This window comes from Tauraco erythrolophus, chromosome 10 (genome assembly GCF_009769465.1).
Source record: "Tauraco erythrolophus isolate bTauEry1 chromosome 10, bTauEry1.pri, whole genome shotgun sequence".
NCBI classification, from domain to species: Eukaryota; Metazoa; Chordata; class Aves; order Musophagiformes; family Musophagidae; genus Tauraco; species Tauraco erythrolophus.
In genome coordinates this window covers 19,687,511-19,759,599 of record NC_141474.1, presented here as the reverse complement: position 1 = coordinate 19,759,599, position 72,089 = coordinate 19,687,511, and the positions used below count along the sequence as shown (strand labels likewise).

At 41.4% G+C, this 72,089-nt stretch overlaps 2 protein-coding genes across 2 annotated transcripts in view; both read right to left on the bottom strand.

The window, feature by feature from the left end:
* Positions 1–11,912, bottom strand: part of SSX2IP (SSX family member 2 interacting protein) — a 17,212-nt gene extending 5,300 nt beyond the window's left edge. The window contains exons 1-9 of the mRNA XM_009982597.2: positions 11,870–11,912; positions 10,878–11,044; positions 10,421–10,621; positions 8,492–8,602; positions 7,100–7,235; positions 5,379–5,454; positions 5,130–5,301; positions 1,705–1,855; positions 41–177 (exon numbers count right to left, since the gene is read on the bottom strand). Coding sequence (XP_009980899.1) covers positions 41–177; positions 1,705–1,855; positions 5,130–5,301; positions 5,379–5,454; positions 7,100–7,235; positions 8,492–8,602; positions 10,421–10,621; positions 10,878–11,044; positions 11,870–11,912 — 1,194 coding nt within the window. The remainder of the gene's footprint in view (positions 1–40; positions 178–1,704; positions 1,856–5,129; positions 5,302–5,378; positions 5,455–7,099; positions 7,236–8,491; positions 8,603–10,420; positions 10,622–10,877; positions 11,045–11,869) is intronic.
* A 40,526-nt stretch (positions 11,913–52,438) lies between these two features.
* Positions 52,439–61,026, bottom strand: LPAR3 (lysophosphatidic acid receptor 3). Its single transcript, XM_009986871.2, has 2 exons — positions 60,291–61,026; positions 52,439–52,788 (listed from the first exon to the last, which is right to left on the bottom strand). The coding sequence occupies exons 1-2, from the start codon at positions 61,024–61,026 to the stop codon at positions 52,439–52,441; spliced, it is 1,086 nt and encodes a 361-aa protein (XP_009985173.1).
* Positions 61,027–72,089: the final 11,063 nt, after the last annotated feature.

Below are 72,089 nucleotides of genomic sequence, written 5' to 3'. Positions count from 1 at the left end.
GATTTAGTTGAGAAAAATAAGAAAAATTGAAGCTTACTACCTGTAAGAGCTGTTGCTGAGTTTTGATCATTTCTTTACATTGCTGAATCTCTAATTCCAGCTTTTCAGTTTCCAACTCATGGTCTTCTCTTGAAATGACATCTTTCTCATTCAAAGCTCCTGAATGTACACGTGACACTAAGGGGGGAAAAAAGCTACTTAAAAATCTCTCATATCAGGGGCTCATAACAATAGCAAAAGGTTTTAGACTATATTTGGTTCATCCTGAAAGACAGATACACAGTGTATTCAAAAGCACTTCTATCAGAGACAAGAGATCCAGAATTGGTGCTACACATGTAATTATGCAAAAAAAAAAAACACCAAACCCACACACTTCAGAAAAAAAAGGGTCAATGAAAAAACATAGCTGTTTCACACTCCCCAAGGTAAACCAAGTGTCTGCACTGCAATAAAACTGTCACACACAAAAAAACCCCACTTGTTTCAGCAGTTATTTGAAGAAAAGAAATGGAGTAGGTGAAAAGAAGGCTTCAGTTGTCATGCTGTTAGCCTATTCTTCTGAGCCCATTTTTGAAGGGCTTGTGTGTTCATAAAAATATGACAGTAACTATATTTATCGCAGATATAAAAAGACTTTTCCTTCAAGTCCTGTGAAGGAGAAATGGAGCTAACAAACATTGTGTGCATATTTTCATCCCAGTAAGAGAATGAAGTAGAAAGGAATAAAGTGTATTTTGTATGATTACATACTGCTTTATTTAATTTCATGCATAGCTAACACAGTGATTGTAATGAGCCAAGTTCGGATCCCCTGATGCCAGTGTTTGAACATTAATCGAATCCTAAAGATCTAGACACTGTGGTCATCTCTATAGATCTGAAAAACAAAAAGGTGACTCCAAGAAAACTGTAAATACTTGAAACATTTTTCTTGATGCTTACAACTGTTTTTTCAGTTATTTACATCAAATCAAGTATTACTCAGAACAAGTGTTCTTAAAATCCTTTCTATGGTATAAACATATTCTCATAGACCATCTGCTCTTTTATTTGCAATTGCACGCGTGACCTTCTCAGTCTTATTCTTGACTGCAAACATCCCTGTGGTAGCAGCAGCATTTGCTTGCATGGGAAAGCAATACTAGGAAAGAATTTTACATATTTTTAGCCGTCTTTTAATGCTGCTTAACAGCTGGAAACGAGCAGAGTCCAGCACCATACCATGAGCCAGTTCGCTTTAGAATGCCACAAGAAGCCTCAGAAGGTATGGACATGGCAAGACTAGACTCTTGAGAAGGATTTACATATTTTCCAACCAATTACTTCAAATTGTTATATCTGCATTAGTTGAACATCTAAAAAAGGTGGTGAAAGGCAACAAATATTACTACAGAGCATGTACTTTCAAAAGAATTGTTATTATTTCTTCAGAAAGTTACTGTTTACTGTATCAAACTATAATCGTGTCCTTTCTCATGGTAACAGGCTTGGTAAGCAATTGCTTCCCTAACTACCTGCAATTAAAACTCAAACAGAAAAACGCCAATCACAAGCCCTTTCGAAACATCTACGAGGTCACAATTCCTTCAATTTTAGCTTACTGGCTGTCTAAGCTAAAAGGAAAGTAAATCATAAGAGCATGATAACAAATAGAATTATCAGTAGGATTTTATATGTACATTTAATATAGTTAAACAGCACCTTGGTTATCCAGCTTTTCAACATGATTTTTCAACATTCTCCATTGTTTTCTAATGCTGTTGGTAAGCTGCTCTCGCACAGTTTCACAAGACAGTTCCCACATATTCTCTTTATTTAACTCTCCAATATCTTCCTCCAGGTCTGACAGCACCTGTAGAAGCAGAAACAAAAAGCTGCAAACCACTCCACCACTCCAAATACATGTATTTATTTGTTTAAATACGTATATGGATTTAATTTACTGAAGAGAAGGAGAAACCCTTATATACGGGAAAGCTTTTTCCATTTAGGGAAATCTGACTGTCAGGGAGTTCAGTTCCCTGACGCATAATGATGAAGAGACAGAAGTGACCTAGCAGTCTCCAGAACCTCATCACAGAGAGAATGTATCAGCTAGCAAGATTCACTCACCCTCAAAAATCTTCAAGCTAGAGAAGTTCGGACTGCTGAGTTCTGCTGCCAAACTTAAGCAGTAGCTGCCCATAAACTCACTATGCAGCATGAACAGGATTTAAGACAAAGATTTTCTCCTGTTGAGAATTAATTTGTCTCTGTCTTATTTTTCTCCATGATAAAAAAACCCACAACACACTGAAGGTAGAGTAGAACTAGCACCTCCCTCTCCTACTTCCATTTTACATTACTGTTCAAACATCAGACTTGACTGCTATCTCAAAGAACTATGACATAAAAGTCTAAATGGTCCAAAGAAAACTAGCCCAGGACAATTTAGTATATTTAAATTGAAAAGCTATAGCCATTTCAATACTCCACTCTTCTCAAGCATCTAAACCATTCTATACAATCCCCTTCATCTGCAAGTAGATAAGAAAAATGAGAAAGGAAGTACAAAAACAAGAAGTTCAAAGGCATCAGAGGAATTCATTTATATATGCAACCAGTACTTTCTTTCAAACCTGGGTCACAGGAGATCCTAAGGAGCAAAACAACAGCTAAAAAACAACCACCACAAGAACAGCAGGTTTTTGGCTTGGGTTTTTTGTTTGGTTTTGGGGTGTTTTTTTTTGTTGGTTGAAGAGTTTTATGTCACTTCAAAAAGAAACATCTTGTTTGTTTACTTATATTTATATATCCTGACACAATGAAAGTCCAATCTGGAGTAGGCCTCTGGATAGCACTGTGATAATATGACAGTCTGGCTGGTTTCGTGGCTGTTATTTTGCGATGGAAGCAAAATGATAAGTGATGCAACCACATCACCAGCTGCCACACTCCAAGGTGTACCTTTCCTTCTAAGACTCATTATAAAACAGCATTTCCAAGTAGAAATGCAATGTTTGGGTGGGTTTTTTTTCATACCAAAATTTTGAAAGAGTCACAAACAAGTATGAACTATCAGATGTGATGTTTTAAACAGAAATTTATTTTCAGACATTTACAAAGCAAATCAGTACTACTAACCAAAATACTGATACATGTAAGATACACATTGTGGCATATACTAAGTCTTAAATACATTTTCTATTTCTGCAAAACTGTAACTTCTGGCAAAATTCTATCTCTTTATATTAATTTGACAAATGTAAAAAAAAAAAAAGCAGTGTCCCTATCATAACAAAAACTATTCCCAACTCTAGAGTGGCATGAAATTAGAGAAGGCGTGAAAGAGATTAAATGGAAAAAATCCGAAACAAAAACAACAACAAACAACCCTCAACAAACCAAAAACCCCACACCACCCTAAAACCCTGCTGAAATAGCTCCACTTAAGGCTTGCATCTAGTAAGTACTTTATTACTATTCTACCACTAGAAATTACTATTGTCTAGTAAGTAGTTGTTCTGCTTAATTTGGTTAATTAGTACTATTACAAGAGAACCGATCAGAAGTTTGGTGCAGACTTTTAATCTTTTCTTAGTAATCTATTATTGCTACAACAGTTAACAAATACTTGTCTAATCACCCAAGAACGGTGAATTTTAGAGCACTAAGTCCCAGTTTTTCCTCAAGTTTGTTTCAATGCACAAGTTTATAAAGACCTCATTCCCACAGCTGGATTTTCAGCAGCGTACTCAAGTTTGTGCCAAACACTGCTGGCATCACTGAAATCTTAAAAGCGGAAGATTCATTTACAGAACTGGTACCTGATTATGCTTTATACTATAATTCATACCCAACATCCATTACTGAAGATCAACTTCTTGTTGCTGAGCCATAGCAATAATTAGATCTAGTGATCTCCTATATGATGAACTTTTAAGGTAAAGGTTTTAAGGTTAACACCCTGCACATTACTGGCTACTTCACTAAATACACATGGGAGTCATTCTGTGTGGTACAGGGAGCAAGTCATCTGGTCAAGTTAAAAGTTTATTCACATCTTAGAAAGAAGTGGCGAGAGAGAGTCCAGCACTTTTCTACACAGCGCATTCTGGGGCTGGACAAATGCACCCGAGATGGCTCAGAAATAAAAAGGAAGTAGTACAGCAACTTGAGCAGAACAGAGGACGTTCTGTAATGGCAAGCACTAAATTTCATAAAAACAGCACACTCTGGAAGGCTCCATCTACACATATTCTCACGTATCAACATGTGCTATTTACTATCATAGGAAATAGTTCATGCTCTGTTCTGTAGAGTATCCATATTCTCTTAATATCCTGCTACTAGTACACCGTCAATCTTGAAAGATTCCTAGAATCTAGCTTTTATGCATGTGTTCTGTATGCCCAGGGATGCTCCTTCTCTTATTGCTAAGCAAAATCTTAGTTAGCCTTCTAGATTAATTTAGATTATTCCCTACTTCACTCTGACATCAAAACAGAACTGCAACTTCTAGCAAGGAATCAGTAAAAGGAATAAACAAACTCTCTGATAAATAATGAACGTACAGAGTGCTGTTCCATAAAAATAAAGTATCCTGTGTGAACAAAGAAATACATAAAACCTGGAAACAAACAAAAAACCACACAAACCATTTTACTTGGAAATCAAACATTTTCCTTTAACATACCAGCAGCTCTGTAACAGAAACTAACAGCTACTCTAATCCATGTACTACAGGAGTGTGCCCTAACTACATTTCCTCCACCTCCATGGATTCTATGGGAAGCCTGGTTTCTTTGCACAAGCACCTTGAAAGCTAGCATCAACATCTTAGAACAGAAGGGAGACAAAAAGCCATAAATGCATAGTTATATAGAACTACATACAGGTACCCACTGCATTTAAAATCCATTCAAAGTATACTTTTAAGCTGTCCATTGACTGACTGGGAAGAATACATTGGTTATTGTTCAGACCATAGAACATTTAAACACAGACGGATTTCAAGCACAGCACAGGATGTGCAATCCACTACAAATTCCATAAGAAGTTTACCTTTTTTTTTCCTTAATGATCAAATTTCTCCAGCACTAGACTAAACTACCACACAAATTTAATTTTAACTGAAGAATACTTACTGGTCCCTCTTCAGACCTTTCTTTAGGTTTCTGTTTCTGTGGTGGGAGAAGTGAAATAATCTCTTTCTTCATTTGCTGAAGAAGTTTTTTCAGCTCAGCATTTTCCACTAAAAGCTGTTTTTGGCGTTGTTCATAATCACTTAACAGAACTTTGTACATTTCTTCTTCATTTCTGTAAGAAGAAATCTTATAGTAACAACATAACAGTCATAATATATGCTTCAATTAATATTGTTCTAAGATAACTACCTGGCTTCTGTCTTATCAGTCCTCCATGCACCTCTCTTCCCATCAGCTCTACCAACATAATTTAGAACTTCCATAGCTACAAATGAAAAGGATATTTCAATCTGTGAAACAATATGCAAATATACAAACATTTGGACGACATTGCATTTATCTATTTTTCATTTACACATGGTTATTGTCAAGAGATCACATTACCTAAACATCTCCCTCAGTCTTCAGACCCATATGAAACCACAATGCCCAGCTTAACAAAATAAGAATAAGACAACCAAGGAAAGAAGATAATTTTTGTGTTTGGAAACTCAGAGGGACGTATTCTCATCCTATCTTATTCTTTTTATGCATTTCTTAATGGCACTTTCAATCTTATTTCACCCTTTATATCAATGGTGTATAAACTCTAACCTCTCTTCTGGCAACAATGCCAGTTTTATCTCCAGCTTAGAGTAAGCAAGTTCCTGACATTTCACAAAGTGTTCCTCAAACCAAAGGCTTCTCTGCCCACATTTGAAGAAAAAAAACAATACAACAAAAACGCCAAAACAACATATCACTACAGATTAGTAGTCTAAATTCAATTTTAGTTAGCTATCAAGCAAAGAGTAACTAGATTTAAAACCTCGTTATTTTGACTTCATTGATATTTGAGCGAGTATTAGCCAACTGGAGTCAAGAACGTGCCACAAGTAAGTTTTGCTGACCTCAGGGTGAGGCTTCTAGAGATTACTGACTGATACCTAAAGATATTCTGTAGCCAAAACAGGTGTTCCTGATATAGTGTCCTAAGCTTGTTTGGCTTACACAAGCACTTTCAGAAAACTAAATCAGCAGAAAACCAAATCAGCAGAAAAACAACTTGGCAATAACATGAATAGTATTCTTCTGGTTTAGTGAACTAAACCAGCCTTCTAAAATACAACATGCACTACAGGTGGCAAACAGCTGAGTGTTTGAGGGGTGGCAGGAGGGATAAGAGAACAGGACTTCCCTTACACTGAAGAAAAATTATATAAAAACTCAAAGGCTAGATATATGAACCAAAACTTGCAGATATTTTTAATCAATTACATAACACCGACACCTATTTTCAGCAACACACCACAAAAACACTATACTCGTGCTAAACAGCACTGATGAATACCTTTAAAACAATTTTTGGGCAGCATGACATACAAGTACTCATATAAAAAAGGAGACTTCATTTCTCCTTATTTCGCATAGCACTAGATGCTATGTCTATCTTACATTACTTCCTCTCTGAAATTTCTCATTGCATATGTTAACATTAGTAGACCAGAGTATCCCACGGGAAAAAAAAGCTCAAGCAGTGTCCCTTCCTGATTGTAACTGGTGGGCTTATACAGTGTTTATAACACTCTCCAAAGTCTTGTAATGGTAGTAGTAGCAAGAAAGTAGATAAGACAGAGATTTAGCTTAGGAATGAATTCCAAGTAATTCTCCTTAGCAAAAAAGCTCATTTTGTAAAGATCTCCATCTTGGTTTGTGCTTGGTAAACAATCTTATGGAACACGATATAAAGTCTATTAGCCTTACACAGTCAGCTGACATGAAATATTACATCTTTTATGTAAGATTTTAACATCTAAATAAAAATCTCAAGAGGAGGGCCACGTTGACTTTAAAGATACCCAGAACAAATCTAAACAATTTGAACATACAGACTATGCTATTTTGCTGTAGTAAAATTCAGAGCTACTTACCTATCTTTTTATCCTTTTTGTTCATGACTAATTGATGTAAGCGTTCCTTTAATTTGTTATATTCTCTCTCTTTCCTTTTCATATCATGATTGTACTGTGTAGCTCTACTTGAAATTATGTTCTGTAACTTCTGTACCTAAAAGCAACCCCATAAAAACTGTATTTCTTCAACCAAAGCATAAACACAAAAATTTATTCAGAAAACCAGAACAAATATGTGAAGCAAAATGACATTTCTATTAAACTGTATTTATTGTGAAAGGAAGTGACATAAGGAAACCAAGAGAACGCTCCCAACTCATGGATTCTGACCTCAGACTTATCTCAGAGATTTTAGTTTCTTTTCTGCAGAAATCAACACCATAAGCAACATACTATAATACTATAGCTCCTCTCAAGTATAACTGAACTTGTGTTCTGGCAATTCATGTAACCTTCTTCAACACCGTTACTGAACAGAGCACAGAAAGATATATTTTTGGTTTTGGTAATTCATGTTCGGGACCTAGTTTAACTCTAAAGTATGCTTGTTTGGTTTACACAAAAAAAAAATTAATTTCTTCTTCTTCTTTTGGGCAGCAGGATTCTAGAAGTCAGACTATTCCATTTGGTCTAAAAGAACACTAAAACATATCATAAAGCTCAATTTTGGCCTGTACTGTTAACACCTGGTGTTTGGGTTTTTTTAATCGTCCATTTTAGCCTTACAAACATACAGCGAATTCAATATTTTAAGCTGGAAATTTAGGATGTTCAGTATATACAGTACTCTGATTGCTAACTGTATGAATGTTTATGAACACAGAGAACACTCACAAAAACTTAAGTGCCATGTAAAGTACAGTGTGGGGGAAGGAGCACAATGGAAACAAATCCCAAACTAAGCAGTGTCTTGGATTTCAAAGTGTTTTGTAATCTTGGTTCTTCCAAGACTCTCAAGTTTAATGAGACTGTGCTTTAGGGCTGGGTTTCCCCACAGCTCCCTTCTTTTTGGACTTTTGCTCTTGTCTAAAATATAAAAAAAAAAAAACACCACAAAACCAAACAAGCAAACAAACCACCAAAGAAAAGTTCCTATACACATACGTTTGAGGATGATTTTTTTGACATTTTCAAAAATTCTAAGATAAAGCTATGTTCAAAAGCACAGAAAGCCTCAGAAAACTGCACATGTGCATTTCTGTGGTATTCTCTATCATTGTTATAACTTGGACCTTTCCCTTACAGAACCTATTTATCCATATGTAACATGTCAATTTCACTTTGGTGAAAGACAGTATTTACCAACCAAAAAAGCATTCAAAGTGAACAATTATAAGACTCCTTGCAAAAAAAAAAAATCACATTATTGAATATCTATGTAATGACATGTTAATGTACACAACAACTCACTTCATCCTTTTCATTTTTTAGTAACTGGTGCAAATTTCTGTTCTTGCTTTGCAGTTGTCTGTCTCTTTCCTGAAGTCCAACTATTTCCCTTTTAGATAATTCCAACTGTTCCTAGAAAGAGCATTGACAGTTCAGTATCAACAAGAATTAATAGCAAAGGATTAAAAAAAAATTAACACAACAGAAAAAAAACAACACCCAAACCAAACTTCCAAACCACCTCACTTGAAAGTAAACCAGCCTATATATTTGATATCTGATGTTCTGAGGATGATCTTGCATTCTCAATGACAAGTTAATTCTATTTTGTAGAGCAAGAAATACGATTCTCCCATACAGGAAATACTCCTGCTCACAAGAAACAAAAAATTAGCTTGGTATTTAACAGATATTATCTTATACTGTTAATACTTTTTCATTAAGTCAGGATTCTGTAAACATATCTATACTGTGACACTGAGGCAGATCCTAAGCCACCTGTATGAATTTGAGACTACAGTATTACTGGAATGCTTCTGTTAAATAATCAAGGGAACAATTAACACAGATACGCAGACTGTGACTATAGCAAAGCAAAGGGGACATTTCACATATACAGAGTAAGGCTAGACAGATGATCTCATTATAATAGATTATGCAAAACTAGCATTTTAGAACTCTTTTTCCACAAGTACGAGACTCAAACAAACCTGAAATTGCCAACTTAAATAACAGAGTCAAACACTACATACAAGCTCTTTTTCTTCATGTGTGTAGTGAGCTACAAATGTGTAGAGATATTTAAGCAACAAGAACTTCTAAGCAAGCCACATCTGAATACAGGTAACACAGTAGTGGAAGTCAAGAGGATTGCTGCATGGTATCTGAAACAACTTGCATGAGAAACCTTATAAGCTGACAGATAAATTAAATGCCCTGGGATTGAAGTAGTACTAAAGAGTTTCTCCTCCTTTCACCTTAAAACCATTTGTCTAGAGAAAGTAACTATGGTGTTCTGTAACCTAACGTTATGTAGTGTTTGTATACACATGAGTGCAGTCATACATGATTTTTAATGTCACATCAAAATGCTTCTACATCGATGACCAATCTCAACAGAAAGACTACTATGATTTTGAGAATCTACAGCAGTATTTGTCAAGGAGAGAGTGCTGGCCAGCCTTAGTGAAAAGCAAGCCTAAAAGGCCCTGAACCATGCATTGAAATATTTTTTTTAATTTATTTTTTATTTTATTGACAGAATCAAGGGAAGAACAACACTCGTCTAATATGACAGCACATACAAACACCCATGAAGTAGCATAGGCTATGCACTTCCAATATATCAGCTACTCCGCAGTGACTGGCCTTGTGCACGTATTTATCCTGTGATAAAACGAAGTTTAGTAACTTCAGTTGTGACAACAGCTTCCAAACAATTCTTACAAAGAGACTTCGTAATTGGCTACCCAAGGAATCCAACAGCAATTGAAAAAAATACGTGGAAAAAAGCTACAGATATGGAGACTGATGACAACACTGTGACACACTAGAAACGCTACCTACACTTTTACTTGTTACAATGATATTGGGAAATTTATCTTTTAGAGATGGATTTACCCTTTTAAGTGATACTGAATGATATGAACTGAAGTGTTTCGCATTTTCACCCACAGCATGCATTAACACTTCCAATTGAAGAGCCTTCCCTCTTTCTTGATTAAACAAGCCATAATTCTCAATAAGCTTTTAGTTCTCCAATTAATATTTTGTTAACTCTAAGTTTTCAACTGGAAAAAGACTTTAAAAAAAACCAAAAATGCACATAAAATTACAGTTGCAGATTAGTACTGGGGAGAAAAACAAAAAAAGCCACTCACTGTTAAGAACGTACAGTATCTGCTAAACATAAGTGCTGCATAATATTGGTGGAATTATCCTGTTTTCTACCTTTAATTTAGCATAGCAGTTCTGTAAGTGATCCATATCACTACCCAGTTTCAGCTGCTGCATTTCCACTTCTTCCTGGGCCCGAAGGTTCTTGTGCTGCAGTACAAGCAATTCATTCATGCAATTTATAATAGATATTAAATTTAATTCTTTTCCTTTGGACTCTGCATAAATAGACGGAAAGCCCAACGTTGTCAACTCCTGGTAGAAGACAAAGAGGAGAGAATAAATAACTGGATCAATCACTCACAATTCTCCAAAAGAGAGAAACAATATCAGGTGAAATTCTATACGAAGTAGGAGGGCAGGGGGGAAAGAAAACAAAATAATCTTATTCCCCACCAACTTTGGCTTCTGAGCCTTGAGAAAGAAGCCTTCTTAATCCAGTGAATCTTTACTACCATAACTGATTTAACGTCACCTTCACACAACCTCCAATAAACAAGATCTGGCTTACCCTATTGAGATAGGATATACTCTGTTCAATATTCTCTTCTGTGCAGAAGGCACTGAAAAAGCTGTGCATGCTTTTGGATGAAGGCAGTGGCAAGCGTAGCACTTGTGAGTTCATGCTTGGGGGAGATATCTTTTTTTCTGAGGTATATTGAAAAATATTTTTGCTATCTAAAAGTCAAAACATTAAGAAACAAGTCAGGGCTAATAATTTAGGACATCACATTTAAAAAACAACAACAAAAAAACACAAATCCCCAACTACTCAAATTATTATTTACAGAAATTTACAAGTCTAGAGATTAATATATGTCATTCTAGATGAAATTCTAAACAATTCACAATGAAAAATTGATAAAATTCCACTGAAGATTTAAACACTCATTAACATTTTAAGATATTATATCTTTCAAATTGTACTTCTCCACCAAGGAAAAAAACAATTGCCCAAACTTTCTTCCTAATTGGCTTGCTACAAAACAATTTTTTTTTTTTTTTTTTTACACAGGTGCAAAAGCTGTGCATTTAGTGAAAATTCTTATAGAACATATGATATCTTTATTCATATTAAGTATATGCTATAGTTTATTCTTCCACTAGGTAAGAGCAGGCAAGAAAATATTTACTCCTTTAACAAATTTGTAATCAATTTATGGAGGCAATAGAATTTAGAACAAATAAATAACCTCTGAAAACGCAAGATATGCTGAAAGGTGCCATTAAAAAAAGACTGACAGAAAAGTCTTACGACCTTTTTATATATATATATATGTGTGTGCGTGCATGAGTGAAAGGACAGTATTTTACAGCAGCATTTCCATAAAGACTCAATCCAAAACAAAGCACTGTATGTACTACACGTTATTTAACATTCTGCTTAACTAGTCAAGTACGTCATGCACAAAACTCCAATCTCTCTCTCTCTCTCTCTTCAGCAGCTATAACATCACTAGTAAAGCTAGCAAATCCACTAAATTCAAAATATTACCAGTTTACCTGATGACAGCACTGGCACAGTAATAGTCTTCCAATCTCCCATAGCAACAAAGACAGGCAGGGTACCTGAGCAACTGGTTCAGCAGTGAAGTATTTAGTACAATTGCTGGCAATGTGTGTTACGTAGGCATCTCCTAAAATAGCAAGAGCGTTTTAGATTAACAATAGCAGCTAATACAGCTAGAAGATTAAAGCAGGCATAGGAAACTGACTATTGGACTTGAGCCACACGAAATTTTTCTACTTCTTCACACAGCACTTAAAACACAGTAAGCACAGCAAATAATATGCTGCAAAAACGATGCACCTATCTATCTTTTGCTATCCTTAAACTTTACTAAGTCTTGTAAACCATTAATTAAAGCTAAAATGCCATACACACACAAAAATAATAAAGACTCACACTGTAGGTAACTCAGTTGTTTATGTTGATATACAGCAGAGAAAACATAGCAAGCCAAATATTGAACATCTTTCTGTTATATAACCAGGAAGCAATTTTATTAAGACAAACTTATGTGAAGTTTTAACACAAATCTGGGAGGGATTATTACTTAAAGAGAAGGATGATAAAGGGTCTAGAAAAGATATATTGGCAGAGAGAAGGCAAAGGAACTTCAGTAAATATTTAACCATTTAAATTTAACTTAACCTACACACTTAGTTACATTGCCTTTCCCTGGCAAGTAGTTTGGTTCTTTGCGGAATCTCTAAAATTGTTGAAGAAAACAAATAGGAGAAGCCTTACCCTGTTGGCACAGCCACTCAGTACAGCACTGGCCCTCTGGAAACCAAAGCAAAGTCACACATTCAAAAGGAAGAGCAAACTGATTGTCCCCTCACCCTACCTCCACCGCCCAGTAAGAAGGCACATAATAGCATTAGACTGGAAACTTAAATCCAGATTGAATGCTTAAGATTCAGACAGTGCAACCCATGAGCTCTTACGTGAACAATGATACTTCAGAGTAAATAAACTTCCCACCTGACAGAAAAGGCGGCTCCCTTTTTTCAGTTAACACTTTGGAACAAAGTCTCATTTTAGATGGACTCTGTAGACTTTTAGAGCATAGGGATGTTTTCCCCTAAACTCCTGCCAATGTTCCAATAAATGCAATCTGGATAAGAAACTTCTAAAGTTCTGACTATGAAACCTTGTATTTTTATCACTGTGGAAAAAGCTATCATTTCGGGAAAAAAAGAAGGGGGGTGGAGCATATTCTGGTATCCACAAGGTCTCTTGAGAATACAAGAGACAGTAAAAATCCTTATCAACATTTCAAAGTGCAGAATGCAGCACCCAAAGTAACACCAAGTTTTTGAGACCATACTAGTGCACAGCCATGTTACAGAATGCTCAGTGCTAGAAATATTCATCCAACTGGATATTTTATTTTCTTCGGGTTCATAACTTTACTTGGAAAAAGGTAAACAGTTGTTCCTCAGATGAGTTGAAAGCTTGCAGAAACTACTAAATTACATATCAGAAAGTACACATAAGGTGGCAAGAAAACACAGTCAATGCAACAATCTAGCGGCTGCTTTTGTTTAAGAAATGGGGTTTTCGGCTTTCTCTCTGCCCATATTCATTTATTCACATTTTTTGCCCTGTAAAACCAAGGTATCCATAAATTAACAAAGTGAAGGTTCGGATTCTAATGACAAGAACTGACTTCATGGCAGATATCTGAAAGGCAATCTTTCTTTTTTTTCACCCATCCAAAACAATTGTGCTTTTAGAAAAGGAATTCAAAGTCAAACTAAGGATTAGGAGGACAGACTTCTTACATGTTAGTTTCATTTCTGTTGGATCCATCAGATAGAGAAACCTGCAAACAGAAGGGAAAAAGAAGGCAAATTAAGCTACGAGTACAGTCTCATTACTGGCATTGCAATCCTGCATTCTAATCAGACATTTCAAAAGATTCTTAAGAAACTTAAGACACACAAATTCCAGTAAGGACTACTGGTAAGTCCACAAAAATACTACTCACATTTCAGATATGCTGTTACTTTCAAACAAAACAGCTTTTATTCTTTCAGAGGCTCTATAACCACTAGGAGATCTTATCAGCCAAATTCCCTCGACGTACACTATGAGACCTATGGGTTGCTTTACATTGACAATACTATTCTGACACAGCATCTATCACTCCAAACAATGTTTGACTGAAAGCAGAAACAGGACTAGTCCAGGTGTGGGAATGCAATGATTCACCAAATTTCAGCCCTCTAAGCCACATGCAGATTCATTCAGTGCAGATGCTTTATCAGGACTATTCTCTAGTGACACACTGTTTCTAGATACACCAACGAGAAGACACAAAGAAAACTGACACACAAACTCAGGCTCAGAAGGATGTCTAGTGAAGATGGAGAAAGCAAGAACTCATAGGCAGTACAATAAAGTCCAGATAATGCAACTATATTCTTCTCACATTAATCAACCTTGAAGGCTCTAGAGCCTTTTGGCTTGAAAAGACCACTTGCAGTACACTGCACACTGTTTAATACACCAGCTTGAAAGATTTTAATTTTTCAATTCCAAGACTTGAAAAGTGCCAAACTCAAAAACTTCCTTCAACTTAAGTTAAACCACTACCCCGAAGTATCTTAAATCGTTATCTGTCATCAAACAAGTGCAGTAGCTTTGAAGCAGTAATCATTTCAGAGAGTGGTCAGCATTTTGTTCTTGACTCATCTTTACACACTCTATTTAGAATTAAACTCAGATGTGCAGAACAAGACAATCCTGTGTCAGCTGCAAAAGGGAATGCTATAAGCCTTTAGTTCCATGCTAAGATCATCTCCTCGGTTCCACGTGGCTTCTACTGCCAGTTCAGGACCTTAGCCATGACTTCTAAAGCTAGCTAGTGATTAAGATCCATCAGATATATTTCCTTCCTGGTCTGGGCAGTTCCTCTCGAGCAACGCAACTCAAAATAGCCTAACTGAAGTATGCAAGAGCTACAGATGAGCATTCCTGATGAAGGCAGTGTGGATGCAAAATTTAGATACACTGTATTCAGAAGGGACTCTTCACCTTTCAGTATGCTACAACACTCTCTTTAATCACTATAACATACCAGAGAAGGTATTCACATAGAGGAAGAAAACATGTAACTCTAAAGCAGTATTTTGTGTAATTGTGGAAGAATAATAAAACAATGCATAAGATTGAAAAGTACTTTAGAGATCTCCCTAGGCTATTCTAGTTATCACAGAAAGGCTTTAACCAAACAAAAGTAGTAAGAAGGTTTTGTGGTTTTTCGGTGGGTTTTCTCTCCCTCCTCAAATCCCGGCTGCAGTAGGAAGCAAAAAAAAAAAAAAAAAAAAAAATCAAATTTTGCTGCTTCCCAGCATCTCATACTAATGTCAAAAATCTGACTGAGTGTGGGTGGGAGAGAAAATAACCACTGAACAGCCAAAACTGCTAAAACTGCTTAATGATTTTCCTTCTGTGCCCATTCTCTGTACACAGCCATTTGTTGCAGTTACTGCACCAACAGGTTCGATGACTTGCCCAAAAACACATAACGATCCAGTGCTAGACATAATTCTGCCAGTTGGCAGTGTCACTTCCTGTCCCAAGCAAGAAATTCCTGCAGTGGACAAGGCCTAGGTGGATTGCCAAAAAATGAGCCTCTGGGACCCAATTTCAAATGGGTGAACATAACAGAACTATCTCGCTGCAATTAGATATCTAAAAACAATCCAACAAAAAACACCAAACATAAACCCACCCCCAAAATACTTACGCTAAAATCACAGAGAGCTTGGTTAATACCAAGGAAGCAGCAATCAAAAGACGGCATTCAAGTGCTTGCAAGAATAAGTAAAGTCAAAAAAAAACCCAAAGAATTTAAAACAAAAAAGCTGTCATGGTAATAACATACCAGAACTTGATTCTTAGAAAGGCACCTAGGGAATTTCTTGACAAAAAATTTACAAGAATAGTTCCACAAGCTTCTACATGATTCGCTAACAAATATATCTTTCTTTTCTAGAACAAGTTTAGATTAAACTTCCAAACCAGTACATTTCACAAACCCAGAGAGCTGAAAGGAGCTATTCTTAACAAAATTACTGTTTTGTGCTTTGGGGGACAGGGGAGGGATTGACAATGAATGTGGCAAGATCCAAGATAGAAATCATATTAAGTAAGTCTAAGTTCAGACCATATCACAACTCAAAGATCAGGAGCAGAAAGAAGTAGGATTATAAACTTTACACAACACAGCACACTTAGAATTTCTCAATACCATGCTTAAACTTTAAAAGAAGTAGTTGTAACTAGGTTTGTAAAACCCATTCAGACAACCAGAAGGGAATCGCTTGTCACAGCGCAGTGCTGTGATCATATTACACCATCTGGTCATCGCTAACCTACACAGGGTGTGACACAAATAGGAAACACAGTATCTGCGAACCCAGAAAACGTCTTCCCCTCCAAGGTAGAGAGGATAGGGAAAGGCAGTTTTTGGAGAGGTGGTTTCTACCTGCCCTCAATATCACAATGTCTTGGAAAAAAGTTTAAAAAGCCAGTATCAGCCAGAAATTGCCAAATAAACATTCCTTCTCTGTGCATTTCAAATACTGCTACAAGTTGTGACATGCATATGTTTCAAATTGTAAAAGTGCAGAGGGTGGGAGGTCGTAGTTAGCATTTACCTAAAGGGCAATATGATTCCTTCTACTAAAATTGTATCCCAAAAGGAGCAGAGAATCTGCTTAAAGCTTTTACATTTGTCTAGTAATCCACAGATGCCACACAGATGGCTTTTATCCACATAGACACAAAGACACATCAGTCTATGTAGATTTAGGGTACACTCCAGTCGTGACATTGTAGGTTTACAAATATGACATTATCAGGGATATAAGATATATACTTGTTTTAATTCACGTAATCACCATGAAAGTCCATGTATTTCCTCCCTGGAGTTTTGACACTCATTCTCTCTCACAGCTGTTTTAATAACACAGTTCACAATTAGCACTAAAATATGCATATCATATCCAGTGATAACTGTATAGTTGAAAGAACTCCTTCCTCTAAAAATCTATTACAGTTTCACTGACTTTTATTTAATATTGTCATTTTAACAATGGGGTCTTGCAATCAAAGCAGACTCCCAATCTTTCCTCGCACATTTACAAGATTATGGCAATTCAGTTGCTATTCTACTAGCTGCAAAACAGGAGTGTCGGAGTCTCTCCACTTATCCACATTCTACGGGAACTTTACGTAATGTCAAATTTCCAGCTAAACTTCTCAGTATTGTCAAAAGTAATGTGAAAAGGCAAGTCAACCCACCCAGTCTGTGGGTATTAAGTATCTGCTTCATTCCGAGCGTATCGTACTCGGAAAATCCCAACTACGTTTCTCCATTCCATTTTACTTAAACAAAGTCAAGAGTTTTAAGAAAATAAATGTTCATTTGATCTTCTCAATACATATAGCCATGCAAGAATATATCCCCACATCTGAAAAAATTCAATGTTCAACGTCTGTTCTGTCATGGTCTTTACCTCAAATACGCAGGTTACAAGAAATATAATCTGATCTACTACTTCAAGACTCAACTCTACATTTTTAGATACACAGATGACAAATTCTGTTAATGAAATCACTGAAAAAATTGAAACACATGGAAGTGTTTCATCCAGCTCCCAAATTCCTACCCCATTTTGAACTAACACTATGGATCTTCACATTAGCACTTTCCTATCACTAAACAAGAGCACTACTTTTGCTCATCTTCAAAATTGTATTCCGCTGTTTGCATTCACAAACCACTCACTTCAAGTAGCTGGAGCAAAATATTCTGCTACCAAACCTCCCCACATCACAGATATCCAAGAGGAAAACCTCAGGAACTGTCTTCTGCAGCTCCTCCTCCTTTTCCCAAAATCGGCTTTAGCCAAACTTTATAGCTTGGCTCTCTGCAAGCAGACAATTTTAAAGGGAAAAAAAAAAAACACAAACAAAAAAAAAACCACAACAACAACAACGAAAAAAAACAACACCACCACCACAAATCACAACCTTACTAGTTCCTAAAGCTGGTAATATTTACTGGACAGAGACAGAACTAGTATTTCAGATCTCAGAAATTATGAAACTCACAAGTTACAGTGGCACGTAACTCGTAAGTTAAATCAGGCATGAAATGGAATATGTTAACTGCAATCAATTTATCTAATGATTTCCAGGGAATTCAAGGAAAGGTTCTCCTGTAAATTCTAGGTTTTTAATGAGCAAAACAGCAGTGTCACAGAACAGAATTGGTAATTGCAAACAAATGGGTCTGGTAAAATGTCAGCATACCTTCTGCAAAAGGAAGGGGCACTAACAAGTCTGCCACAGTGCTCTGGAAGAAAGAATGAGCCAACATACCTGGGCAAGACAACATAATTGGATTTCCAAAAAGCTTTTGACAATGTTTCCTATCAAAAGCTCTTAAACTGAGATGTCAGGTGATTTATTAATGACTGATTATAGATGGGGAAGGGCAAAGTGTAGGAATAAGTTAAAGAAGGGTGAGGAGAGGGTATGAAAGTATATCATACGGAAGTCCCAAAGAGACAAAAATTCGAATCCCAAAGGGGTCTGTGGAGGTATCTCTGCTGTTCAGTAAATTTAAAAAGGTGATGAGCAGGTGAGAAAGCTCATGTACTATATAGAGTTATTCAGAAAAAGACATGCAGACAGAATGACAAGAACTGTAGAAGGTTGTCCTCATACTAAGCAAATGAATGATAAAAATCAGCAGCTGAAATTCCAAACTAACACAATGAAAAAGACAACTCTGCTACGTACTTAAACCAACAGCCTCTAGTTAGGTATTATCATGCAGGAAGAGATCCCAGGGTCACTATGATTAGTCCTCTGAAAATAACAGCTCACAGGCAGTTAACAGAACATTGGAGCAGAGGACAGAAAAGAGACCATCGTAATGTCTCTGTATGAACACTAAGCTTTCCCGGCTTAAATATCACATGCAGCTACCTCTCCGGTATAAAAAACAGAACAGACCTGAAAACAGTGCAAGAAGGTCAACCAACATGTTCATACAAGAGACTAATCAGCTAGATAAATAGGACAAACATAAAAGAAGCAATGAATAATTATATTTCATATCACAACAGTTATGCAGAATGAAATGAAACATTCAGCACAAGAGCTGGAAAATAAGAGCATTTTTTCCACATAAAACACAGTTAAATTGTGGACTTGCATCACCATGAGGTGCTGCAAATGCTAAATATATAAACTGGCTCCAATCCATTGAAAAACATTCATCAGCAGCTATTAAATTTAAAAAGAGGGATACAACCCCTGCTCAGAAATCCTTCAGCTCCAGACTGCAGTATACTGGGAGGATGCACAGATAAAAGCATCGCTGTATAACCAACCTATACTTATGATCTTTTTCTTAGCATCTGCTGCCAGCCACTTTCAGAGACAAGACATTGACCCTAATGAGCCTGGTATTACCTTCTCCTACGCTCTCTCCAGTCCAAACGATAACTGGTATTAATGCCACAGCTTTCCCCCCACAAAAACACCAGAAATAACATCTTCCCCCCTGAACACTTATAAACCGAAACCTCCGTCAATGGTATCAAATAGCCTCCCTAGGTCTCCTTTCTAAGTTTGCTATTAAAATTCACCTAGTACGTTCACATTTTACTTCGTGTCTCCTATTTTAAGTCATCGCCGTGAAATTCCTATCATACCTTTGTAGCATATGCAGTCTCATGTAACTATTTCATCGACAGCGCAGAAAGTAGTAGTGTTCTACATGAACAGGGCATGCAGTAATACTACAAACAAATCTTGCATTATTATTTGATCTTCACATTGAAATGGGCTTTTCTGCAAATAAAAAAACATTGTTAAACAAAATAAAAAAAAAAAAAGCCAGAATCCTTTATAGAACCTCTACTCTTACATCACGAGAAACTACGAGCTAAACCTGAGCAGTCACAAACGCCCTGACTCCGTAGAAAGCTTTACGGCTCTCACCTCTTGGAGCTTCAGAGATCAAGCGAACGCCGGGCCTTCCCGCGGGGGGCACAGCCGGCAGAGCCGAGCCGCCAGCCCAGCTCTCCCTCGTCCCTGCGGATCAGCCGAAGCCTGAGAAGAAGGAGCACGTGTCAAGACCCGCAACACCGCCAAGCCCAGCGAGGGTCCCCCGGCACGGCCCACGGAGCGCCCCAGGGCGAGTCCGGACCGCGGAAGCGCCGTTCCCCTCGGCCGCCTCACGCCGGGCTCCCCCGGGCGCGGCGGGCGGGCAGAGCCCAGCGCAACGCCGGTACCTCAACGCTGCGGCTCGCTGCAACTCCCACACCGGCCCCGGCCCCGGCCCCGGCCGCGCCTCCCGCCCCCTCCCCCCCGCGCGGTACCTCCGCCAACGGCCGCAGAGCGCCCGTTACCCGCCGCGCCTCACAGCCCCCCGCAGAACCCTCCTCTCGAGCCGCCGGTGAGCAGGAGGAGGAGCCCCGCACACCCATCCACGTAGCACCACCTGCTGCCGACACGGCAGGGAAGGAGGAAAAGGGAGGGGAGAGAGAGGCGGCGGCTCCCGAATAAACTCCGCTCCGCGTCCCGCAGCTGCCCGTCACCACCGCTCAGGCCCTTCGCCGGGCCCCGCGGGGTTAAACCCCCCCTCTCCCCGCCCCAGCGCCGCTCCCATTGGCTGAGCGGTTGCTAGGATACCTTCAACACGGGCCTACAACGCGCCGGCGGGCCGCGGCCGGTGGCGGAGCAGGTGCCGCCACAGCGCGGTCCCCGCACTGTGGCGGCACCTGCTCCGCCACCGGCCGCGGCCCGCCGGTGAGGCAGCGCTCGGTACCTGTTGACAGGTCCTGAGGCCGGGGGAGAGGCAGGTGGCGGCGTAGGCCCCGCTGCTGCAGCACCCGTGAGGGGGAAGGGAAGAGAGAGGACTGTTCGTCTGGCTGCGAGAAGTCCCCGTCCCTCTGCGGCTGCACCGCGGGTAAACGGGGTTGTGTCTCCATATACCGAGTGCCCGGCCCAGAACGTCGTCACCTTTCACAGAGGATGGAGTGGTAGCTAGTTATGAAAAAAATCTGGCCTTAAATATTAGCCTTTTCCTTTGAATATGTGTTGCTGCTTTTTTTGTTTTTTTTTTTTTCTCCCCGCAAGTGACTTCAGCAAAACACAAAAGCGTTAAGAAATCCTTCTCTGTGTCGGGTTATCCAGCCAGTCTAAAATCACGTTTCTGTAGAACACACTTTAAAGAAAACAGCTTCATAGTTGGCCTCAAGTGTTGTTCAGAGCTGTCTGAAACAAAGGCATCGCTGATTCGAGCAGTGAACTTACACCAGGAATTCCTGGCACCTGCCAAGGACAAGTTTTGCCCAGACATCACAAAAATGCCTCCCAGCAGGAGACCTCACATAGCTGGCAGTCCTCTCTGTGGCTGGGAGCGATGGTGAAGCAGCATCAAGTCACCAAGCCTGGAGCATGCCTTATTGCCCAGAGAACATCAGTTAAATTGTCTAGCATTGCCTCACTAAATATGTGCGGCTTTCAATAAAATTACCAGATAGAACTCTATAAAATTAACTGCGCAATCATGATCCACAGGATTTGATCACTTTCTTTATCAGGGTTTGCAAGACTGCAGCCTTCCCTGACTCAGTGACGTCCTCATCTATTTTTTGCTTATACCTACCACCTTCATACCCAAGCACAGCAAGTTCTGTGATCACGCTTTTGTATACCTGAAATATCTAATTCCCAGTCCTGCATGTTGCGATAAGTTTGTTGACATCTCACATCTCTTTATTATTGTATTTTGGTAAAGGAGAAGATATCAGGTTTTATGTTGCCTTTCATAGTTTGGAATTTTCATCCTGATTGCTTTACAGGTTAATAAACAATAATTTTTAAATATTATCAACCTTATTCTGGTTTTGTTTTTAAAGATAAGCTGACTAGAACAGATTCCACTGAGTAAAATAACATTTTTAATACAGCAAACATTTTAATTTCTAGTGACTAAGGAGTCTTTAAAGAAAATTCAGCTCCGTTCTTTGTAAACTTACCTTTATTGGTCCAATATTCTCATTATGTTTAGCTTTGATGAGAGTATCCTGTTGGAGGACTCAGTGCAAATAATCACAAACATCTAAACACAAGCAAAGTAAAGAGACTGAGGATTATTTTTGTCAATAGCTAGGGTGTTATAGTCTAGATCAAGAAATAATGAAACAATTACTGACAGAGAAGAAGAGAGGTTTAAAATGCAGTAGACAAGATGGCTGTTATAACTGGAAAGCTACCATCACAGAGAAATAGCAGCAACTGGGACATAAAATATTTATTTTTGATAGATTATATAGTTATGTACCCTTTTATAAATTCAGTTATTCACCCAAGGTGTCAAATTTTGATTATTTTTCTGTATTTTCAGTGTAAGAAGCTGGTAACACAGGATACAGGCTGTACATTACTATTTTCACTGATAGGGCCACCAGGTGGACAGAGTGATGCCCTGTGGCGTGCAACACGAGATGGAATTGCAAAAGAAAAACGAGTCTCGTAGGTTTTACTGCCACAAACACAGCTGTGATAAACCTCCCTCCCTACACCTCTTACACACAGCTTGCTCTGCTTTCAGATTCTTTTTCATTTGATATTTCTGGTTTTCAAAGGTCAGCTTGAGAATGGAAAAGTGCTGAATAAGGTCAAAATCAGCCTTTCAAAATTCTCACCAAAATTTAACTCCCAGGAATGAAATATATTCCTTCTATCAAGACTGGAAGGAAGGCTATTGCTCTTTTTTGTGGGCAGACCATAATTACTTTCCAGGCAGATAAAAAAGACTTATGTAGGGCTGGTAAACTGACCGGTTCTTGCTGTGTAGGAAGCACACTCCTGCAGCTTGCAGAAATACTGATTATTGTTTTGGCTTTTAGTACCTTTGCAATAACAGTAATAAATACTTTTAATAACAATACATTTTTTTTAGAGTTATTTGGGTGATAGGAAATAATTCCTTGCAGTGCAGAAGAAATGTTTCAGTTTATGACTTAGGTTAATTGCAGAGACTTTGGACCTTTATACTGTGGCTTTGCTGAAACTGTACTCTTAGGAGGAAGCAGACTTACATGAAACATGGCATGTTAGTGGTAATAGCAAGTGGGACAACAGGCTTTGTTCATGGGAAGGGTTAAGCTCCTGGAGCTTTAAAAGATAATACATGGGGTGGGTGCTGCTGAATTCCCTTTGTCCATTTGATCTTAGCAGCTGTTGCTGAAGTTGATGCTATTCAAAAGAGAAATCCCCAAGCACTTTGCTGTGTATCATCACATATTTTTTAACCAGCTGGCCAGGAAAGGAGAAGTCTTTGTGCTCTTTCAGGCAAAAGAGTCAGAGGAAATTCTGCCTTACGAACAACGGTAGCCCAACACAGTTCTTTATTGACAATGCACCAGTTTGGTATAACATAGTCTTCATAAACCACAGTGAGAACTAAAACATGCCTTTCTAAAGCAGTTCATAACAAGATGGCTTATAGGTAGGATTTTGGTGTAGGGAAAGGGTGGTGTCATTGGAAGTTTTGATTCCTAAGGGATACAGTAGAGGATAACATCAAATATGTCTTGTACTCTCTTGAGTAACATCATAAATATCCTATAATGGATGTCAGGTCCAACTCCTTAAACAGTTTTTCCTTCTTTACTCGGGTTTGCTTGAATCTAATTGATGGAATTATCTGGAGATTCTGTGATATAGACCATTATCTTTAAAATTAATTTTAGTCCCATTTCTTTTATAAACATAGTTCATAAAATAATTAGAGAAATTTTGCATTTATCCTTTCTTCTTTGTAATTCTTTGCTAAAAAGTGGGATTAAGAATTATAATGCAAAAAAAAAAAAAATAAAGAAGCAGAGGAAACAGGATGCTTTGGGAAATGAGATCTAGAAAGTACCTCTAAAAAATTCAAGATGGATTAAACTGTAACATGGACAGGAGGGCAAGCAGGGTCCTAGAATTGAGAAAGAGAGGGACCGATCCACAGTTTGTTTGCATTTCAATTCAAACTCATCTTCTTAAGTACATTCAGAAACGCTGTTTGCTGGAGTAGTTTCTATAGCAGTGTCCTGCTTCATTATAAATCTGCAGGACTGACGAACCAGGGACTAGCAGAAGCTCATTAAAACGTCTGATCCTGTTATGCAACAGACCAGTAGCAGCCTGTGACTCCTTTATTGTCTCTTGATGTAAGAGCTGCGTCTCAACAAAGCCTGGCTCATGGGGCTTTCATGTGTCTTTGTGGAGATGCATAAAAATAACCTCATAAGCCAGTCTGTGGGTTGTGCTGTGTGCTGGAAAGCGCTTTAAGTTCTGTTTTCGGTTCCAGCTCACACGTTAGAAGCTCCAGTCGTGCAGTGAGCTTTGCAGGTCCCATTGGAGGCTCCAAAGAAGGAGAGACCTACTACAGCAGGATTTAGGTGGATTTTACATGCTCAAGCCCACCTGTGTGATCCAGTCGCTCCTCTCTCTCCCCCTGCCTCACTATGTGACAGTCTTTTGGCTCAGTATCTAAAAGACATTAAACTTTTTTCTGAAACTTCCCTCTGCTCTTGCACTCAAACTGAGATTTCAGGCTAATCCCTGATAGATTACAAAAAGTAGAGACAAAGATGCCTGTCTTTCCCCAGGGGTTTGACCAAGCACACCAACAGTCATGAAAACATCCCTGGGATGAGATGGTATTGCTGCCTGGTCAGAGCATCCCCCATCCAAGTCTTCGTGCCAAACCAGTGCCACAGAAAGCAAACTAAGCATCAGGGATCCAAGACAATGCAACACTAAAGGAATGCTGACTCCACAGCAAAGAAGGTACAGCCAAAACTTTCGAACAAGAGCATCTCAGGGTGAGAGACAAGATGCCAACTAAATGAAGGGCTATCACTGTTTCAGTCCTCCTCCCCAAACTTGTCTACACAGTTATGCTTTTGCATGGGCCCTGGTTTTTATTGCACCCTCATTTGAGTCAGTTCAACTCACTGTCCTTGTTTCAGCTGGAACAGACTTAGTTCTTCTTTTTAGCAGCTAGAAGAGATCTGTGTTTTGGTTTTAGTCTGGAACTCATTATGAGTAGAATGTTGATAGCACACTGGTGTTCATAGTTGGCACTGAGGCCTCAAGAACTTTTCAGCTGCCGTGTCCTTGCCAGGGTGCAGGAGCACAATAGGCTGTGGGGGAGCATGGCCAGGAAAAGAGTCCACAACTCCCCTTATGGTTTGAACTTAGACTTAGGATCGAGGGCCAAACTGGCCAATGAAGTATTCCATATCATTCGGGGTCATGCCCAGTATAACAATGAGGGCTAGCCAGAAAGAAGGGCCTTGGCTCTTCTAGGAGCTCTCATTCATGGACTCTCAGAGTGCTCTCTCTCTCACGCGCGCTCTCTTTTAGGGCCTCTCACTTGTCTGGGATTGTGGTGTGGGGACTTACCTGTTTTCAGATGATTAGTCGGGGACGGGACGGGTCTTAGTCACTGAGCGGTGAGCAATTACACTGTGCATCATGTATTTGTATATATTATTATCATAATACGTATGTGCGTATTCATATAGCAGTAGTAGTAGTATTATTAAATTGTTCTTATCTCAACCCATAGGTCTCTTTCCCTTTTCAGCCCGTTAATTCTATTCCTCATCCCCTGGGGGTGGGGGAGGGTGAGTGAGCAGCTGTGTGGCATTTAGTTGCCTTGCCAGCCAGCCTAAACCATGACACTCACTTATTTTATTTTTTTGTAGGTCTAGTGCTCCCACAGCTTAGCAAGTGGATTGGCTCACAGAGGGTTCTACATATGCTAGAGCCAGTACCAGACAATCTAATGGAGGAGAGAGGGAAAAGAGACAGTGGAGAGGAATGAGACTTCCCAGTTCTAGTGTCAATGAGGCATTATTAGATCACTCATTCCTTTCATGGAGTTACACCCTCACATTCCTCTCTGCAACCCTATTTCTGGTTAAAGATGGGAGCAGATATTCACCTCATTTAACTATCTCCATGCATGATACGGGCACCACAGACACCCAAATTTTGCTTTCTGCTCTGGGAGGCAGGCACCAGATAACTTTTTATTGAATTTACCCCAAAGTCCTTTGGAGGAAGACAAAAAATCAGATGGCTACAATGCCTGCAGCAACACAAGTTCACTTCTGAAATCTTTCAAATTATTTCTGGTTCAAGAGACTACTTCCATGAGGCAAGGAGCAGTGCAGACAATGCCATTTAATTCAACTATGTTGAAGGATTTCAGTGATGCGGATACTTCATGAAAAATTTTGATCTTAGTAGCTATAGCAACTCATGCCATGAAAGAGTTGTTCTTCCCACTCTGTCCCATGCTATACCTACCCATTTTCAGAAAATATGCACAATATTTCGTGTGTCTGCTTCAGTTCCCATCTGAAAAGCTTCACAAACGTGTGTTTATTGTCTCACACTCATGAAATATACCTATAGGCAAGGCTAAACATCACTGAATCTTGTGCATTTAACTGCTCTCCTTCATTCAGACAGCTGCTGAGATAGTTGGGCAAATGTCATTGCCGAACACTAAGGCGCTCAGAAGTGTTTGAAATTGTTGCAATGTATTTGTAAAGGAGGAAAAGCAAAAAGCAGCATCAGGGAAATGAAGAGAACCTCCCACAGTTTATGAAAAGCAGCAAAATAACATCTCAGGGGAAAACAGTGAATTAAGAACGTTAGCATGATGTCTGCAGAAACAGTCTCTGGTTTATCTGACCTCTCCCTAGTCATGAAAACAACTTTTTTTATTGTCAGCAAATAAACATGTCTGTGTCATTGTTCAGCACCCCAAAATAACACACAGAACACCAAACTCTGAAGGGTTATGAGACAAAAAGGAGTAGAAGCTGTGTTATAATTTTAAACATGTGGGAACTGAGGCACTGAAGTATTAAGTGTATTTTCAGGGAAGTTCATTCCACAACCAAGGGCTGCAATTTATTTTCTTAGTTCCAATTTCAGATTGTTAGGACATTAAATTTCAACAGAAATATGCCCTGACACTCTTGCATGAGTTTACCATTCATTTGCGCTCCTAAGGAGCATCATGGGCCTAGGAGCTACCAAGAGTGATGCTGCATGCAAATACAAATCTTCTCCTTCCATGATAAAATTTACTGCAGCATCATTTATTGACTGTAAAAAGAATTATATGCATATCAGAAGAGAAGAATGAAAGCTTTCACCCAGTACCACTATCAACTGTAGAGTGAAATACTTAGGAAAATAGAATTTCTAGAATCATATTTTACCGCAGTACGGTCCTTTCAGTCTGAGGCCCACAAAGTATCACCAAGTGTCAGAAAAGCAACATAACATTATGATTTCAATCCTGTCTCTCTGCAACTAGCTTGCAGAGCAATTAAACTACAGTTATCCACAGTGAACACAGCTGCTACTCCAGTTTTTAAAGCATTCTCAGCTGCAACTAGTTTCAAAGGATGCCTCTCCCAAGAGAGATGATTCATATCACACCACTGGAGTATAGTAGGTTACTGCTTAAAGACACTTACATCGAAATCCTTTTTTTTTTTTTTTTGTTTGTTTGGGATGAGCTCAGCAAAAGCATAAGGAAACGGCTATGTTTGTGATTTTGTCTCACCCCTCAGTCTGGCAAGTGCTGATGCATGAGTGCCTATATGCAACTTAAACTTCACATGCACAAGTACCATTACCTGTTAGAAAAAAAAAAAATGTCAAGACAGATTACCAGCTGAAAGGAAACCATTTTGCAAAAAATACAATATTCAAGTTAATATCTTAAAAATAAAATCAAATACTTACTGTTTTAAAAAATTTTAAGGGCAACAATATGGAAGTGAGCAGTATCTGTCAGCTCTACCAAGACATACTGTCTCTGCAGATAACTGGCATGTCTCCTGCACGTTGTGCTTGCAAAAGGAAAGCAAAAACAAAATCAAAAAAGGAGAAAATATTTTAAAATAAGAATTTTTAAAGATAATGAGAAAATCCTGGTAACATGAGTTGTTTTCTCCTTAGTTCTTAATCTGAAACCTGCACAAAGAAACTTCTCATTCACTCACACACACGGTTCAGATACGACAAATACAGCTAGCATAATAGTTCTCTGTCCACAACAGGAAACACCACGATGAGTAACTTGTTCTTACTGGTCTCTAGGGTAATAGTTTAAGAAAGGTTTTCTGTTATCTGAAGAAACATAGTGGGCTGCTTTATTGAGCACACACATTGAGGCCAACAAATGGATCTTTAAAAGTGTTCTTAAGTGAAATCATTTTTGTAAAATTGTTGTCAGAGTTTGCATTCCAGCAAACATCTGAACACCTTACACTCTGTAAGCTTAGGTTATTTCTTTGAATGTCTGTAGAAACAACGTCTAATATTGTATGCTGTGGGTTCAGTAATAACTGTGTTATGCACCTCTTCAGCCACTGTCAGGCTATGACTGATACTAGGACACTTAGATTATTATTGTATCGAGTCTCTTTTAAATAAAAACTGGTATTCTACATTGTGCACTTAGATTTGCAAGAAGTTAAAGAGTACTCTTTTGAAATGAAGCCAAAGAAATCTTTTTAAACAGCTGGGGTGGAGCATAAAAGGAACTCAAAGAAAAAAAACAAAACACCTTTTTTCAAATAAAGAGTATCAGGAAGCATGGTGGAAGATTGGTGTCATATTGAAATCACTTCAACTGCTGACAATTGCAAAAGAAAAAATATAAGCTATGGAGAAGATTTGTTTCAAGTTCCATCATAAATTATACTGTCATTTTTGTCTCCATATCCGCATAGATGACAGTCACCTTTCCCTGGTGACTAAAGTACACTTGCTGGATTTTGAAAGGCAGTTACAAAATGAGGTTAGGGATCCCTCAGCTAGGATAAAGCAATCTTGATTTTAATTTCAAACATCCCATATTTTTTGCATGTGTGAAATTGCCAACAGCAGAAGGAATGTGTGTGTTTCACAAGAAAAAATGTACCTATGTTTCTCTTTTATACTATCTATAGGAAACAAAAAAACTTTTTTTTAGTGCTACAGTTAGGTGCCAGTATGAAACATCATTATCTGATTTACTGCAAAATTTTAGGGCAGAGGATTCCAGACATTATTACCTACAGTTGTCATCTTCACCTCTTCTTGCTGGAGGTGACTGTCTCTGGAATATCAACTAGAGCAGCTAAGAGAGGAACAGCTATTCCTTCCTGACACATCTTCTGCAAAGGAAAAAAATATGTATGGCTGCACGGCACAGCCAGCGAGGGATGAATGACGTTGGTGTACGGAGAGCTTACACAGAGAATGCCTGCAGAAAAGCTGGGAGCAGGGAGGCTCACAAGCAGCGTTGTTGCTCTCCCCTTCTATTACTAGAGCAGGGCTCAGTGCTGCTAGTGGGAATTCAATCATGGAAAGCACCAGCATGAAATAGTACACAGACCCGGTGTCACGGAATGCGAGTGTGCGAAGGCTTTGAGGCAGTGCTACATCCCTGTGGCTTATCACAGGGGCAAAAGGAAAGCCCTTCCCTCTCGGGAGGGAAGGCTGCAGAGCCACGCTGCAATCCTGGGAACTCCGCAGCACGGCACTGCGTCCCAAGAGCTGCAGTGATTTCCTGTGGGCCTGGAGAGATCGTAAATCTTGAAGAGCTGCACACTCAGACCTGCATATGGTGGAAAATACAGCAATCCATGGCCCGTAATTCTGCAGGCAGAGGCAGAATTGATCTGGTTTCAAATATACTTTTTTTTTTTTTTTTTTTTAATTTTAAAATCAGCGAAAAGCTTCTGAAAGCAAGATAACACAAAAAAAAACTCGTTTACCAAAAATTTTGCTCTTTTTTCAGCATTATTTTCTTTCAGTCTTAAAGTCTCTCTGACATGCAGCTCCAAGCTTACTACTGAGAGAGTCTGAGCGCTCCACTGCAGCCTCTCACGGCTGGGGACCGCGGTACCGTGGGGCAGAGGGAAGATGGGCCACTAGCAATCTGCCTGACTGGCTTCCCAGATCGGTCCCCCCCGTTGGGGGCCAACGCTAGGTCATTCATCCCTTCCTCTTCTCCTGAATAACGCCTAAATCTTCTGCATGACCAGAATGTGGATTTGAAATCACTTTTCTTGAGTCAAAATATGGGGATATCCTGCTAGGGCCTTTGAAGGGAGAGACTGGTGCTGTGATTCCTGGTGAGAAGGGGCTCTGAGCAAGGAGGAAAGTCAAATGTCTAAGCACAATAAGTCATTAATAATTTCAAAACTAACCACTTATTTTCTGCAGAAAATTGCGCATACCGGTGCTATTTGAAGGCCCCTCTTCAGGGGCAGTAAGTCAGTCAGAAGATGACAATTTCAGTGGAACAATAGTGGCATCCAGTGGTCAGTCAGCAAAATTTAAAGCATTCTTTCCCCGGGATTTCACTGGGATACTGTGGTCTGCTTGGGTACCTCATACTCTATCCTTGATTGTTTGGGGGTTTTTTAGGGTAGTGGGAAATAATACTTCTCCTTTAAAACGGGGTGTATTTGCACCTCAGTGGAAAGACTAAAATACATTTTCTGAAGTTCAATAATTGAAAAGTTAATTCTCTCAGCCTCTATTGCAGTTGGCAAGTAATCATAGGGAGGGCAGTGTCAGCCTTGGTGCAAACATGTTTGATCTAGAGGCTCTGTTCTTGTGACAAATGAGGTCAAACAAACTAATACATTGTTGCAGATATGTTCTGTACAGTTCCTCTGATTGCCTAGATGAAGATCTGCGTGTGGCTTTATAAATCACCAGAAGTAATACTTTGATTGCTATAAATCCTTGGAAACTTATTATTGCCATGTCACTGAACTGAGTTGCATCATATCTCCTTTCTAGCTATAATTTATATTATGAAAGTATCATTGCATTGTGTAGATTTATGCCATTTCTTCCTAGACTGAATGTCGGTTAAGAGGAGAATATGATTTGTCATGTTTGGTTTTAGAGCCTCACCTTTAAGCTGTGAATGGAGAGCTTCCATCCACACCAGGCTGATCGCCTCCATTCTCGATTTTCCTCCTGCACTGACAGAAAGGGGGTATTTACTCCACCAGACCTCTGAGTAGGTCATTCACATCATCTTCTGCTATTCCATTTAGATTTCAGCTAAAGCAATGAACCTAATCCCAACTTGGTAATGACAAAAGTGCCTGCTGCAGTCTAATTTCCACAGGAAACAAAATGCTGTGAGATGCTGTGATACCTCAGGAAAAAAATGCAATAAAATTACACTAAAATCTTGTAACAAGCATGATGTTTTTTTTCCCCTCGGATATACTCATGACAACTTAAAAGTTTAAAGACTTATCCAGGGCACCTGGTTTTGAGTTGTACACCTTCACAGTCATTATATATTTGCACATCAACCAAGGGAAAAACTAAATGCTAAATATTTATAATTATGGATTCATGCAGTGTAGATATCGATACACCATCCATGATTCTCACAAGTAATTGTGAATGCTCTGTACAGTTTATATTTTTGACTTCCACCTTAAAAACTAAATACACTTTTTACTTTCAATCAAAGCAACATCATAAAATATATACTGAAGCTTTCCATCTGCCTGCTTCAATAGCATTCATGTCTGGCATAAATATAAGTTAAATATAAGTTCTATAGGGTTTAGCCTGTTACAGGTTTATACATTGCCTTAGCAACAACATTTGTGCTGCTTGTCAAATATAGAAATGCCATGAATTAAAATTATGTGTCATGACATCTGACAGAGAGAAACTGAGTGAACTTCCTTGGGAAGTTCAGAAAGGTTTACTACCCTTTAATTTAATTATATGGCTGTCTAATGACAGTCGTGGCATCATATGGAGAAGAGGGGAGAATCTTGTTCTATTATGGTTAGTAGGTGCTTTCTGCCTAACAAAAGATGTCTGCTGTCTCAAATGGTGTGTGCATTTTATGTAGACTTATGAAATTCTCAATTCTAGGGTTTTTTTACAGGTTTGTCTCCCCCTTCTTTTTCCCCTCGCTCTCTTCAAATGTGTAAGGTCCCAATTCAGTCCCGAATGAAATAAATGTAAAGAGTTCCACTGACTGCAGTGGGAATTGGATTAAATCTCTAAAACAACAATTACATGCCTAATTGCTTTTTACTGCTCACTTAAAAATGCATTCTTTGAAACACTACCAATATTTGTAAAGGCTGCGAGCTTAATGTGCCAAACTATTTATTTAGGGACCTATTTTCCACCAGTGCCTGGGGATTTAAATAAATGCTATAAAAGCGTGTTATTTACATTCTGCATTTATAACAGAAGTGTTTATATTGCATCATTATTATTCACAGTGATTTTCCTCTAAATGCCAATATTTTGCTGTTTTCAAGTCAGTGGGAGATCTGCCGCTGATTTCATTCAGATTGAAACTGGGAGCTCATGTAAGGAAAAGACAACACAGATTTCAGATCATTCTGAAAAGAGAGACAAGTCCTGTGAAGGGCTCTTCCTAGAGCTTTTTACTGGCTGTCTATCCTGAAGGTCACTCTCACCCTGTACACTCCAGTGCTGAGTATCTCCTGAGCACCAGAAGACCTCGAGTTAGTTTGGTGGTGCCTGTAAATAGAACCGAAAAGGACTGTGCTAATTTGACAGTGGCTTGCAGGACTTTAACCCTATTTTGCAAGTGGGAGTCTGCAGCAGCTCAGCTCTCTACATCACAATCCTGACTCTAAAATGAGTACAAACAAAACCCACACAAAAGTGGGTGTGAGAAGATTCTGCAGAAATTAATTAACCATCAGTGATCCTTTACTTGGCCTCCAAGATTGAAAAAAAAAAAAGTCACTGAAGGAGAACAGTGCAATCCTTTTCCTATAAAATCTACTTGAAAGAAACAATATAATTAAAATAACCCTGACTCTCACAAGCATAGCCTGGAGGAAGACTGTAAGATCAGAATTTGGCTGTATGCCTAATGACTTTTACTACAGAAATGCTAACTCCCTTCATTACCGCGTTCCCCTCTGAATGTGCAAACTCAACCTCTGCCACGGAGCTCCTTCTAAGTATAATGGACAACGTTTAGGCGTCTTTCTAAACAGATATAGCAGGAGCTCTCTGCACAGGCTTGGAAAGAAGTCTGAGTAATGCTGTTAGGCAGCATAAGGAGAAGAGTCAGATTTTGGATAATAGATCAAAATGTCTACAGAATTTTCTCTTTACAGAGGATTGACTAAGGACGTGTTGAAAGTAAGTAACCTCAAAACCTATTAGTCTACCCACAAAACAGCTAATCAGTAAATAAATATAAGGATACCATGTACATATACATATTAAGGTAGAGAGTACCTACACACTGTTAATTTCAGCATTATTTCCATGTAAGATGTTTACAGATCTTCTAAGAGGGCTAGATTTTTCCAGGAATTCAAAGCATATGAAGCATCATATGCTTTCAAAGCATCTCATTTTGCTATAATATATTGATATACTCACTGTTCAAATTTAAAAGCATTTCAAGATCATATCTTAATATGCTGCAGTAATAAAAAACCACAATATTTTCCAGTATACAATACTGTTTCTCAAGAGCTGATATTAGAGTAAAACATTATTCTTCTGCTAATTCAGTAAAGGTAAATAATTTAAGAGAAATTTGTTAAAATATCCCAAAGTTAAGACTGGCATATGAGCACTTTGCTTTCTCAGGACTCTTGGTAAGTGTAGAAGGCTTTTCCACAAAACCATAGGCTGAGAAGATGGCTTCTAACTATCATTTTCTTTGTTTACAGCCCTGAATTTCACCCTGTGAGTACAGCTACAGTTTTTCCCTAAAAGCTTTAATTTTTTTTACAGTTCATATTCTCACGGTCAAGTTTATCTGTGTAGCATAATTTTCCTGTCCGGTATTGTTTGATTAGGAAAAAGTTACTATGATGCTAGAGGCAAACATTTCCAGTAGAACTAAGAACTCTGTGAAACTAGGGCAAAGCTGGAGGTTGCTGAACACAGCAAAATGAAAGGACGTTAATGTGGGACATAATTATATTGAACTTTATTGTATATTGTAACTGCAATGGGTCAAGCAAACACTTCAGGACTAATGGAAAGTGGTTGTGCAACAGGACAGCCATGATAAAAGAAATGGTCAGTTGTGTCCATATGCCTGGTTAGCTAAAGCAAATAATCCTCCTCTTCACATTCATTTTCTTAGTGATGTTCTCCCTGTTGCTGCGTCTGGAAGGTATCTAACACCTGCAACGCTGTGGTCAGTAAGTGCCATACAAATGGGAGGATTATATTTAACCAGGTAATTCAAATTCAAACATGAACTTAGCACAGCTGTAAAATAGACCCAACAAAAACCATATTCCACAAGCTCTGATATTATTTTTACTACTACTACCTAATGTCACTCCAGCATTTTTTCAATATAAGGAGTGATGATTTTAGAGCCCATTACCCAGCTTTCAGTGAGCTCAGGTCCATTTCCATGGCAACAGGAAATGCAGTCATCTGCAAAGTTGTCAGAAGGCTGTGACGTTCAGTTCCTATGCCAAGCATGGCTGATGGCAATCCAACAGTGGCAATCCACAGACTTTTAGGAACTAGTCTCCACTGCAGTGCTTTTAGCTAAATGAAACAGAGAAATAAATATCCTATTAATGGGCTGTGGTTTTTTTTGTTGTTGTACAATTTCTCTTTTTAAAGATTTCATAAAAGAAGTATTTTTAAGGAACATTTATGAACTAGGAAATTCCAATTTAATTACAGCACAAGCCTTTGCAGTCAGAAACTTCACCTGTTTCATTTTTTTGAGTTAGTTTTAAAAAACAAACAAAGTGCTTTCTCCTTTTCTTCTTAGCTCTGCCTTGCTCCCAGCGTCTGGCAGCTTTGGCAGGGGGTGACCAGTCCATGTAACACTGGGCAAACGCAGTGCATGGTGCAGCTGTTTGGCCAGGTTTATGCACTGAGGTGTGGAGACTGACAGTAGTTTGAATAGACCAAGGATGTGATGGGTGAGATGGTCTGAGGAAGAATTTGTTCCATTTAATAAAGTTTGCATGAAAAGAATACTCAAGTCTTTGGAAGATTCATAGGTGTTCAACTAATCGAAGAGTCAGTACAGCCCCCTGAAGGTATGCACTCTGCACATGCTGGTTACAGGCTGAATAGCAGCTGGGTGTAGCTGCAGCCCTTGGAGCTGTGGCTGCCACGAGGGGTATGTCCTGTCCCTTCCCTGACAGCCAAAGATCTGCTGTAGCTCACAGACCTGCATATTAGCCCAAGCAGAAACCCTTCAAGGTCTAGATTAACACGACAGGCTGTAAAATGTGAAGGTGTCAAGGTGAAGCTGTACATCCCCTTCGGCCACATCTCCTACAGAGACATTTGTCCATGGCACAGGCAAGGCAGTCACCCGGGGGCTGTGGTTTCACCGCTGCAGTAAACCCTGCTCTGAACTGCAGCCATGAGCCCCGACAGCACTGCTCTCTGCCAAAATGCTTCTGGCACACTAGCACCCTCCCCAGCTGCCGTGGCACGGCAGTGATTGATGGCACCAAGCGCACAACAAGCTATCGAGGGGTTAGGCAGCTTTATGCTCCTAACAGGATTTTCTGCTTGCACAAGTGCCAGAAATGCAGCACAGCCCGCCCCTACTTTGACCACATTGAATTATAAGGAACTAACTAGAAAAGTACCCAGGGAGAGTGGCATATACTGTTCAGCATATGGGTGTTCTGGTTTTCCTTGCCCAAATTGTGTCTAGCATAAATAGGCTCATTTCCCACTGACATCAAGAGATGCTGTCTTATATTATTTCATATTAAAATTTAAAAGTGGATCGCAATCATCTCACACATTGTCAAACAAAAACTAGTTGTCCAGAGCCAGACAACATTCTCGTAACAGCTCTAGCATATGCCATCATTCTTTCCCTGAAAAACTATTTTTCTCTCATTGCACTGAGTGTTCTCTGATTCAGCAGAAGGTTATTAGCAGGACAATGTGGAGAAAGTCCCACTTACAAATCCACACAGTAAGAAATAACTCAATGCTGGCTTGCCACTTGGTCCAAACAATGCCAGAGCTGCCCTACACCCTGACCAGCTCCCCTCCAAGTGAGAGAGTACAAAACTGATGTTTAAGGGAGGCTGAAACTTGCCTCCTAAGCAAGTCACTCCCAGGTACTCTGCTCTCTAAGAGCAGCTATGGTAGGATTTGGCTCATGGTAGCCATCCACCACCTCCAGCAGACAGCTGTGTGTGATGCCACTGACCTGCAAGCACATTTTGAGGATGGGAACCATGCTGGCTGCCTTTGTGCCATCAGCAGTGCCTCTGTTCCTCTAGTTATTCATGTTTGGCTTCCAGATAAGGGTTCGTGCTTGCTCCTTTGGCATGGGTGGTCTCCCCAGGGTGTGAGGGCTCAGCCTGAGGTGGCAGGGAGACACGACAGTCTCTGGGGTCCAGGATGCTCTGCCACATGATCTGGCTGTAACACAGAGCCTAGCAGCTCTGCTTTGCAGAGTTACTGCTTGCCATCAGACTGCAGCACTGCACAAACCACCACGCTTTTCATGGCAGAAGGAAGTTTCTCCAGGAGATACCCCACTCAAGCATTCGTATTTTGCTCACACAGCTTTTCCCATGGAGTAAGAGAGGGGCCACATCAGCTGTCAGTGAAATGCCCTTTGGACTAATGTCTTTCAAGTGGCCTGCTGTGTCGAATTCCTAATTGCGCTAATAGACCTAACGAACCAAGCTTCCTGGAGGAAGCAGGGAAAGCCACAGCGAGAGAGTTATTTAAAATTAAACCAAACAAAGTGCTTGGGAATATATCGCCAGGAACAGTTCTGCTTCAGAGGCAGCAGCCCATAGGTCCTATTCACCCTCTGCCCATTTTAATCTCCAAGAGTGCTTGTGTTCGCTTTGGTGGGCAAACCCAGACCCGCCTCACCTGGGGCTGCAGAGAGCAGAAAGGAGACAGCTCTGCTCCACCCGAGCCCCAGCACCCGCACTCTTCTGGGGTGCAGGAAGGTTTCCTGCACCGGCACCCTCTCCTTCCAGGATGTTTCTTGTGGCTTCATTCCATCGCATCCTACACCACCTATGAGGCCCTGGTGAAAGAGTAGAGCAATCCAGGGCTCACCACTCCCTGTCTCGGTTCTGAGGAGATGATCCTTAACAAGTCTGCCTTCACTTTTTCTGCAGGATTTGCTACTAGCAGTCATGAATCTCTGCAGATTTCCCAGCACAGCCTTGTGCTAGCAGAGCAGTCAACCCTAAAGAGGACAGGCTTGGGAGCTGTGTCACTTCTTTATGCCAAAAAACTGCAAACAGACAGGAACATCTCTTTTTTCCTGATGTATCCAAACCTGATGGTTATTAAACAGATATCTGCTATTTTTAATATGTTTTTTTTTTAAGCTGTTTTCTATAATGATTTCGCTGGCTGAAATGGGATTATGTAGCACACAGCTTGCTTCGTGGTCCTGAGGTGATTTTTAATTGATGAGTGGCCTAGCACTAGCTGGATGCTCAGAGCTACCTTTTAATAATAAAACAGGTTATTTCTGTATCTCCCATGCTGTAACTGCCTGGTGTTCATTTCTGTAATGTTTATGTGTTTGGTGGTTTTTTGTTTGTTTGTTTTTTTTAATAAGGCAAAGAAATAAGCAGGACCCAGCTCCTGGAGACATGCTTTGGCTAAAATGCCTGCAGTCATCAAGACTCAATGATCAACCCGCATTTCAGTACTGGTTAAAGTAACTGAGTGGAAAGGGACATGGGGTTTGTTGTGCTGCAGTTGTCGTAGAATTATTTAAAAGGTATGTCATTCCAGGAAATGACTTCAAAAGACAACAGAAAACCATAAGCCTTTCACATTTTTCCCCAGTTACTCTTGCTCTTGTTTGTAACTGCAAATGTTTATGTGTGAGCCAGGATAGTTTATCCTTCATGATTTCTTAACAACAACCTAAGGTTACTTGCAGATCTTTAGCCCCACTAACACAGAGACCTCAGTTGCTTCAGGAAAGTTTAGCTGTTAACCCTTTCAAGACAGATAGGGCTTGTAACCTTATTACCTGCAGATAACACTGCTCAGAAACGGGAGCAGAACCACAAGTGGATTTCAGGAACAGCAGTTGTAGGGCTTGTGCTGTGGCTGCCAGCCTGCCTTCCTCCCTGCATTCCTCCCACCTCATCCTGCAGAACAACAAGAGTGAAAGTTTTACATCCCTGCCTGGGTATCTGCAGTAACACAGGAAAGCCCGCAGACATGGCACCGGAAGAAACTTAAGATTATTTTGTCTAAATCGATACGCCAACTGTACCTGGAGGCTCCTACGTACACACTCATCTCTCTTTTTGAAACACTCCATAATAGTGCTTATCCTCCCTAATGAGACAGGTCTGCCCACCTCGATTCCTTCAGCCTTTCCTCAGAGGTCCTATTTTCTACAACTTCCAGGTGTGTCGCTGTCCTCTGGTCACCTCCCAGTTTGTCCAGAAAGTTCAACCCAGTGTCCTGGATGTGGCCTCCCACGGTCAAGTAAAGTAAGATACCTGCCCCCCTTGCTGCTGGTGGGGCAGCACCCTAACCTAGTGCCATAGTCCCATTAATATATCTCAGAACAAGACTCACATTTCTCTTCTCTGCTTCCAACATCCCAACACTAGTGTTGCATATCTGGTTTGTGACTCGATATTTTTCACTGGTTTCATTTTGTAATAGTCCTTTCTATTTTTGCACTTGATTCTTTTTCCATATACAAGGCTTTCCTCTTCGTTTCATTGTTCTCGTCTGAACCACATGCCAAAAGCCATTGGGGTGGCTGAGCTCAGTCGAGAACCTGAGGCAGGCAAGGAGAGGTGTGAATGGGGAGGGAAAGAGCTGCATTAAAATATGATGATGAGAACAGAAAAAGCAGAGTCTGATGGAAAGAAATCACAAAAGGAAAAAGAAAGCCTGTAGAAGAAATGAAAAACATATCCTGGGAAAGAAAAGAAGAAAGGGAAGGAAATTAATAAAATAAAATGGTATAGAGAATGACACTGAAAATAACATAGAAAAATTACACAGATATCTTTAAGAGAAGGGAAACTTAAAGTATTGCAGAACAAGAACTTTGTTCAATTTTAAGCTGTTATCACTCAACTCCAAACTGAATGAATGTTTATATCCCATGAACAGCTGCTGGCTAGGTATGACCTGCCCTGAGTAGTAGTATGAGACCTAACAGTAAGACGCATTGAATGCTTTTCAAACCTGCATGACAGAGCTGTGAACCATAGCTCAGTATGCAATAATTTAATTTTTGCAAAAAAGGTGATAGGAAATGGCCTGAAAATATAGTCTATCATCAGTCTTGAAAAAACTAAACTTAGTTTCTCATAGATTGCCTCAAGCCACCAGAAGAACATTGCTCTCCCAGATCAAAGTTCAGGCTGTCCTTGCTTTTCTTTATTAAAAGAATAAGCTTGATGGGGCTATTTTCTCTAGAAAAGGTAGCAAAATTACCAAGAGCAAAGGCCCAAATATATACAGTAAAACATTAAGATCTCTCTGTGCAAGTCAGGACTCAAGATTAGCAGAGAATCATAACTGTCAGGAGTAAGGATTTCCAAAACAGCATGGTATTTCATTGCTAAGAAAAGTGCTGAAAGCTAATAAAACAGATAGGGTGCTAACAGACTGGACAGATGCTACTCTGTAAAAATACTGGAGAGGCCAAGAACTTCTCAAACTTCTTTCTGTGCTTTGGGTTTGTGGTTTGGTTTGGTTTTGGGTTTGTTTTTGTTTTTTTTTTTAACTTATTTTCCCTGGAAACTGAAAGGTCTGCAACAGCAGCAGTACTTGGAAGCTGTGGCCGTAGTCTTGTACAACAGGAGGAACTACCATGGGAGATGCATAGGTAGTTCAAGGCTTGTATGCATCACAGAGCACCTTATATAAACTTTCTCATGAATTTTATGCAACGTCAAATGCACTTTGATAGCCTGTGTACAGATGCTATTCCCCTCCAGTGCAGATGCTTGTGGTGGAGTGACCCTAAAGGAGGACCTCTGTGAGGCTCTGTGGGCAGAGCATAGGTGAATGCTGTACCTCGATCCCCATAAACACCTTGTGGCTTTGCCTTTTTTTTGCCACTTTGAAGCTGCTCTTTGGCTCTGGACAGCCCCACCATGCACTACTTGGGCTTCCCAAATGAAGGACAATATGGACCTGCAGGTGGCAATTTGCCTGCCTGGGTAGTTTATGCAGCCTTTGAGAGTGCTACGCGCTAGGTAGACTTGCTCTGACACAGTTGGTTGATGCATCCCTTGCTTCTTCTCCCGCGTGCAGACAAAGGAAGCAATAGATATATGCCAGCCTTCCCGAGGCCTGCTGTACTGAACTCCTTTTGCTCTTGAATTGCAACTGCTGCTCCATTAGGCAGAATTTTCTCCCCCATGCTTAGCAATCCTATGCCTTGCTGACCATCCCGGACTTCACCTCTGCCCAAAGATTCCTGATGCTGAAGGTCTATGCAACATCACTTGTTGCTGTAAAGGATTAGCCAGGGAAGGGTCTCTGCAAGCTTTGTAGCGAAGGCATGTTAAAAGCAGCAGCACAAACAGCGAGAAGTTTAGCAAAGGATTGCTCAGTGAAATGGGAAAATAAATGGAAGACAAGAGAAACGAGTGAGTTTTCCTAGGCCAGCAATACTGCAACTCAGAGGAGCTGGTAGAGATTTCAACTCTAATGGGTAAAGGACTAAAAGACCTCCAGTGGTCAGAGCACTGATCAAACACAGGTGATTTCATTCCACCTGTTTTAGCTTCAGCCTCCTGCTTATAGGATTCAGTCTTTGAGGTGCCACATTAACTGTACCAAAGCATTGCCCCTGTGGATTGATGGCAAGACTCACACACATCCTTAGCTCAACACATACAGCAGCAGTCTCAAAGTCAACATTTCCACACTTGCTATTAGCATCCTTGTGATTTCCCATTCAATCCGAGCCCTCTGCAGTAACTCACAGCAGCTACTGTTACTTTTTCAAGGATACGTTCACTTGTAGGCACACATGGTTCCTCACAAGTGCTGAAGGAGAATGCAAAATTAGATAAGACAGTCCTGGTAAGAGATATTTCTATATAGGTTACCATTTTATAATTGGAAACCAGCCCTTTTATTTTTACTTGCCCCATCGCTAACAAAAGCCTCCCTGCTCCTAGCCATTAGCTATTTCATTTTAGTTAAACGTCTATCATTTTTCAAATACAAAGCTGAAGTTGATTTAGACAGGTGGATCAGCCTACAAACCTCTCTAAAGCTCTGCCCCGCAGCCTAGGAAGTGACCGGAGGCAGTGGCGTGGCAGACAGCCAGGCTGAGCGTGCCTCTCTGAGTTGATGTTCGCTCATCCTGCCCCTTCGTTACTGTCTCCCCAAAGCAGCCGTGTGTAACTTACCCTACACCGCAGCTTTGTACCCCCTCCGCTGATTTGGGTGGAGAAGCGCGCAGCAGGAGAAGGAGGACCATTGGCATTGGTGTCGCACACTGACTCCTCTGAAACCAAAAAAGGGTGGTGGGACACGGTCAGCCAGGCCCTGATGTGGCCCTGCTCTGAGGCAGCGGGTGCCATTGGAGAAGGAGAGGCCCCGCTCATCCCGCTGGACACCAGTGCCACGTTACCCGTTGCCGGGGCACTAGGGCAGCCCAAACCTGCAGCTGCCTGCCCTCGCCGAGAGCTTACTCATTGTTACATTGGGAGAATGAATGCCACGACCTACAATAATTCATCTTTTGTGTTGTCAGCTACAGCTCCCCACGCTGTGCCAAATCACACGATTTCAGACCGGTTTGGCCGTTGGAGCCTTATCAACAGCCTCATCTTCCCACTCCTCTGCCTGCCCTCCTCCTAAACTGCCCTGTCATCCCCTTGCCCGGCCCCTGGTGAGGGGTTTGAGGGGCCAGGCAGGGTCAGCGCTGTGTAGGAAAGCCCCCTGGGTGGCACACAGCCAGCAGGACATAAACAATGATGCTGTTGAGGCGCTGGCCCATCCCAGCGGTGAGGGGAAGCCCCAGGAGCGCCACGTACCATGCAAGGAACATGCCGTGCCACCCCCCCCGTGGTGCTGTTGGGGAAAGAAAAAGAGAAAAAGAAAAAGAGAAAAAGAAAAAGAGAAAAAGAAAAAGAGAAAAAGAAAAAGAGAAAAAGAAAAAGAGAAAAAGAAAAAGAAAAAGAAAAAGAAAAAGAAAAAGAAAAAGAAAAAGAAAAAGAAAAAGAAAAAGAAAAAGAAAAAGAAAAAGAAAAAGAAAAAGAAAAAGAAAAAGAAAAAGAAAAAGAAAAGAAAAAAAAAGAAAAAGAAAAAGAAAAAGAAAAAGAAAAAGAAAAAGAAAAAGAAAAAGAAAAAGAAAAAAAAGAAAAAAAAAAAAACAAACACACACCACACCAGAAATACGCTTCACCTGACACAGATTGCAGTTGTTGCCACCAGGAAGAGCCCAGGCTCAGTGCAACCCCCTCCCACCGCTGGTTTTAGTCCTAAATTATGCATTTCTCTACTGCAATATTTGAGCAGGGAGGTGCCCATGCAACGCCAGGAGAGCCACTGATGCTGCCACTGTGCCTTCCAGCTCTTACAGCACCAGGAGCTGCCATGGGGCACCACTCACCTCTGTGCCTCCACCTGCGGCAGACCCGACTCCGAGATCAGCCAGTGGCCATCACAGCATTGCCCGTGTCCCTGCAGGGCTGTGCTCGGGAGAACTGTGCTCCTCAGTAATTCCCAAGCGAGAGGAAGGATCAGCAGGTCCTGAGCCCTCTGGGACAGCAGTGTAAGAGCAGCCAGGACTAGGGATGGGTGCCCGAGCCTCCCGCGGACACACAGCTGGTCTGTGTGCAGCACCGCAGAGCTGCAGCACTGCAGAACCGCTTTGGTTTTCTCCTTATGCCAGGCCGAGGCTGCAAGGCTTCCCAGAGAGATATGGTCCATTAGGTGATGCTTTTTAATGGAACATCTGACTTCATACAGTCTTCAGAACTACTCAATTAATATAAACAATGCTTCATTTAATTCATTGTCCTAATTATCACTCCTATTTAAGTGCGTGATTCACTACAGAATTGTAACTTTTACTTCTAGCAATCCACAAGACTTGGTTCAGGACATCTGCTTCACGAGCTGTGCTCCTAATTTGTCTTTTGATTTGCTATGAAGTCATCAGCGTTGTACAGAAGATGAGTTTGGCCCAAGTGATACTTTTTTATCCTGAGTGAAGCAGCCTGGTCATGGATGCTGTCTCCCAGGTCTGGGGAACAACCACACAGAATGCTGAGGCCATATTTACACAGAGGTTTATATATTTGTACATGGGCTATAAACAGTAATGTAACATTCTTTAAACCAAGAATAAGCAAATAATTGTACTTAAAATGAGTTGTGTATGACCTCCACTCCATGCAGCAGTAAAAATCCAGAGGTGTTATAAATAGTAACGTTCCCAAAATCACATCCAAAGAAGATTTTATTGTAACAAAACTTGGCTTATCTTTAGCAGTGTCAGGTTTCACTACTTTTTGAAGACTAAATAAGACATTTGATGGCTGCTACTGTGGTATTTTTGCTGCTGGAACCATGGCATTTGACAGATGGAAAAGCAGATAATGTAACAATATAGCATTCGCAAGTAACATTTCAGAAGTGGTAGTCATGGTCTTCAAATAAAACTGGACAAAGCAAAGCTGAGTGAACTTCACTCCTGGATGAAAGAAAGCTTCAGTTGCTTCAACTTTGACAATGTCAAAAACATTCCTTAAAAACTAAAGGGACAAAAATTTAAACCCTACACTTGGAAAGATACATTAGTGCCTGTGAGCTCTCCAGGGGGAGCAGCAGTGCAGGACCTGCAAAGACCCCCAACACAAGTGGGCAACAGCCACCGCACGCTGATGGACCGGGACCACCAGGACTCCATCAGTGAGGGCACCTGCCAGCTCTCCCCTTCTTTTCCAAAATGTGGCAGGAATTGTAAGAAGCTTCCATCTGCGTTTGGTGAGCAGGTGATTGCGGTCACTGCAGCATCTCTGGAAGTCCAAGGTCCTCATCCTCACAGCAACACCTCCCAATCCAACCTATGCAGAAGAGAGGTGCACAGAGGTCAAATGAGCAGATGACAGCTGTGCCACCCCCTCACAGAGAATGTTTTTAGTTTGCTCTTCATAAAGATAACGTATTGCAAGAGCATTGCTTGTCTTCCAGCCAAACATGGAGACCAAATAAAGCATTAGCAAAAACCCACTTTGCTGGGCTGGGTGAGGCATTGGTTGTGTCATCTTTGGCATGTTGATACGCATACATGCCGGATCCAGCTTGCCTTTTGAAATAATAGCTCACTCAGTCTTCACTGAGGGACTAAATGAATCAACAACCCTTCAGGGCAGCTCCTGGTAGAGCCGATTGCTACCATTTGTATCAAATAAGTGGATATCAGCCCACAGGAAATTACTGTAGCAAGTCAAAATACTCCATGTGACCGCCACTGGGGAGGACAAACTACTCGAACCAAATCCCAGTGTTATCTCGTCCCTGGCACCTCTTCTAATCAACGTTTGGCTTTACTTGCTGAAAGCTCTTTGCACTTCAACTCTGAAGCTCACGCTACTGCTGCAAAGGGTGAGAAGGGACAGAGGTCAAGAGAAGAGGGGACCAAGGGAAGCGAATTGTCATCCATCAGAGATTCCTGTTTGGCAACCCCCAGTAAGTCCTTCGGGCTTAAAGCCCTTCAATATTGAGGTGTCACCTCTCACTATTCCTTTAAGATTCCTACCCTCAGGTCTTGGCACCAAATGCTGGTACCTGGTCCTGCTGCCCCTGAATGTGGAAGCTGAGGCTGTGAATACCCACAGCACCACGGGGACAGCCCATTCCGGTTCTGCAAAAAGCATACAACCAAAGCTGTTAGCTGAACAGCTCAATGAAGAGTCAATAGCATCAGGTTTAGTTAGTAAGAGGAGCAGCCCTCTGCCCTGAGAATCTCTCATGAACTTCTGCATCCCCTGAGGCTCCCTCATGTCAATCACAATCCATGATCTCTGGCTCATTCGAACCGCTCCCACTGGACACAAAGGTCTCAGGATTCACGCATAGAAACAAATCCTCAAGCTGTTTTGTGAAACCTCTGAAACTCAGCCATCATGAAGTGAACAGACCATGCACAAACTGAGTGAGCATGGGAGCCTGGTTTTCTTTCATTTATAACTGTGTGTTTACAGACGGACTCACAACTCTTTGCAAGTCATCCTGCTACCTTCAGAAGAACCACAAGCCATAGTCATACTCCTGCAGAGAGAGGAAGTCAAAGCTACTTCACCTCAACAATTCCAAACAATTTTGCGGCCTATAAAATGGGATGAAGATGGCAGATTCCAGTATTTTCCTGGAACTGACTGAGTGAGAAGATGCGTAGAGGCACAGAAATGGTGGGATATCAGGATGCTGTGGATTTACTGCGGAGCAGCTTTGGGGGTTGCCTGCGTTATCCCCCAGGGAGTCCTCACCTATGCATGGACAAGCATAAAACTGTATCCATGATTTACATAGCTTGAACCAGAAAATATTCTGAATGGAACGAGGCATGTGCAGCTGTATTGCTTTTTGCCTGAATAGTCCCTCTTAATTTCTGAAATCATTAGTCACTTTCAGTAAAACCTGGCTGAGAGGAAGAGCTCTAAAAGAGCTCCTCACCAACAGGTTTTAGGAACATAAGCAGTTGGGTAGAGGAGAATCATCTCCTGCCTCCACAGAAGGAAGGGCCGTGGTGCAACCTCAGCCATCGCTGGGAAAGGGGGCACAAGCACTTGCCAGAAAGTCTCCAGCCAGAGTTCTTGCTATGTTCAGCAGAAGTTCTTCCATGCTCAGGCTTTGTTTTGTTTCCCTGAATCAGCAAAACTCCTGGTGCCTGTGGAGACAGAAACACGGGTTGGAGCTTTGCCGGGGGAAGTGGTTCAGGAGATCACCCTCCTGCCTGGTTTCCCTCATGCTGCGAAGGAGCTGAACGCACACAGCAGCTTTGCTCCAGTTCAGAGAAGAAGCCAATCAGAAAACAGATTTCTTCAGTTCTGCTGTTTGAAAAACTCACGGGTTAAGAGCCTAGGACTCCCAACTCACATTTGAATTGCAAAAATCAGTCATAAGCTTAGGGTCTACTTTTCTTTTGCCAAAGAATTATTCTCCAATGTTTTTAACTAATACATGCAAATGGAACTTTTTTGTTGTTTTGTTGGTATTCTGACCTTGCAAAAACCCAAGACTAAAATCTCTGCTCAACCATATTTATTTCTTTTTGTGGCTCTCTGGTCTGTGAAATTGGAGGGTTGCTTTAGGACCCAATACTGCTGGAATTTTTTTGCTTAGAGAAAAGTGTGGTTTAATCTATGCTTTGAAGAACAAAGCAGAACACACAAAAAATTACATTGACTGTGCAAAGAGATTATAAAGGAGAAAATAGGACAAAACAATGTAGGTCAAATTTGGGACATAATCCAACACTGTAAATTTGTGCTTATGGGTCCAAATGCTTCCTCTTTAAAATCAACAATTGTGTCTGTGAGGGACCGGTATGTGAAGGAATCCAGCCCGCTGCTGCTGCGCCTCTTGGTAATGGGACAGCTTCCCACACAGCAGAAACTTACAGTCTAAAAGGCAACATTAAATATCTTCATCTCACAAATGCTGATACATGCGGGATTCATCTCACAGAAAAGGGTCTACTGAAAGCAACGCGACTGTGCAGAAAGTTAAAGCTAAGCACATGGGTGAGCAACTGCGAGTTCACAGCCTATGGGTCCTTTATCCCTATAGGCACAAAACCTTATGTTTCTAATTAAATTAACTCATTTATACCTGTGGGAAAATCCCAGCCCAGTATCACAGAGCGCGCTGCACAAAAAAATACACTGACATTCATAACAACTGATGCGTTAACCATGATTTGAATAGAATCATTTAAGCATTAATAACATTTCCATCTCTGGAGGTCAAGCCTTTTCACTCCTGTGCATTTTGACATCCATTAGTAACTGAATATATTCCTAACAGAAACCTAATTAAAGCCAACACACTAAGCATTTGTTTGCATAAATATAAACAGAAGCTGGAGATAAAATTAACCCTACAGTACTGTGAGAGTCTAGCATATGCAAAAGAATCTTAACATTTAGGGTCAAGATAGTAGATATATATTCTTAACTATTACACATGTAAAATGCAGTACTAGGGGAGATCAACAATGATGCTTTCAGGCCAATATCCCATCACCTTCACAGTAGCTTTAGGACGAAAGCTAAAGAATGTCTCAAGATGAGAAGCACATTCCCAGGAGATCGTCTACCAAAACCCCAAAAAATTACTTGGTCTCAGAAACACAACTTCCTTATTTTCATATATATCAGAGCAAGTCAGGTAAATTAAAGGGCAGGGAAGACTAGTATTCTTACTTACTCCCGGTTAGCATTTAAGTTAAAATACAGCTATTGGTGAGGACAGATTAATAAGTGATTTGTGCTTTTCTTATTCTGCATGCTGCCTTCTTACAGAGCTGTACATCAGAGTCTTAAATGCACAACTGGGATACTAGCGAAGGCTAGTTCAGAAAAAAAAAAGCTGTTCCTTGCACAGTTGTCTGTGGTAAACACAGCAGATGTTAGTTAGAAAATTAATTTATTTCAACACACACAGGAGAAGATGCAGAGATGCATATACAAGACAATTCAAAATAACATACCTGTGGGCTGCAAAATAGCACTTCCAAGTAGGTTGGAAGAAAACAGATGCTTCTGCCTGCTGCAGTGAAAAAACACCCTCAGTATTATAAAAAGATGTATAGAACAAGCCCAAGGATCAGTTACTACTTGAAAGATAAGCAGGATGTTTTGAAGAATGGCTCAAAGCATAAAAGTATCTAAGTTCCTTGTCTTCCAAAAGACCTCGGGAGGGAGAGGAAGACTATCATGACTTAATTCCTTGTTTCCAGATGGATTGTTTTCCTTTTCCCCCTGATAGAAGCGTGCCTAGTCACTGCAGAGCATAGCATTCAAGGAGGACTGTATTTTACAAAGATTTCTAGAAAACAAATAATTTGTGTGACTTTATATAACAAACTGAGGAAATAACACAGCTGCTAGCTCATGACAAGCGGAAAATCTTTTCTAGTTACTAGCAATGTGTATCATCCAGGATTATTTTCAGACCCACTACTGTTCACCATATTATCTCACAAATGGTTACACCAGCATAAGAAGGGAGTGGGTGCAAGGGGGCAAGTGGGATCATTTCTTTCAAGTGATTTAAAACATTCATTAGAATTATAGGTTAGGATAAAACACAATCTCCCTGCTTTCTTCTTTTCAACATTTCCATATATTTTCACTTTTTGGCTCTAATCTTGCAAGCAGCGGTTGCTTTCAGTCAGACCAAAGGCTGACCCTTCACTGCATCTGCCACAACAGTGGCCAGTAGTCAGAACTATAGGGAAAGAGTGTAAGAAACAGGACAAGTTTAAAATGACCCTTCCTCTATCAGCTTCCAATAACCAGTAGTTTAGATATCTTCATGCAGAGTTCACTAAAACCATGAAAGGATGATAACATGATAGTAGAAGTATTGCTCCTATAGCTAACTGCTACTTGTAAGAGAGTTTTTACTTAAAAAAACAAACAAACAAAAAAAACTTATACTGAGGGAAAAGCAGTCACGGTGAAGCAGCCCCAAAGCAGTGGAGAAGCCATACTTCGAAGCCACTTGAGCCGTAGCTGTTTGGCTGCTCTCCCAGAGGGACTCAACACCCACACTACCCAGGTCAAACTGACAGCACAGATACCAGAGAAACTTCTCTTCCATGCACAGAGTTCTTAAACAATGATCAGTCTAGCTGCTTATCCAGAAAGATTCAAAAGATCTATCGTGTAAAATAAAACTCCATTGCTCCTGGCTTTTAATAGTAATTCTCTGAAAAGCATCTCTAATAATCATGACCACACAGGCTTTACAGGAGAGCTAACCACGGAGGACAGACCATACATCTTTGCCCTGGGAAAAGCCATGGAACGTTTCTTCCTCGACCAACTGATCAACTGGATGAGCAACTTTGGTTTGGGAGACAAGCAGCTGGAAAGGGGAACAGGAGGAGAATGTCACAAAGGTTTTCAAACCATAACTGCTATGAAGACGGTGTATTAGAAGTATCTGCTTGCTACTTACTGCAATGCAGCAGCTCCCAGGAACTCTCAGACACAAAAAGGCCTCCAGCATCACCAGGAACACGCGAAAATCTTACCCAGTGGTAACTATACCCTTGCCTTCCTCTGCTTCCTAAGAATTACTGTCCTTGGGTTTCTGTGGGTGTTCACCCTAAAGCCTTCCCCAAAAGAATGGATTTCATCTCATACATCAGTACACTGGCATCCATAAATAGGAGCAGGCACATGTGAAGTGAACGGATACTGATATCTGGTATTCTGTGATAATAGTGAAAAAGGTGACAGGGAAACTTTATAGAACTCGCCTTCACTGACTGCCCTTTGCTTTTTTCTTCTATTTTTTTTTCTTCTTTTTTTCTTTTTTCTCTAAACTCAAGCACAAATAGTGCTTTAAAGTCTTCCTTGAGACAAACTATTCTGATAAATGTTTACAGACTTAAAAAAAACCTCCCTGCTACATGAGTAGCTAGATGTTTACAGTTTGATAGAGGAAACATTACACAGTCTCTGCTGTAGCAGTTTGAAGTAAAGTTTGATGCAAGATCAGCTTCCTGTTCCAGTCATGTCACGTTGTAATGAATAGTAGTAGACATTGAGGCAGCAGCTCTGAAGGAAGCATCATGCTGAAATAGAGGGCACAACACTGAAAATAATACCATTCATAGAGCACCAGTTTGCAAGCTTTTGGGGGCTGGTTTGTCTGTTTCGGAGTTGGTTTTGTTGGCTTTTTTTTTTTTAAAAAAAATGAGACAACAGAAAGAACAAGTGTAGACCTCAAACCTTCCCACTTACTTGTAGCAGAACAATTGATAATGCCTCTCAGATCTTAATCCAGACCAGGAGTCTGCTGTATGAGGTGCTCTACAAACAATGCAGTCCTTCATCTTTACAGGAGTCACTTTTGCCAGCTTACCTGCAAAAATCATCCGTCTGTGGTTATTTTGCAGTCTGAATCTCAAGCTCTGCAGGAGACACCTAGTGTTTTCTCCACTGCTCCAGATGTTCCAGATCTTCATCCAAGCTTCCTTCAGGGCCCAATTCGACCCAGTATCACGCTGCCTAGTATTGCTACTAAACATGAAAATTTTATTAAAACGCCACCATCCTCCCTGCCCCGTGGTAACATCAAAACAAGTTTCCCCCCTCTTCACTTTATCTGCAGTTTAATCTGTTTTAGCTTGGATGGATCTGTGGAAACAGGTAAGAGTAACAGCAGCCATTTACCACTGACTGTAGTGCCAGGTAATGTTTAATCACCATTCAAACAGGAAACAAAACAAAGTTATTTTATTTTGAAGTAGCATTTATTTTCTGTTAGCTTTGTATATGGACTTCAGCCTAGTTAACACAAACTGCGCTGCAGGTAGTTGTAGGGACAGGGACACTTGCATGCTATGCTTTTGCAATGCCACCGGCTCTAGAAAGCACCACTTAACACACTTTTCAAAACACAAAACTAACAAAGTAGTATTTGCACAAGAACATTGCATTATAATGGCAAAAAATGTGTAAACCTTTCCAGCGTTACTCATAAATACAGCATTTACCTTGAAATATTAGGCCATATCCCTACAAGATAACTTGTGTTACAGAGAGCTCTCTGAATCAGGGCTTGCTGTGTTGGTAAGCTAACGCCTGCTATAAAATCCCCCAGTGCCTTCTACAAAACTGCAACTTGGCCTTCAAGGCAAGTGCTGGCTCTGCTTTGACCAACGCAGTCCGGATATCCACATGCAAGTTGCACCAAAGGAAGAATTTGCCCAAACCACAGCTGATTATTATCTTTCAGCCTCATACAATATGCTCTTGGTGTTATACTCTGACAATTCCAGGTGGTCAAAACTTCCAAGACTTTCCAACATGACCTCTGTTTGTGGTCACCTGCTTCAATATCAGGGATCAGACTTTCTCTAGGACACAACACAGGCAACTCTTCTTGAAATTAAGACAGGTAGCAGGAAGCTCACTGCTGTTGAAATCAGAAAGCAGGAGCCATGTTTTTAAGTGTAATGAGAAATCTACATCCCAATTTTTAACTTAAAAATTTAAAGTTAAAAACTTTACCCTAGAACTTTGAATTGTTGAATCCTTCATTAGAGCATACTCCGTAAGCCAAGATGTCAGCTTTTTGAGCTGCATCAACACTAGACTTGGTTAGTCACAATGCTGAAAGCCCTTTGCTGCTTGCTGTTTCATGGCCTCTTCAAGTACCTTCCAGTAAGATCTGCTTGCAAATCAGAGGTTAAATGTGGTCCAGATAATATAAGACAATCAATGCATGTTGTACTTTTGTAGGGGTTTAGGTTGGTTTCAGGCTTTTTTCCTGTAGATTAATTTCTATTTTAAATAGCTTGATTGAACCTGTACATAATACACGGATCTTTAAACTTCTCTTAGAAGTTGGCGCTCTTAAAATAGAGTTTTGGATTTCATTCCTCTCAGTGGAATAGCAGTTACAAAGAGGGGTGAGCACACTCATTTGAAGGTATCTGGGGAAGTAAGAAATGCGCACAATGAACACAGCCACACTGCTCCTCTGTTAACCCACCCTCAACATCTGCCTACATGACAGCAGCTGCAGAGTGCTACATACATCCTTGTAGCTCTCACTCCTCTTTGGAAGCAATGACAACTTTTGTGCTTTTTGTACTCTCAGATCCTAACGATCCATGGTCGGACGTACTCACGCACACTTGTATCTGGTCTGGGCTTTCCATCACAGCCAGGTTTCTGGCACAGCTTTAATAAACCATCAAACTACCTATTTTGAAAGCAAGATAAGAGGAGGAAGAGAGAAGGTGAGTATGAACTAGTTCATGAAGTTTGTAAACAGAGCAAGCAAGCATGTCACAATTCTGTCCAACCAAGCCTATGATCCTCTTCAAGGTGCACAGAAACTGTTCAAAGCATAAATACTCAATGAACGACAAGTCTGCACAGTGAGGCAGGTTTATTCTCTCTCTAAGAGCTTAAGGAGGGTCTCACTATGTCGCTTACATTTTGTTTCCATGCACAAAAAGTCTCCCAGACGTATTTATTCCATTCATAAAAAAACAGTTTCATGTACTCATAACAAAAAAAAAAAAAAAGGAGAAAGATGGCAGCACAGAAAGTTTTCTTCATTACAAAGTGTTTTTCCATCAGGCAATTATTCACAAGATCTTTTGTTAACACTGGAGTTTAGGCTCTGGAACGAACCAGTCAATCTTCTCTTACAAAACCTCTCCCTTCCCCCTCTTCTATTCCAACCAAGTCAGTTCTTTAAATAACTCAGGAGTTTCCTTTGTTATCAAGATCTCCTTTTCCACAAATTGTCCCCTGAATGATGCCATCTTCAGTGTAGTGCCCCGAGGTATCTGTGCTCCTGCAGAGAACTGTTGATGGTATCCGCGATGAGCGTCTGTCCTGGCTCTTATCCTCAGAGGAGCAGCAAATCATCCTTTTCATTGTACCCCACATCTCATCATCTTTGTATGAATAAATTATTGGATTCATGACAGAGTTCAACAGGGCCAGGAGAAGAAACCATCTTTTAACATTCTGAATCCCACAGTAGGTGCAGTTCAGACCATCAAGCAGTAAGACGACCAGGCCAGGGGTCCAGCAGACAACAAAGGCACCTAGAAATAAAGGAGACAAAAAAAAAAAAAAGAGAGTGCAAACTGGTAGGGGTTTGGAGATTCTTTGCATCTTAAAAGATTACCAGTTTCATCAAAATTCTACACAAAAATTATAAAAGCAGGAGAGGACAAAATTCTAATGACAGTAGCAAAATTATATCTACTACAGCTTCTCCACCAAGCTCAGAGCGGGAGGCAGGGCAGCTCTCAGAAGGCTGCAGGGAACAAGAATCCAGCTGCTGACAGCATCAGCTCAAACACAAGTGGGGAAAGGTCATCACAACAGTAATTCGTCCATGCTGATAAATAAACAAGAGTTCTGGAGCATTAACAAGCAGAGAACCGTCACTTTGAACACAGACTTCCTCTCTTCATCTCTCTCTTGTAGGCTGGAGAAGATACCAGCTGGCCCACTTCCACCACTGCCGCAGTATGATCTAAAAGAAGGGGCATGTCTTCTGTCACACTACAGCTGACTGTACAGAGCTATGGGGATACTGCCCAATTCATAAAACAAGAGTCACATAATTTAAACATGCCCTGGCTGGAAACCCCACAGCTACTGTAGGACACAGGCCAGTATCTGCAACATGCAAGCACTGCCAGCTCCCCGGTCGGAGCAGTAGCCCACCTCTCCACTACTCCCTCCCTGGCTGTGCGTGCTGTGTACTTGAGACCCAACAACTCAGATCCAGGAAGCCAATTCAGTTGTAAATGAAAAGAGAAGGAAAAAAATTGATGAGTTAGCAAAGATGAACGAAAGGGTGTAGCAGTCAGGGCAAAGAAACGAAGCAAAGAACAGAATGAAAAGAAAAAGGCAGACAAAAAAGATGAGGAAGTAAGAGTGTAGTGATGGGAAAACAAGAAAACTCTGCAAGAGAGGCATTTCCCCAAAACATAGCAAGAGACCACAGGACAAGCTCGGGAGCAGTAGAGTTCCCCTCGTGCTTCAGCTGCGAGGCAGGAACGACAACAGCCTCTGCGAGGAAGAAGATGACACAAGGTGATAATAAAAGCTGAAAGAGACAAAGTAGAACACACTCCTCTCCCACCAGCCCCTCAGAAAAAAAAAAAAAAGAAAAAAGAAAAAAGATATTAAAGAACAGGGGAATAAGGGAGAAGAGATCTTAAGAGTGAAGATAACATGAAGAAAGCAGAAAAACCACAGCTTAGAAGGAAGTTCAATATTGCATTTGCATCTTTCTGTGCTATTGCACATCCCCAGCACCAAGGCAGGGATGGGGGCAGGACTGGTGGGGAGGGGGAACATTGCAACCAAATGCAGCCCTCGGCCACGAGCTTGGGAGGGGCCCTGAACTGCCCCACTGCCCTGCTGCCTCCTCTGGCATCGCAGCCAGGCATCCCTCGCCTTGAGCCCAAGGAAGGAGTAGCCATACGCATGATAATACTAACTTAGCACAAGCCACAATTGCCGTCTGATAGACAGAAATAGAAAATTACAACTCTGCCCTGCAGTCAGTTTGAACAACGTACTGAGGAAATTCCAATCATTTATAACAGCAGAGTTTCCCCCTTTTCAGGCTTAGAAAAAATAATTGAACAAAAAAGGATAATAGCAGCCACATGCTGAAAAGCTCTCCTGGGGGTGTTGGCATCTTCTTAAACAATTTCGGTAGGGAAAGCAAGTCCAGTTCATTTTTGTAAAGCCGCTGGTTTTCCCATATATAAGCTGTGGAAGCGAGCAGCAGGAGGGCAGCCCAGCTCACAGCTGGAGCCAGGCAGCACCGGAGCCAGGACTCGGCAGCACCTTGGGCATCCCTCCCGTCAGCTATGTGGTGCAGACTGGCCAGTTTCAGCAGCACTGGACGCTCCTCCCCATTGAGGAGTTTAACGAACACTGTACCCACCTGATCAGCAGCCCATAACAGTATATGAAGTAAATTCATGTGATTTAGTAAGCATTAAGGTTGCTGAAAAACATCTCCAGGACAAGGTGCCACAGATCTTGCTCCAAGTCTTTACTCCTGGAGCCCAGACAAAATTCAATCAACTGATTTACTATGTTCCAGGCAATATTGTACAGAACAGAAAGGCAAGAGGCCACCTCCTTCAGAAACTTCATTTTCTACTCTGCTATACCAAGACTTTTGTGATGCTAAGTACTAATTTCACATTGTTAGTTTTGAGATACTGGTTACAATCAGTAATGTTCCTCCATTGCCCACTGGCATCAGGAGCTGCAAGCTGTTACCACAACACTTGTTTTCTCTGCTCAGTCTCTATCCTACACACTGGTTTGGCTTCAGCATGCTGAGTAAGCAGTTGGGGCACCAACTCTCTCTTACAGTCCACAAAGGAGAAAACACTGTACTGATTGACTGCCCTGGGGTTCACCAGCAAATCCCATCTGTTTTAACAAGCACAGCAACCAGACCACCCAGACAACAATACTATGTCTAGTTGAGCGTCTTCGTAAGTATTTGGACAGAGAGCTTTCACTAGCCACAAAGGGTCACAGGCAAAGTCGCCAACCACCAGCTCCACGCAGAAATTGAGATGGTAACAAACCCTCCATAGAACAAGCACTGAAAGCATTTTGACTACTTGTATCACAAAGCACACAAGGTCTAACCCTGCTTTCATGGAATTCAGCAGGAGAGGTAACAGGCCCCAAAGCCACACTTCACAAAGACAGAAATCTAACTTTCAAACAGAATCCCAAGATTGCAGGCAGGATTAGTCCATGAACTTCTAGGATATATCCCTGTCTACCTATACAGGCAAAACCCTGAAAAGTTTCAGCGGCAAAAGTAAGGGAAGATAAAAGACATCTGCAGACATCTCTCTGCGCATTTCCCCCACCCCACGACTGAAGACAAGGACAGAGGGCAACGCAGTGACAGCGCTGGAGTTACAAACGTTAATGCTTTCATAGGGCTGTTGCTTTGGCTCCATCAAAAATACATTTTACTATGTATGGAGACAGCACAAGTGATTCACACCCTGCTCTTAGCACCGCAGAGATGAAAGCGAGGCATGGCTCAGACTTGCAGCCTTGCTTGGATTTTGCTATTTTTACCACAGAGGTTTCAGAGGCGACCATGGTTAAGCATAAATATATACCTTTGTCCTGGCCCTTTGGTAATTTTCTTGTTTGCAGACTTTTTATCCCATAGGAGCTCCTCTGCCTGACAAAGCGCCACGCTCCAAAGAGAATTTAATTTCTGGGACTCTAAAGTTCACAGAAGTGACAAGGAATATAGCCTGCCTGCAGCATGGATCAGAAGAACAGCTCTGAGTCTTCCCACCAGCTTACAGGAGATCAGGTGTTACAATGCCTGAAGGTTAGTTTGGGGATTTTCCATTAGATTTAAACATGGAAATTCTTGCAGATTACATCATTTCTGCTTAAAAGTTCATTCCTGTGTACCTAGGAGTACTACTGATGCTTTGACAGCATCATGTCATAAAATTCTGCACGTCAAAGCTGTCCCTGAGCATGCCAACGCTGAGAAAAAAAAAACAGTGCAGTAGCTTCCAGTTGCCTTTGCCACATGCATGCCCGAGTTAAAACAGCAAGTTACCAATTAAACTAGAAATTCACTGAAAATTAAAGCCATCCGCCCCAAAGCTGCTATTTCAGCAGGAACCTCACTGCCAAGTTCAGATGAGCTACCACATACGCACCACCTGAAAATCATGTACCTGCACACCTGCAGCCACCCTTCTTCACAGCTACAGCCACAGGCTCAGCTAGGACTACACCACAGGTCAGTCTAAGAGGATTTTAGCCCCTTTCGCGAGGTTTCGCACCTTCCAGTGTCAACCAGGTAACTTCTGACAGCTCAGCATGCCAAAAGGAAAGCCTTGCTCCTATCCTGTGGTGGACCATTTTGGGGTTGTGGTAGAAAAAGGTAGACGACAGGGACCTGAATCCCAGCCTCTGGAAGGGGCCATCCGAGCCCAAAGGGTGGTGCAAAAAGCCACCTGCAGCTGTGATCACCATGAATCCACAGAAACCCAGATTCCCCCAAGTGTAGGACCGGAGGAGAAGAGCAACCAGGGAGGACAGCATGTTTTGGTGGAGGAACAGCCAGACATCGGCCTGGTCTCCCCGGGAAGGGAGATGGAGGCAGACGGGAGGAGCAGCATGCACCCAGCCCTCCTTCCACACAGCAGCAGGATCTTGTTCGGAACTTCCCATGAAACTAGAGCACATTAACGAAGCCTCTGGTTCTCATCATACTTCATCCTGCAACAGAGCATCTTGGAACTGCTTTTAGTTAAGACTGTATCAGGCATGTACTTCAAAGCACTTTCAGATGTTTTGGAACAAGTCATTAAAAATAACTGCCTTGGGCAAAAGCCATGTATTGCATATAGCTGTAGGTTGTTGATCAGTGGATATAAGCAGAACTTTTGAAGAATTACTTTGGTCACTTGGTGACTCCTTTGGTAATTGGGAAGCCCAGAAAACATGCTATTCAGTTTCTAATACATTTTCCTCAGTGTGCTTGAATTACTTGGCCGGAAATACACATTTCAAACTGTTTTTAAAAAAATAAATTCTCATTTCTATGAAAAGCCTCTCAGAGTCAAGATTGGGAGAACTGATATGAAGGAACGTGCCAAGATACACTTCCTCTGACATAAGAGTTTGGGGTAGATCTTGCACCCAGCAACACATGCACTAACGCAACTTCTTTGAAAGCAGGCTCTGTTTTGGTTTTGTTTCTGACTGACAAAATAAACATACAAAATTATGAACTCCAAAGCAGCACTCAAGCTTTGTAAGTTAAATTTGCGTGGCCCAGCATACAACATCATTAAATGCTTTGCCCGAATTATAGTTTAATCTGGTGGCTGAAGAGCCAGATTCTGTGAGTAAGGGAAAGCTAATGCTGATCTTGACATCAACCCATAGCCATAAGCCTCCTCTCCCTAGTAAAAGAAAGAATAAGTTGAAAATGAAGCTTAAAGCGGGGCTTATTTCCACACAGCAGCACAGCCATGGTGAGCCCTGAAGAGCTGCCACAGGCTAAAGGATCACAAGGGAATAGCAAGTGGCAGCCACCGCTGCTGTCTTTCCAACTCCCACATCAGCCAGCCGGGTGCCCTGTGCCCCAGTGCACAGACCACGCCTTCGTTCTGACCTGCAAACACATACAGGTGGCATCAAGAGCTAATCGTGTTATTCCAACAGTTGCTCAGCACTCTCCAACTTTGACTTACACAAAACCAAAGTAATATCAACTATAGAAATGTACACATAAATTAGACAAGGCTATGCATGATGATTCATTTTTATGTGACGTCCCAGAAAGCAGACTGCAGTTCTGCCTTCAATAGAAATGCAAAGAGAACTGCTTTTTAAAAGTGCTTTTTTTTTCGTCTCTTTCCAGTGCAGCAGTTAAGTAGTCTACCTGATAATTATGCATTAGGGCAGGATCATATCTGGGGCAATTCAGAGTTTCTCCACAGGCATTTTCTCCTTCCAGGTGGATGGTTTAGGTTTCACTGCACGAGAGCTTCAGGTGGGGCAAAAGAAGTCAAGAGGGGGACAGGAACAACCACCACATTGTCTCTCTATTTGTGCCATAAAATCAAGAGGGGAAAAAAAGGAAGAACAACTGGGGAGGAATTTAGAAGGCAAAGGGTCCAGCAATGGACAAGCCAGCTTCAGAAGATGCAGGAATATAAGTGAGAACCTTGTACTTGTATCTCAGCCTGAACTTTCTACCCTGGCAACTTCTGCCTCCATGAAAAGTGACCCTTTCCTCCCAGAGTTCTCTAGCACTACCATGCTGCAGTATGGCACAACTGTGTCGCAGGTATACATTGCCCAGAAAGCCAACCCATATCCTGGGCTGCATCAAAAGAAGAGTGGCCAGCAGGTCGAGGGAGGTGATTCTGCTCCTCTACTCTGCTCTCATGAGACGCCACCTGGAATACTGCATTCAGCTCTGGAGTCCCCAACACAAGAAGGACATGGAGCTGCTGGAGCTGGTCCAGAGGAGGCCACGAAGATGATCCGAGGGCTGGAACACCTCTGCTATGAAGACAGGCTGAGAGAGTTGGGGCTGTTCAGCCTGGAGAAGAGAAGGCTCCGGGGTGATCTTATAGCAGCCTTGCAGTTCTTAAAGGGGGCCTACAGGAAAGCTGGAGAGGGACTTTTTACAAGGGTGTGTAGTGATAGGACAAGGGGCAAAGGATTTAAACTGAAAGAGGGCAGATTGAGATTAGATATAAGGAAGAAATTTTTCACTCAGAGGGTGGTGAGGCACTGGAACAGACTGCCCAGAGAAGTTGTGGGTGCCCCAACCCTGGAAGTGTTCGAAGTCAGGCTGGATGAGGCTTTGGGCAACCTGGTGTAGCGGAGGGTTTCCCTGCCCATGGCAGGGGGGTTGGAACTAGATGATCTTTGAGGTCCCTTCCAACCCTAACCATTCTATGATTCTATGACATCAGCTTTCCCAAAAGCTTCAGCTTTCTTGTACTGGTTCATACAACATCAGAAGAGTTGTCAGAGTGTAAAGCCATATTAGTGGTTTTAGAGTCCCCCACCACCCAAGCCCAGCTTCACAATTGTCCTATCCCCCCAGTTCCACCCACAGTGAGCTGCACGAACCACGCTTGAATGATGCCTGGCTTCCAGAAAAGATCTCACTCAGGTTCAAGTCTTCCTAAGGAAAATTGACTGCTGTTGCTAGTATTTTGTTCCAATGATCAATCATCCACTCTGTGCATCTCTATTTTAATAAGCAGATACCTCACAACTAGCTAATAAAGTGATCCAAGCTGCCCTAATATCAACAGTGTCTCCAGGGAAAAATCCAGGTCACATCTTGTGTTATGATCTAGAGATACAAGGCCATGCTGTATCATCATCTGAAAGTATTTTGCACTACAAAATTTTCACAGAACAAAGGGAGATTCTCCTCTTGCAAAGCAAATCTCTGTCAAAGCCACAGACCCACCAGGCATCCTTCTCTTTCCTTGGGGAAGGTGCATTTCCAGGGGAAAGAAGTTAGTATGTTTAGGAAACAGCCAAGAGGAAGAAGTGCGAAGAAAACTATCCACATCCAGCCACAGGATTCATGGTCTTCTGCAGATATTAAATGATGTTATTTTCAAAATGTTCTACTGGTAGTTGTGAATCTTCACAAGCCTTCCTCCAAAGTGATTTTGTATCCCCCCTCACCAAAAAAAAAAAAACCCTGTAGATAATTTATGTTTTGTAACAAGTTGCCTATGAAATAGAGACACTTTTCTTCTACGTGTTAACCAGTCCTCTACTTTGCATTTCTGCCTGGTGCAACACTTATTTCACTATCTAAAGCAGACAGAAGTCTAAATGCCTCCAGCACTTAAAAGTTCAGTGAGGGCTTTTTTTGGTTTGGTTTAGGGGGTTGGGGATCTTTTTCGTTTTGTTTAAAAAAAAACCAAACAAAAAACCACACCACACAAGCAAAACCAAACCAACACACAAACTCATTCATTGGCACTGCCAGCCTTGCACACCATGATTTGTAGTCTCTTACCTAATAGAGTCATTACAGTCTTCATGAGCTTTACAGGGGTTCTCCTACGGCTAATGGATCCACTAGTGTGTGACGACAAAACATTAGTTTTCCTCTGGACGTACATGTAGATTCTTATGTAAACCACCACCATAATGAAGAAGACGACTAGGTTTAGGACACTCCAGAACACCAGGTAACTTCTGCTGTAAATAGGTGCCAGGGATGAGCAGGCAGTAATGTCACAGAGGCAGTTCCAACCCAGGGTAGGAACTGCTCCCATGAAAATAGCAATGGCCCAAATTGATACAATTAAGAAGGTGACTCTCTTCTTTGTGAGGTTACTGTGGATCTTCATCCGCATTATCGACATGTGCCGCTCAACAGCTATGACGAGAAGATTCACCAGGGAAGCTGTCAGGCTGGTGTCCAGCAGACCCTGACGCAAAAACCAGCGGTTAACAGTTAATGTCTTAGACACTGGGCCAGTGTTGAACATCAGGAAAACATAGGCAATTCCAGCAAAAAAGTCTGCAGCAGCTAAGTTGGCCAGAAGATAGTAAAAGGGAAAATGAAACCTCTTGTTCTTGACAACAGCTGCTATGACCAATGAATTTGAAATGAAAATGAAGAAGCAGAAAAATGTCCCAAAACACAGAACAACAATAAGCTTTGGCCCTGTCCACTCATCTACTGTGTCAGTGTTTGTCTTGTTATAGAAGAAGTCCATGCGCTTATCATAGTAGCATTCATTCATCCTGGATTAAAGCCCCTGCATCCTAGGAAGGGTGGAAGGGAAAAAAAAAAAAAAGAAAGAAGGATTAAAAATCAGCTATTTGTCCTTGCTTCCATGACCATACCTAATAGCTTTTTTTTTTTTTTTGGGGGGGGGGGGGGGGGTGGGGGGGGGGAGGGTAGAGGGAAAGGGATAGGACCGGGACATGAGGGGGAATGTATTTCGAGGCCTTAAGAATTCATACTGTACAGAGTTAATGCGGAAGAAGATATTCTGTCCACTGGATGACTGCAGTGCATGATGCTTGGATGAATCAGGGATTTTTAAAAGACTTACGTGCTTACGGGTCTCTTTGCACTAGCAGCCATACTGCACAGGCAACAAAGGGGAAGTTAAGAGGTTAAAAGTGACTTTCTGGAGGTCACAAAGAAAGTCTGACCAACAGCCAAGCCATTCTTGCTGTGAAATCCCATGTTTGAGCCACAGACTCATCATTATTTCCATTTCTCAGTGTATCCAGTCAGGACAGAGAAGCATAAATCATAACTTCCATTTTACTGACTAAGCAATAAAAGGCCTATTACTGGAAAAATATTTTTTTGTTTTTCAATTATATATTAATAAATGTAAAAACGTATGTATATAAGATGCTACAGGCATATATAGTCTGAGCATATGCCTGTTATTTACTGCTACAAGATTTAAGTAAATGTGCTGAAAAGGAAAAAAATACATTCTACATATTTCACTACTCTGAAGCCAGGGGTTATTTTATTGGCCTGTCAATCCAGAGCCCTGAGAGCACCACACAGCCCAATTATCTTCAAAACCAAAACACAGTTCCATACCCAACCCCAGGATGAAGCAAGCCCCAGCAACAGCAGTAGTAAGTTTTCTTCTTATACCCACTCAGCACTATTTTGGACACAGGGCTATTAGACATGATGGAAGGGGGAGCCTGTGTTCCAGATTACATCACACTTCAGCTACTCCAGTGAGGTCAATGTCAGCTGCCTTGGCAATTTTACTGCCTTTATTATGAACCAAACTGAACTCAAACTGGTTCACACAGGCAGGTCTGACAGCAGCTACTCGTGGTGACCAGACCCTGTGCAGGGTCTCGCAGGGTCTCACAGCCTCTCACAAATGAGAATTTGTGTCTCATCATCACTAGCCCTCACGTTTGCCGTCAGTATCTGAATAAGGGTTTTAACAATTACTTCATTAACAGATATTGTATTGGTTTAGCAAAACCTAGGAACCGAACCATGGCACAAGATCCTAATCAGGTTAGATACTATTCAGAGTGGTAAACCTGTGCCTGACTAAGGAGAGACAGGAGGAAGTATCGAGATACCAAGCTGCAGGAGAGGGAACAGCTTTTGTAAAGCTCCTTCTCAGCCTCAGGCTGTCATGAGTGCCAGAGATACACTGAGTGGGGCTGAAAAAAAAAAAAACCTAGAAGTTGTTACAGACAGAAGGATACAAAAAAGCATAAGCTTTTCATCTCTGCAGCTAAAATTGATCACAGATAAAGATCAAGTCCACTTAGTCTATTATTACTCTGTGGTTACTTAACAGTTATATCTCATCTCTCCAGGGACTGGGAAGCAAATTAAGCAATCCCCAGCAGGCTGCCTATCAAGACACATTTATATTAAAGGCTTCATCTGAATTTTAAGCTAAAAAGGTTCATCATCTGTCATTTAAGTTATGCTAATTGTTATTTCTCTCATGCAATATTTGTATTATCTAATTTAAAATCAACTTGCACTATTCCATAATTAATATTTTCAGCAAAATGATTTTTATTTTTTAATATTTCATTTTTCTGAACTAGCTCCTTGGTCTTTTTTTCTTGGTTCCCACCCTACATCTAGTAGTCAACATGAAAGCAGGCCACTTGACATTGTTGTTCATTTTATTACCCTCAAGAACCCAGACAGCCACTTCTGTTATAAAAGAATATACTATTTAAAACATCAAATTCAAGTATATAGGCAGAACTAAGAACAAGTACATAAAAAAGCCTCAGCAGCTCAGATCTGCCATAAGGAGCCAACCAGAATTCAATGGCTACCACTGTCTGTTCAGGGCAATATGGTGGAGTTGGGCAGTCAGTACATTCCCCCTTCTCAACTAGGACGAGAAGGAGAAGCCCCTGCGGAGCTGCAGACAACAGCTGCAGACAACAGCTGCCCACGCAGCCCAGTGCTGAGGACCCTGCCCAATTGAGATGACTCTGCTCTTAGCCACCAAGGCAGTAAAGGACTTGCTGAGCTTGACATGAAGCTTTCACAGAACAGCCCAAATGCCTGCAAATAGAACCAGCATTTTGGGCAAGAATGATGGGGCTGGGGAGCGGAATCTGTGAAAATTATAGGGAAGGTTTTCCGAATATGTTGTATCTTACTGCATAATCATCTCAACAGATGAATCTCTTTTACTTGCAGTGACAAGGGAGTAAAGAGATCTGCAGATAGTTTTTGCATCTCATCTGGAGAACAAGCTTAAAGAAATCCAAAATATCAACTATGAATTTACTCTAAATACTTCAGCTTATTTAGATCACATCCTCATTTGAAGTAGTACCCGGAGGGGAAAAAAACAAAACAAAACAACAAAAAAACCCACATCGTAATTCTCCACCAAAATAACCACGTTACAAACACTCACTGTCACACAGCAGAGCTCAAATGAGAAGCTATTTTGAAAGAGATGTCTCGAGGTGTTGAAGTAAGACAGGAGGGAGTAGAAAAGCATCCAGCCAAGGTCTCAGGGTCACAGGGCAGACTCCGGAGATGTCCAAATGGAAGCTGCATCAAAGCAGTAGCTGAACCGGAGCTAGTAGGCATCCCAGTCCTTTAAAGCACAGATGTAGCATTTGGCCGTCTGTACCAGCCTATGTACAAAAAGCACTTCTCACGCCAGGGTCCTTCCAGACAGTGGTTTATTTCACACTTCCATTTTACTTTAAGTTCTCCCAGCAGAACTAGCCCAGCCTCAGGGGAACGGTGCAGCTGTGACAGAGCTATGCAGCTGTATCCTCAGAGGTCCTGCTCCAGCCCACACCAGGCACGAGAGATGTGTGATAAGACATCCCATGTTTCCTGGCATGTCACAGTTTAACACATTGCAGGACTTTATTCTCCAGGTCTTCTCTTCTGCAGTCAAATCGGATATGTTTATCTTAATCAGAGCAGGTTCACACTTAAAAAGAAAAAAAAATTCAAATATTACCTATTTCAGATTTGTTGATTAAGTACACACAAATTTGAAGATTCAGGCAAAACATCAATTTTGACAAATTTTTAAAAATAATAGAAACTGAAATAGTGGAAAAACAGCTAAACTGGTCAGCTCAGCCTTATAAAGGCAACAGAGTCTTCTAGAGTCTGCAGCAGAGCGCTCCCCAGTTCTGCTACTCACTTCATGAAGAATTGCCTTCTTTTGCTTTGAAAGCAGCTCTCATGAACTTGATATTTCTCATTTTCTATGGGAAAGGACAGCAAACAATCTCCGCTCACCTCTTCTATGCCACTTGGTATTTTATAGCCCTCCATGTAGACCTCCAGAAGCTTGATGGCAGTAACCACATATTGCATATTCTGCAGATGGTTCAAGCCATTAGCTTGCCACGAGTCACTCACAAGCAAATACATAAAACTCTGCAAGTGCCAAAAGCATACCCTTGCTCTTTTCCTTATTTCAATCTATTTAATTACTTCAGTTCAGCAAATAGCGGTTACAAAGATCAGAAACTGATGGATTGTGAAGTGTGTTTTCCTGTACCACTCTTGAGTAAACACAAGCTTTGAGTGGTAGAAATCATCTGTTCCAAAAATCTCAAAGGATTTGGTTCAGTTAAACTGCTTTCAAATGTGAAAGGATGCATTAAGAATTCTTCCCAATCCAGCATGCCTTGAGCTCTGTTTGTCTTAAAGACAGCTTGTATATTTGAGCTGATTTTAAATTCCTCTATGTAAGTGCAAATTGTATCAAGTCAGAATACGTTCTTCATCATTCTTGAAATAAAAGTCAAGAATTTGCATGATTATATAGGAATATATTACGCTAGCTACCTAAATAAAGAGTTAGTGAAATAAAGCACCACCTAGATAATGTTTTGGACAAAAGCTTCAGCTAGTTGTAAGCTAAAATGCTTTAATAGTTGTTATTCAATTAGACCCTAGTTTGCATCAAGAAAGTTACTATAAATCTGTATATTTATAATTAAATATACTATCGGTTATTTAAATCAAGGATTTTGCTGGTTCAAACTGTGATTAAAAAGTCACTTTGATCCAAAATTTAATTCACCCTGTAAATCAGCTTGAAGTTGAGATACTCATTACTAATGCAGACATTACTGAAAGAACACTCAAATAGCATTTTAATGAGAAGGTCATTACAAATTTTAGCCTGCAAGCCATAATGTGATTCATGGCACACCCCACTGGTTTTCTGCCTCTTTCCTGTCCATTAAAACCCGAGTCATTCCAATGCATTTGCCACAACCTATTGGAGAGTTGGCGTCAGTTTGGAGGACTTTGATGGCTTCTGCCCTGCTCCCATGTAAATGCAACAGGGAGGAAGCACACAGACACAGGCTGGAACAGTGAGCTACCGTGGGAGGATTCCAGCCGAGTTTGCAGCCAGACTGAGAAGTCCATAGAGCAGGACTGAACCTATAGAGGAGGACTATAGCAGTGAAGCCCCACAGCAGGACTGAAAGTTCGCTTGGATGAGAGGCAAGGGAAGTTTGCCCAGGCAGAACTCCAGCCTGGTTTACTGCTGGTTCTCCCGAGCTGGCACAGGGATTTCCATGCAGGAATTCAGGGCAGTTCAGCATCTAAAATGCTACTCCCTGGAACAGGAGAGACAGCAAAGCCAGCACAGTTGGGGCAGGTCAGTGGGACAGCACGGAGGAGCAAGCAGTGCCCAGGCTCAGCCTGCAAAGCAGGCAGGCTGCCAGCCTGTGCCAGGCACTTCCCCTCCGTGCCTCCCCTTCTCCATTATCAAAGACGAGGTATTAAATACCAGATCTCTGTAAGATGTTTTGAAACATATTACAAAATTTGCTCTTCAGAAAGCAGAGTTTATCAGGCTCACTGACGACAGGCATTGGTGGCAGAGCAAGGAGGAGTCACTTGAAATACTCTTTGCATTCAAACTGTTACTGCAGAGAAATATTGCCTGTCTGCGCATACTGCTCAGGCTTTTTAAGCAGATCGTACAAGCAGCAGACGGCCCTTGATACACCACCACCAAGGGAGCGCTGCAGGCTTGCAGGCTCCCCACAGCAGTACTCTCACCTGCCTGCACCCTGTGCCACAGGCAGATGCGAACACCCTCTGCCCCTTCTTCTGCTTCTGGATAAACAACCGGTGCTGCTTTTATTTTCCTAGTTACTGAAAAATCTCTGTGTTAGCTCACTCGCAGAGGAAGGTGCAGGCAGCAGAAGGGAGCCAGGGCACGAGGCAGCCACGCTATACATGTAAGTAGTATCAGTTCAGAACAGGAATAGGTTCCTCGTTTCCCTCCACACCCTGCCTACATGTATGACCACGAAGCACAGCCAAATGATTGCACAGTAACCCAAGAAACCCGTTCAAGTTACCTCAGTTTAGAAAGAAATACCAGTGCAGAAAAGGGTGTGTAACACAGCAGAGGCCAAAATCGTTAATATGTAACTGCAAGAAGGAATTTTGTGAGGTAAATACTCTGGTTCGATTTTAACTATCTTTAGTAGCTAATTGATATTATAACAAAAATCAATTTAGAGAAATGAATTGAAAGGAAATGCATAAAGGACACAAAATTATGCCCAAATATCTCAATCAAAATTCTTTTTTTTTTTTTTTTTAATCTGGTACCATTAGAGGGTGCGATGGAAGCTAACATCGGTTTAACAGGTTTTACAGAAACAAATTATCTCAAAAGTAACTAGTTTATATTTTGTTTAGTAAGGAAATTCTGTGGGCACTGCCTGTGCTTGGAACAGCGTGTTACATGGTCCATTTCAAAGAACTGAGAAAATACTTTTTTAAAGCCATTTTTTAAATTCAGCTTTACAAATTGGGAAAAATTTATTATTAAAAAAAACCTCAATGAGTAAGTATTTAATCGAGAGAATTTCTTTATTAACAAGGGAATCTAAGTATTCTAAGTATTCCCAATTTCAGATAATTGGCTGAACTCAAATCAGTCATGCACAAGCAGCATTATCCCATTATCTGGGTCTTCAACCCCTTTTAGAATAAAGAGAGTGGAGTGCCACATCCATTTCCACTCCAAGTCTGCTTCATCTATGTAATGTTAACTTGATAGAAAGTACAGCAAGGCTCAGCCTTTCACCACAGTTCTGGTCATTTCCATTAATAGTCCATTTTAATAGCACGATTTTTTGTACTGAAAAGGGTCGGGAGAGGGGTGAAGGGAATCAAGATGATTCTACATGCATGCTTATTTGAGAAGCATAAATAATTTGTCCTTGCACTACTTCTACCTTTGACAACTCTTACATATCAGTGGTAGAAATATCTAAGATGGTATTATTTGTCATGTAGCCTTGGTATTGTATGCAGGATATATGGTAGAAAAAAAAAGTCTTCAGAAAAATATTAAGCTTACCAAAAACGTAGACCCTCAAGACTATATGTTTAAGTTGCAGAGAGAGGAAGTAGTACCACCAGCCATGGACCACAGTGCTTTATACACAGACTGATAAGGGGCTTAAAAATCACTGTCAGGGCACACAAGTGTCACCCTGTGTATGTATGCTGCAGACTGGCACGGGCAGTTGAGTTGAGAAGCACTGAGATACAGGGACATCTACACAAAGGTTTTACAAAGCTTGGTGTAGATGCCCTGTAGCTTCAGCTCCTGAAATCGCTTTAGTACAAAGCTACTCTACTGCACTAAATTGCTTTTTAAAGCTCTGATCCACTACAAAACGTTGTTAGGGACAGATACTAAGTAACTCACTAGTTACCACAAGTTTAGACTGCAGACTTTGGTAATTTAAGACTCTGAAATTATGGTTTACTAAATCTATATATGGAGTTCAAACTAAAAACTTCACTGCAAAGCTTTCATTTAGCCTCCTTTAAGTGTGGTTCTGGAAGGAGCTGGCAGGTCATCCTATAATGCGGAAACAGACACAGCATTTAAAGTCTTTAAACACCATTCAAACAGCCTGTACATTGTGAAACATGCCTAGAAGAAAATACCTGTTCTGCTTTTAAACTAAGTTTTCCATTTCTGCAGAACTTCCAAGTCTGCTCATCGATCACTATCAGCATTTTACAGTTCAACAAATCAGCTTTCTTTCACAATACCTACAGAACGTGAATACAGAATACTTCAGCACAGTCACAACCAAGTGAACTCTCACTGTTTATTTTCAGCACATAGCTGAAATCACACCACTTATTAAAACAAGCCACCTGACTGTATCCAATCTGTTAGCGGATTCAGAGCTTTGGTTTGCAAGCAAACATTTCAGTGGAACTGGTAGAAATGGCAGGCTCCAAGAAATATTTGCTAGAGACATGGAAGTGGACCTAATGGCTTAAAAGTAGAATCCAAGCATGTGAATCTTTAAGACTAATACCAAAAGGAATGTGTTTTCTATGATGTCAAACCTTATACTTGAGAGATTTTATTTCATTACCTGATAGCATAAAGACTATGCTGGAAGATGTTCCAATATGGTTAATGGTCATAGTAGCACAGGAGGATAAGGATATAGTCAATCCAATTTGTCTGAAACTATAGCCTGGCATTCTTCAAAAAGCCAAATACATCTTTCAGCTTTACTTGCTGACAAGAGCTGCTGTATCTTTATTGATTGTGCAAATTAGTTTCTTTTGCTGGGATTTTTTTTAAAGTTCACTTCATTTTCAGAACACAGATAAACTTCGTGAAATCAGATTTTTCACCATATAACTGGATTTGAGTTGTGCTTCCTGCTACAATTCTTAGAAGACCATAAGGACATGCAAGAAACCATGTACTCTGCACAGCTTAAAGAACAAAGCTACAGCAATGCACCTTACTAATCTGTAACAAGAAATGTCTTTTTCTAGATTCATGTTACAGAAGGAAGAACAGACCTACCTAACACGACCTCTGGAAACATAAGCGTACAAAAATGCCTTCCCGTCCCTCCCCCTTCTTTTCCTTAAGGAAAAAAAAAAAACACTAATCAACAGATATAATGTAAAATAATATCATTGTATTTTTCAGCCTATTGCATAGATTAAGATGATACCTTATAAAAAACTTCACAAAGGAACCTGTGCCACCCCTCCCTGCGGCACATACTCACTCCCAGCGCCTCGGCAGGACGATACACGCACAAACCCAGAGACATGCGAGCCGAGTTTCAGACATAGATACTTCTTACATGGGAACATACGAGTTATCTATATTTTAATACACGCATTGTACGTTCACACACACAGAGGCGTGCAAGCGTTGCAGAGCTGCAGCACCGACGCTATCCCGGACCGAGCCTCCGTGCGCGCTGCGGCGGGGCAGCCCGCGGGGGGACCGAGCGCGGCCCCGCTTTCTGCTCACCGGCACCGGGCAGGAGCTCGCGATGGGCACCGGCACAAGCGACACAGCTTCAACAAAACTACAGAAAGTTTCGTTCTGCCCGACTGCTAGGAAAATAAATAGACGGCGAAGCTCACTAAGTCCGCCGTAAAGGCGTTCCGCCCGCTGGCCCCCCAGCCCAGCCGCCGCCCGCCCCACCGCCCCGGTCCCGCTGCCGCTGCCGGGGGGCTCTTCCCCGTCCCTCGCGGCCCCGACTCACCGGCAGCCTCCGGAGCGCCGCGCCGCCGCCGCCGCGCAGAACGGACCCGCCCGCGCCGCCCGCTCCCCGCCCCGCGCCGCGTTAACCCGTCCGGCGCTGCCCGGCCCTGGCCGCTCCGCACCTGCCCCCGGCCCGGCCCGGCACCGCGCCGAGCCCCGCAGCCTGCGCTGGAGCGCACAGAAAGGATTTCCTTGCGGCGTTTGTCTCCTCCCAGGTGCGAAGGTTTGGCTCTTCCACGATGCGGGTAGAGACGAGACTCTTCCACGACGCACAAGAGACCTTCGAGCAACCCAGAGCAGCAGGAGCCTAAAGGGTCTTGCTGGCTGAAGAGCCCATCAGGAGATCCATCATCATCCACGTTTTGGGAAACAAACGCCAAACTCAAATAAAACAGCAATAACTTCTGCAAGCAGATCGGGACAGTGCACTGGATGCGCCAGTTCCTGCCGGCATCACATGTAGCTGTTCTTTTAAACACGGTGTAAAAACCAAGCGAGAATCACCTTGCACCCACCACAGCGATACAGAAACCTGAGGCTCGTGTCAGCTCCAAAGGGCAGGACCGAGCACACACAGCTTGGCCATGAAAGACAAGCTGATCTCAAATGCAGAAGATGGTACAAGACAAAACTTATCTGAGGATTACGATCAGCTGGATCTGTCCCATTGCTACTTATCCAAACTATTTACCAGGTGTATACGGTGCACAGACCTACTCACAGGTCTGCTCAGAGGTGGAGAACTGACAAAAGAAAATTTCAGCAGATAGTCTCTGCTCCACTTCTCAGACACCCTGGTAACAATTAGAGCATGAAACCCAGACAGAGTGCCAAAAATTAGGTGGAGCCTTGCATATAAACATTACATATGAAATGCCAAACAGCCTCCACTCCAGCAGCTTTTTTCCTGTTTTATCCATCAATGGAAGGCCCCAATATAAGAGCCCAAAGTCTTATTCACCCTGTCCCCCTCACTTGAATGCTTACCTTGAAGATGTCTCAGGAGGCTTTCTTCTCCTCCTTCCTGCCTGTTTCTTTCTAATGCAACCTTCACAGTGCCTTTTCATCCATTCCTCTTCTCCTTTTGTTAAGTTCTGTAAGCAATTAGCAAAAGCTTCTCATTCCCAGGGAACAAAACGGCCATAAGTAACAGCTTAATTTCAGAGCACTTTGCAAAATCATATGCTCCAGCTCTGCTTCCGTTACCATGCATCACCTCCTTAGCAGTTGGAGTGGGACCACCTATCATTCAGCAACTGTATTCAAATCTGTATTAATGCACAGAACTAAGAGTGAACATATGCCAGATTTCCTGTTAAGTTTAGCCTCCATGGAATAGAGAGCCACTGAGAAGGTCCAGTAACTGGCTCTTATATTTTTTCTAAGAGAAAAAAACAAAAACAAACAAACAAAAAAAAAAAAACCCACACACCAAACAGACGGTGAAGACACAAATTGGTTTCTACAATACATTAGTGACCCACTCGAAAATGGTAGGGCTGAAGCAGTAGTCTAGCTAGCAAGCAGCTCATATAATTTAAAAAAAAAAATAATACTAGGCAAGAAAGCTTTATGATTTCATTATAATTCTTACGGATTTTGGGACTTAATTTCTGTATTTTCTACATTCCTCTGATTGATAAATAGATTCATAGATTTCTAGGTTGGAAAAGACCTTAGAGATCATCGAGTCCAACCGTCCCTAATCCCCATTAAACCATATCGCTAAGTAGATCATCCACCCTATTCTTAAACACATCCAGGGATGGGGACTCAACCACCTCCCTGGGCAGCCTAAATACTTTCCTTCATTCCCTGAAGATTCTCTCACAAACATGTATCTGAGCAACGGCTTTAGCAGGTCACACTTGATGTCCTACTAAATTGGAAAGAAGCAGTTCGAGTCAGGGCTTAGGAGCTCTTGCACCATGACTCACTGTGCCAAGCCTCACCTGGTTTAGGGAAGAGAGGCACTAGACCTAGCAGGTGATGGGCCTGTCTCACAGTTCATAAAATAGAAAGTACTTCCACAACATGCTACCCTACCTCAGACAGCACTGCAAAAAAAAATTAAAGAGGTAAAAGAAAAAAAAAAAAAACAAGCCCAAGGACTTGCTTTGCTTCATTCAGGTGTAGGCAGTTCATAGCCATCGGCAGCAACACCTCACAGTCACAAGAGATGCAGAACTTGTACCCTCAAGAGCCCTTGGAAGCACGTATGGCTTGATGTATTTGTATGTCTCATCAGGGCAACGCATACTGGA

Excerpts from the sequence above, each read along its gene's own strand:
- LPAR3 (XM_009986871.2), bottom strand. The coding sequence starts at position 61,026 with ATGAATGAATGCTACTATGATAAGCGCATGGACTTCTTCTATAACAAG. Across the intron at positions 52,789-60,290 it reads GACTGTAATGACTCTATTAG|GTGCCTTTGTTGTCTGCTGG; the intron begins GTAAGAGACTAC and ends CTTTATTTCTAG.